The sequence below is a fragment of the Neofelis nebulosa genome, chromosome X (genome assembly GCF_028018385.1).
Source record: "Neofelis nebulosa isolate mNeoNeb1 chromosome X, mNeoNeb1.pri, whole genome shotgun sequence".
Taxonomy (NCBI): Eukaryota; Metazoa; Chordata; class Mammalia; order Carnivora; family Felidae; genus Neofelis; species Neofelis nebulosa.
The window spans coordinates 1915071-1986621 of NC_080800.1; the positions used below are offsets into that span (position 1 = coordinate 1915071).

General features: G+C 48.5%; 1 protein-coding gene and 1 long non-coding RNA gene across 3 annotated transcripts; one reads left to right on the forward strand and one right to left on the reverse strand.

Annotated features, from left to right (window-relative positions):
* Positions 1–12569: 12569 nt before the first annotated feature.
* Positions 12570–43705, reverse strand: MXRA5 (matrix remodeling associated 5). Of its 2 annotated transcripts, none has more exons than XM_058714620.1 (7): positions 43527–43705; positions 41018–41236; positions 34964–35093; positions 34345–34735; positions 26827–31806; positions 19212–20112; positions 12570–15599 (listed from the first exon to the last, which is right to left on the reverse strand). In XM_058714620.1, exons 2-7 carry the CDS (start codon positions 41206–41208, stop codon positions 13691–13693), a joined length of 8502 nt encoding a protein of 2833 aa, XP_058570603.1. In that variant the 5' UTR covers positions 41209–41236; positions 43527–43705; the 3' UTR covers positions 12570–13690. The 2 variants fall into 2 exon arrangements, with proteins under 2 accessions (XP_058570603.1, XP_058570602.1); XM_058714619.1 differs by having other exon boundaries at positions 43575–43702.
* Positions 43706–44453: 748 nt separating this feature from the next.
* On the forward strand, positions 44454–45437 carry LOC131503149 (uncharacterized). Its single transcript, XR_009257340.1, has 2 exons — positions 44454–44716; positions 45253–45437. It is a non-coding gene; the product is annotated as an uncharacterized LOC131503149 (long non-coding RNA).
* The last annotated feature ends 26114 nt before the right edge of the window (positions 45438–71551 follow it).

Consider the following 71551-nt stretch of genomic DNA (forward strand, 5'->3'; position numbering starts at 1 on the left):
TTCTATAGGCATGCGAAAAGAGCTTTTGTGGGCTTTTGGTACAAGTGCAAGCTTTCGTGGGCTCCACCCTTAGCACTAAAGCCGCTCCCCAAGCCCGGACGAGCCCAGCTTGCTTTATTTATCCTGGAAAGTCGGATGACAGCTTGCGGTTGTCTTGCCAGGGCTAGGACCATATGAAGAGCGATGAAACTTTTAGGCTAATGCGAACGGGGCTCACCTCGTTGACCATCAACCCTGTGTGATCATGGAACCTGTACCTGCTGGGTCTTCCCCCCTTTGTTGGCATCCGGGTTTTGCAGAGGAGACATGTGATTCTTCCCCGCCCCACCATTTTTCTCTTGCTGGTTTCTGTGGTTGCGAGCCGTAGCCGTGGAGAGTCTGAATCACTGTTCTGGGCCGAGAGGCAAGTCTGGGTCCCACTGTTGCCTTCGAATCTCTGCAGTTCTTTCTTGCAGACACCTGGGCGGGGAAGGCTCGGTTTCCGGGCATCCTCTTGATGCCCCAGGGCCCTCCAGGTGACCACAAGTGCAACAAATCACCCCGGGTGCTCGGTTTTCCAGCACACAGCTTTGCAAGCCAGCTGGACCTCTGCCTCTGGCCCACGGTAGTCCAAGTGGACTTTACGGGCCTTTGTATCAATAGCCAGGTTTTCTTGGTTGGTGCTTTATTGCCTTAACGTGGGCCAACAACTGTAGGTTTTACAGGAGGCTAATAAACGTTCAGAAATCTGTAATCAGCACACACTTGGGGTTATGATGATGAGATCTTGAAATCAAAATCAAAACCCCCCAGTTTTACCTCCTGGTAAAAACAATGTGTATCCACATTGTATTTGTGGATACACAATATCCCAAGATACTTGCCCCATACTTACACCTTCTTTCTCTTTGTATCTTTGGCTCAGAGCATATTAATGAATATCTAACTACCCAAAAAAGTTACTTTAAAATAGAAGTATCAGTAAAAAAAAAAAATTGTAACGTAATTTTTTTCTGAGTCTGTTGATCTTAAATGGATATCGTGTCATTTCTAAATATCTGCTCAATACCTCCAATTCACCATCTGGAAGAAAGCTTCCAATGGAGCAGCGTCCAAGTAGGAAACTTTCCACTGTCTTACTCTCATTGAAGGAGATACATTACTGTTAGTCCCTCAGATCCAAAGATTTTTTTCTTTGATATTGGTAATTCTTCCTTTCCATGCATACAATCACCAAATCCTTGCAAATCTTTCTCTCTGATACGTCTCAATCATCTTCAGTCCGTTCTATTTTTGCTCAGATGGTGTTAAACCAAACCTTCATTAATCCTAATCTAAATTATGGCAATTGCTTCCTAACTAATTGTACTGGCAGCCCAGTTAATTTTCCCCAATGGGAATCCGTTGAAGTCTCCATTTTTTTTTTTAATTGCTTAATGGTCAAATTGTCCATGGTTGGTGGTTTAAAACAAGCAAAGCAAAAAACCTTACAACCGTTCCTTGTTGACTATGCAGTCTGTCCCAATATGGAGCAGACCCCACAACACAGCACAAGGGGAGGTCTCCGGCATTCTTTGGTACCCACACTCGATGAAATCCACGTGCAAGCTAAACTGAACCTCTCCCTGATTCCCAAAGCACCAGGACCCCACATCCTTCCCTTCCATCTGTTTGACTGAATCTTAAGCACCCTTGAGTGACTGTCTTCCTGAGTCCCCTTTTCTCACCCAAGATTATTCCCCATTTGTAACTCACCTAATCCTAGCAATGAGCATTTAGTAGGTGGCCTACACTGTCCTTGGGGTCACTGGGATATCTGACTTTTTGTCTCCACCAAATAGTGACTTCTCAATAGCAGGTGTTCACTAAATATGGGGATATGTGAATGAACAAAACACATATATATCACTGAACTAGCCTGCCTCTCTAGCTTAAGAGCTCCGTGCAAGGTGGGCCAACCTTGGAACCCTGTACTGAGAATAAAGGTTTGATCTCAAAAGGAAACTCACTCTGCAAGCATGTGAGCCTGATATTTCACCAGCTATTACAATAGCAAAAAGAATAAAAACGGCACCTTTGTCACATAAACGCTTGATAGACTAAAACTGGTTGCTGCCTTGAGTTGCTTACAAACACAAGACGGAGTCCGGGAAAGGAAAAAAAAAAACCTATGTTTCCAAGAGGTTAAATGCACACACACATGCAGAATTTGAGTGGGAAGTGAAAGAATATGAATTATTCCAAGGTACGATTTTATTTTGTTCCTTTTTCAAACCGTTTGGAACGCCTTCATTGTCTTTTCCATAGAGCACTCTGGTCCGAAAAGAGAATGATTTATCTGGAAAGCAAAAGGGCCAGAGTTGGAGGTAAGTGGTCTTCTGAGGAGGTGAATGTGTGCAGCTTCAACGAGAAGAGGCTTCAGGGTGAGATGATGGGCACTGACGATCGCCTGTGAATTCCGCTATAAATGTTCGACCCTGTCCCTTGGATCCCAGATCTTGCTCAGAGGAATAAACCTTTATTACTCGATTCTGTGGCTTGGATATGCTTACTGAAGGAGGTTCTGTTTATTGTGCTTGAAGCTTTTTAAGACAGAGGGAGGAGCCTTTCTGTCTTTGATGTAGATACTCCGGTCAGGAAAGAGTTGCTTATATATTTGTGGGGTGGATAGAGAGTCTTGGGAAGTGACGAGGTCCAAGCCGATGCATCGTTTCCTCAGGGAAACCTGGGAGCTCCTGGTCTGGCGATTTATGTGTGTTACAAACTCTGAGAGCGTCTTCCTCTGCATAATACCTATGGCAACTGTGTGCATCAACTGATTACTGCTGAATCTTTGCCCCCACTATTAAAATTTTTATCTTTTCTTTTTCAACTTGTTGGGCACATAGAATATGCTCCAAAAATACTTACTGAATGAATGCATGAATGAGATATCCTTGATAGTAAGTGGCAGGCTAAGCAAACCAACTCTCCAACACACACGCTCCGATTTGTAGAATTTGCCCATTTCTGTGGTGTAAACACTCCAGTGCGGTTGATTCCAAGCTACCTGTGGTTGAACACATGTCTCGCAGGATTCCTGGATGGTCTACCCCTGGCTCCCCAGAGCCACGGCGAGCTTCTCCAGCATGCAGCTCATGCACAGCTATGCGAGAAAGGTCTTTGGTTCATTCAGTACCCCTTCTCAACCAAAGAACACACTTTGTAATTCAGAGTCCGAAAGATTATTCTTAGATGTTGTGGACTTTTGCTTCAGGCTGCCTGGTGCACAGTTGCTTGAGTAGAACAGCGCCCGTTTGTTTGGAGAGCTCTGGCAGAACCACAACCTGACTTCAAAGCAGAGTTCTGAGGGTGACCTGGGAAAAGCTGTTCCTTAGACCTTTTCCTTCTGCAAGAGCCAGGAGCGTTGCCAACCGTTGCGACGGAACCTGGAGCCAGTGCACCATAACAAGAACAATAAGTAAGAGGCACCACTGTGGAGAGGGGAATACATTCCAAGCGTGCACAGACGATACAATCTGTTAAATAGCTCAAAATTAGGTAGATGACAAAATACCTCCACAAGATATGTAGCAAAAGGGTTCAAGATGTCTGTGCAGACAAGATGACACCACTTCTTCCTTTCTTTAATGCTTATTTATTTATTTGTTTTGAGAGAGACAGAGAGAGAGAGCACAAATGGGGAAGGGGCAGGGAGAGAGGGAGAGAGGGAGAGAGAGAATCCCAAACAGGCTCCACACTGTCAGTGCAGAGCCCCGTGCGGGGCTCAGTCCCAAGAACCGTGAGATCATGACCTGAGCCAAAGCCACGAGTCGGACGCTTAACCAACTGAGCCCGTCAGGTGCCCCTAAGATCAGACCATTTCTGATCGGATGATCAGAAAGATGCTTATTAAAAGGGGCACAACTCATGACCTTGCATGGGAAGACACAATCTTATATTAATATACAGTATATAATAACACCTAACAAAAATCTGTAACATACTGCAAACGTTCATCTGTTTAAGACATTCCAGTTGAAATCTAATGACCTTTTTTTAATGAAAAATTTTAATGAAATGTATCTCAAGGCAAAAGTGGGTAACAATGCACATGATAGTCAGAAAAAGGTTTAAGAAAGTTGCACTGTCATGTGAAAACGTGTTCTAAAACACTCTACAATAGGTCCCACATGTTTACGATCTTAATGTTTAGAAATGGAAAGTAGGGGCACCTTGGTGGTGCAGTTGGTTGAGCATTTGACTCCTGATCTCGGATCACGTTGTGATCTCACAGTTCATGAGTTCGAGCCCCACACTGGGCTCTGCATTGATAGCATGGAGCCTGCTTTCGATTCTATCTCTGCTTCTCTCTCTCTCTCTCTCTCTCTCTCTCTCTCTCTCTCAAAATAAATGAATAAACTTAAAACAATTTAAAAAAACCTAAAAAGTATAAAAGAAGGTAGGGCAATATCTAATCTCAGAATGAAGAAAGGCTTTCTAAGCAAGGGTGAAAACAGGAGAACATGGGAAATACGGCTACTAACAAATTTTAAAACTTGTCTTCGAAAAAATGCAGTTCTGTAAACAAATTTGAGGGGAAAAGAATGACTACCAAAATGTAACAAAACACTTGCTCTGTTTAGGACCTTAATGCCTCATAGAGCATTTGCTATATTTAGGATGTGTTAATGCCTTGTGATGTAAATTATTGTTACTGAAAAAGCAAGTCTAAACAGCTCAACAGAAATGTGGGGACAGGCTGATAAATGCTGCCTTTATGAAATTGCCAAGTTATGCAGTTTGTTCATTAATATGCATGAAAGATAGAAAACACACACTTCTCTCTAAGTACCAAATTAAGAGTTATTAACATGATAGGAAATCTTGGGCATAAAGTGTGGGGAAACAGTACTGTCATATGCTAGATGGGAGCTGTAGAAATTGGAAACCCGTTTTAAAACATTTTTTAACATTTATTTATTTTCGAGACAGAGAGAGACAGAGCATGAACAGGGGAGGGTCAGAGAAAGAGGAAGACACAGAATCTGAAACAGGCTCCAGGCTCTGAGCCGTCAGCACAGAGCCCGACGCGGGGCTCGAACCCACGGACCGTGAGATCATGACCTGAGCCGAAGTCGGACGCCTAACCGACTGAGCCACCCAAGCGCCCCTGGAAACCCATTTTAGGGGGTACTTCCAAATGTTTGGCAACAACCTCACATACATTCACATTCTTTACTGGAGCAATCCTGTGCCATAGGATTTCGGAGTTTAATGGGAGACTGTGCAAAGTATGAAACAATCCAGACGTCCACCAAGAAATGGTTGAACACTTAATGGTGCATCCAAATAATGGGATATTAGTCCCACTGATGGCATTGGAGTATTAAAATCATAGATTGTTATGGGAAATAAATGAACCTTAAACCACATGGTTTGTCATACAAACAGAACTGAAATTACATATATAACTGATTTTTGTTTGTGTATACACTTAGCCAAGTCTGAGTATGTTCCGTGTATGTTGAGTAATGCAATTGTGAGTAAGGTTTATTTATTCCTTTTCTTCTATATTGCGATATCTTACCTATAACATTTATAATATGAAATAAAGGCTTTACAGAAACTCACTGTAGTATAAGCTTTATGTGTGGAAACTAGGAACTTGGTCTTTCTCTCCCAGATGGCCCCGGATCTGCCTTCCTTCTGGCCAATTTCTTTTGGCCCTCCAGAAACCTGGCCACATGGTGGGTGGCCTTTGGTGCACTTTTCTGGTTTCTGCCGGAAAGCTGTCAAGAAAGATTATTTTCCCCCATTTGAAATGTACTAAACCCAGTATTTTCTGTAGGAAAAAAAAAAGTCTCTGCGGTTACTTTTTTTTTTATTAGTTTCAATCCTGGCTTGACAAAAGTCTCATTTTCCAGGATCAACAAGAACAAAATGAAACTGTAGTGGGTACTAATCCTGTCCTCTGAAACTTGTGTTTTTAATCTTTCTTTAACTATTTATTTAAAATAGACCTTGACCTCCTCCCATCATCCAGAAAGAAAAATAGAAAAAAAAAAAAAGCTTTTACACATAATCTATTTTTATACTCATTGAGAGCCAAATCGTAAGGAATGGCATAAAACCCACTATCTCAAAAAAAAAAAACAAAACAAACAAACAACAAAAAAACCCACTATCTCATTCAAAGTACCATTGAATTATTTTGACATATTGTACAAAAGCCTATACAACCTAAAATAATAAAAGGGACTTTGTGACTCTTCATGTTATATGTGAAATCCGTTAAAGATTTTGCTTATTTACTTTTTATCATTGTTTTAAAATTCACGTTGCCAGACATTAATGGAAAAGAGCCTGGTTTCTTCCTTCCCAAAGCACTGTGTCTACATTCCCTTTTCATAACAGAAAAGTTGAATTCAGTTTCAGTAACAACGCATTCCTGCTCTCAAGCCACTTTATGTATTTTTTTTAATGAAAATATACTTTTCTCTTTCTATTTCTTAAACAGTCAGGAGGGGAAACCTCAGAGTCTGGTTGTTTTGACAAAACCGTTGTAGGAAATTTTAATGTATGCCATATTTACAAATCCAGCTGAAATATTGGCCTGGACTGCAGGCAGTGGTTCTCTACGGCTCACAGATGGGAGAAATTTGGGATCTCATGGGCCCTAGTTCCTTGCTCTAGAATAAATAATTAATACCAAAAGTCTTATCATGCGTTTTAAATCGCAGCATATGAGAGATTTCGAAAATCACAACTCGTGTACAAATTTGAGTTATACAATCCATCCACAAAGATCATTGTAATAATGATAAAAGAAGTAGCCACTGGTTTTCCCCCACATTTCTAAAGAAAGCTCTTCCCAAGTATTATTTAAACATCACAGTGTTCTTATGGCTCATGGTCTTACGTGGGACTATGCTATGGGCACAATAAATGGTTTAAGGTCTTATATGGGACCATCCTATGGGTAGAATAAACCTCAGACTTGCAAAGCCATAACCCAATAAGCATGAGTGTCTACTTGCCAGGGGGAGTGTGGTTCCCAAGAGTTATGGCGGCCATAAGAGGAAGGGTTTCAGAGCACAGTAGCATAACAGAGTCCACATGGCAGGCCCTGCTTTCTGAAAAGCCCCGGGGCTATTCAGAAACTCAGGCTCTTCCCATCTGCAGCTCCTCCGTCCTCTAGCACCTTATAATTTCTATATCCATCATTTTAGCCTGGAAGGAAGTCACCTGTTTGGTGAGAATTGATCACATGACGCCATCTAGAAGCAAGGGAGCCTGGGAAATGTAGTCTCAGCCTGCCTGGGAAGATGGACCTCACCAATATTCCGCAATGTGTCAGGAGATGCTTCAGGCTTCAAGGATAGCTAATCACCTTGGTGTTAGGGAAATGGCATTGCTGTCGACATTCTAGCAGGGGAAAAAACTCCGAGACTTAGTAACTGGACACCAGATCTACATCCAGGCTACAGTATGTGGTAGGGTAGCCTTTTAAAAATGTTTCTAGGGGCACCTGGGTGGCTCAGTCGGTTAACCCTCTGACTCTTGATTTTGGCTCAGGTCACGGTCTCACAGTTGATGAGTTCGAGCCCTGCCATGCGTCGATGGCACCCTTGATGTCATGGAGCCTACCGGAGATTCTGTCTCTCCCTCTCTCTGCCCCTCCCCCACTCTCTTTCTCTCTCAAAATAAATAAACTTCAATAAAAATAAAAATAAAAGTGTTTTCTATGTAGTCAAATGGGAATAGGTACCAAAGAAAATAGTACCAAGGTTTTTTAAATTTCATTTTTTAGGGTTGAAAGTGCTTCCCAAGTTATATTTTCCCTGCTATGTGTGACTTCTGCAATTCTCCAGCTTTAGCCTTGGAATCCCACCTGTTCATTTTTGTCTCTTCTTACCTAACTTTTAAAATAAGTAATTATTAAGGAGACTTGTGTTAAGATGTGTGGGAATGTCTGGATACTATTCAGGATTGTGGCATTTTGCTTTATGAATGGAAGACGTTTCATAGACCGATGAAAGTTATCTGCTCACATGATGTACAGTCACTGGGGCAAACGGATCCTGCAAGGTGCTAGGGATGATCGTTTTACGGTGTGTGAAACGGGCAGCCAGGACATAGTATGCACAATGTGAGGTTTACGTAGACATTTTGGATACTGAAAGATTCAGCAGGAAATGTAAACGTTGATTCAATAGTCGGCTCAACTATGGTTTCTTGAATCTTGAATCCCAATATTCATACATATGTAATTTTATATTGATTTGTAAATATGTTATATATTGTGTACCATATCTATCTATCTATCATCTATTATCTATCCATCTATCATCCATCTATCTACCTATCTATCATCTATCTATCATTTATCTATCATCTATCTATCATCTATCTATCATCTATCCATCATATCTATGTATCTACCTATCTATCTATCCACCCATATCTATCTATCTATCTATCTATCTATCTATCATCTATCATCTATCTATACATCATATCTATCTAACCACCCATATCTATCTATCATCTATCTTTTTATCTATCATCTATCTGTCTATCTATCTATCTATCTATCATCTATCTATCCATCATATCTATCTATCTATGTATCTACCTATCTATCTATCTACCTCTATCTATCTATCTATCTATCTATCTATACATATATCTGTCCACCCATATCTATCTATCATCTATCTATCTATCTATCTATCTATCACTTATCTATCTATCTACCCCTCTCTCTTTCCTCTATTTTTCTGTTTGCGGCCCCTCACTTCTTTGCTCTCACACCTCAACATGTTTCTGAGAGTCCAAACTGGGGCTGGACTTTCTTTTTACATAATCAAAAGGTGTTGTAGAGTTTCTACAACAACAAAAATATGTATATTTCTCTTTCAGATGATTTATGTTACTCCAATATGTGATAGGTACAGCTGTAGGATTTTTTTTTAAATTGGACTTTTAACCATTGTCTCACTATCTGTATGTTATCTCAGTGGATTTCCTAGTAACCCTATAAAGTGAGGAGTGTTAATGTCCTCTGACATACAAGGAAATGGAAGCTAGCATAGATCATACTTAGGTTCTCATAGCTGATAAGGGGCAGAACCTAAATTCAAGACCGCGTCTCATTGATTTCAAAGCTTTGTTTTTTTTTTTTCTGCCATATTCTAATAAGCCTCATAGTTGAGCAGAGCCCAGCCCAGTACACAGGTTGCTTCTGCTTCTGGTTCTGGTCCTGTTACGTGGCTTCGGATGGGCGGGTCACAGCCAAAGACTCATGGCGTAGGAGCAGACTATATCATCACGAAGACTCGTCCTCAGAATTCAAGCCTTCCATGTGCCTTTGTGAAGACTGAATGGAACACAGTGTGTGAACGTGCATTGGAAGCCAGAGCTATTTTAAAAGTTTGGGAAATAAAAGGACTAAGTATGGAAATCACAAAGCATAGGAAACACATGCAATGGGTAAGTCTCTGTTCTAAGCACATTATTTTCTATCTGAACAATGACCCTCTAAGGTGGGTGTGCAGGGAGCTTCCTCTCTCTCCCAAGTCTGCAAACAGATCACAGGAGGTTAAATAGCATGTACCAAGGCTCTGATGTCTATACGGGCAGGGGCCCTGCAATATGGCAGAAAAGAGCACATTAGATTGCCCCACAGAGCGTTAACCCATAAGGAAATGCAGAAAGGACCATGGTATAGATTTGCCAAACCACCTGATGGATCTCAGCACTACACCAGCCACTTGTTCACCTCTACCTTGACACAGATTATAATTACAGGGCCTTCTTCTAAGATTCTGAATTAGCTAGACATATGGGTTGGTGTATTAGGTTGAATGATGGCCCCCAAAACATATGTCCACGTCCTAAACCCTGAAACCTATGAATGGACCTTATTTAGGAAAACAAGTTTTGAAGACATAATTAGGTAAAACATCTCTGGATGAGTTCATCCTAGATTACCCAAGTATACCCTAAATCTAATGGGAGGTGTCCTTATAAGGGACAAAAAAGGGGAGACACAGACACAGAGAATGGAGGTAGAGATGGGAGGGACGTGGCCAAAAGTCCAGGGATGCCTGGAGCCCCAGAAGCTGGAAAAGCTGGGAAGGATCTTCTCCTGGAGCCTCTGGAGGGAGCACAGCCCTGCCCTGCCTGGATCTCAGTGGTCCTGCCCCTCCTGGGTCTCAGTGGTCCTGCCCATCCTGGGTCTCCGTGGCCCTGCCCCTCCTGGATCTCAGTGGTCCTGGCCCACGTGGACCTCAGAAATAGCTCCCCAGAACTGGGAGAGCATAAATTTCAATTCCTTTAAGCCCTACCCATCCCCCTCCCAATTTGTGGTAATTTGCTATGGCAGCCCCAGGAAATGAACACACCAGGACATGAGGAATTTTTAATCTCCCCAGGTGATCACACCACAAAGCCAAGAAGGAAAGCCAGTGACTTCTCATGAAGTAACAAGTTTAAGTCTGTTAGGAAGGCTGAATAGCCAGACCCGTGGGATGCAGTTTCCTTTCCCAAAATATCAGGTCCTCCCGGAACCCAGAAACTCACCACACTGCCCATCTGTAGTTTGGTCTCACAGGATAAAAAGTGCAGAAAATTCCTCTGCAGGATGTAGCATCCTACACTTTCCATTTAGTAGCAGGAGAGAGGCTGGCCTCACCAGATCTAGAGTCCTGTCCAGCTTCATTGGAACGAGAGCTCTATTTGCAATTGGAAACCAAATTGCCCGGTTTGGGTTCTCTTTTCCAGTGGAACCCTGGGAGCAAAGAGGGACACCTATCTGCTAGCTAAGAGTTTTGCTCATGCACCCAGATTTACAAGCACACGTACCCAATGTTAGAAGTTTGTGGAGGGCGGGTGGGGGAGACCTTCTTTTAGTTAATGTATTATGTCGTTAATATAGTATTTACGAGTCATGAGAGAACGATATGTGGTGCCAATTAACAATCTGAAATCACACACATCCGTATTGTGGGGAAACGGACTTAAATGTGTTTACTCCTGGGGAAGAAGTCCATCTGACTCGCTCCAGCCATCCCTGTTATGACTTCCCATCATAAAAATGTCACTCACCCTTCCGTCTGATGTGGCCTTTGAGTCTCCTGGGTTCTGAAAGCTCTTTGAACCACCTGTAATGGTTCTGAATGTCTCAGGCTTGTGTCAAGCTGACCTGGGCAACTGTTTCCCATCCTTTGAGAAGACTGTGCATGGAGACCACCAAAGGCGTCTTTGTGCCATGCTATCTTGCCTCCGGCAGGACAGGGCAAGTCCTTAATGATGCGTGTGGAGCCCACCCGTGTGTCACCAATCTATTTATTTATCATCATCATCACCATCATCATCATCATCTTCCTCTTCATCATCTGTCCATCTATTTACCTATGTATTCTTTTCATCTTTGTCCTCCACCATATATCTGGCATCCATGGCAGTGGTTCTCAAGCAGGGGCAATCTTAGTGGGCACGTTTGCCAATATCTGGAGCCATCTTTTGGTTGTCACACCTGGATTGGCACGTGCTACCAGCACCTAGTGGGTGGAGAACAGGGACACTGCTCAACACCCTACAGTGCACAGGACACCCCACGCCAGAGAGTGGTGCACAGAGGGTCTCTCATCTGTCCCTCATTAACCCAAATGGGTACAGAGGTCGAGAAGCCCTCCTTTGGCTGAAGACTTGTCTACGGAGCATGAACTCTTGAGGCAAGACGTGTTTCCTGCACATGTGGTTCTCTCAGGGCCTGCCCTCGTATCCCGGACATGGTAAGGGCACTGCGAATATGTGTAAGCAAATAAATGGATTAATGAGGGACAGACGAGAGAACCTCTGTGCATCCCACAGGTCATGGAGAGCCAAGCACTGTTTTGCATCAGTGACTGCCATTCATTAAAGATTGGCAGCATTTCACTTGGTGTCAACGCTGAGAGTCATGTTCTTCCCAAATACTTATCTCGAGTTTTGTTTTTCCTCTTAGGGGAAACAGAAGAATGACAGTTTGGCATATTCGAGGAAGGCTGGGACATGTGCCCCAGATGTGTCTTTCCCAAAGAGAATTTCCTGAGCGATTGCAAAGGCACCACGTCCCCACCCCCCCGCCATTGTCTTGCTTCTTTTTTTTTTTTATTTCTTTAACCTTTATTCATTTCTGAGAGACAGAGAGAGAGGGAGTGTGAGCAGGGGAGGGGCAGAGAGACAGAGGGAGACACAGAATCTGAAGCAGGCTCCAGGCCCTGAGCTGTCAGCACAGAGCCAGATGTGGAGCTCAAACTCATGAACCAAGAGATCATGACCTCAGCCAAAGTCAGATAGATGGTCAACCGACTGAACCAACCAGGTGTCCCTGATTGTCTTGCTTTTTACTGAACCAGCACCCCCTGGGATGGAAGGGTCCCACCATACCTTCCTGTAAAATACATGCTTAGAGCCACTCAGTTTCCTTGCCTGTTAAACCCTTGCAGATAATAAAATAATTCCAATGTGCTGGATAAAGGCAGCTCTTTAAACACTGCTTTATACCCAAATTCACGTGAAATGCTCTTGCCCTGGAAAATAGGACTATTATCATTGCCTAGTTATTTGGAAAATATTATTTTATTATCAAATGTACATTATATTGACCTTAAAAATACAGTAAAGCAGTCATGGGGATAACATGTCTCCTATTTTCCATGAGCACACACCGACAGGGCGTTGCATGAGGGAGACACCTTTCCGGGCTTTTCCAGGAGGCTCTGGATTCATTGTTCAGGGACACGGCTTAGCTCTCTCCTACCCTCTCCTTCCCCCTCCCCGACTTCAGCTCTCAAGATAAATCCACAAACGAGGAAATCCAATCTCCCAGCCTCCCACACTGTAGGGTTGCTGGGGAAGGTAATATAATCACGGTTACTGAATGTGCTCAAGGAGGTTTGGAGGCTATTTTTTTTCAATTGTATTTCCATGCCTGCTCTCATGTATCCAAGTCTTGTAAAGACCAATAATTTATTATTTTTAATGAGACAGAAAGTGTTCCTTTCTTTCTAGCCTCATCGTCTGATTGGAAAGAAAATATAAAAAAAGTCTTTAGGTAAGACCTTATATAAAAAGTGAGTTCCAGGGAGAAAGTGAGTCCAATATATAAAAAGTGAGTCCCATATAAAATGGTAGCCATATTGCATGAAACTTGTACATTACAAAGACATCAGTCACTGTGCTTCTAAGCCCTTCTTGGGCAAGCTGGAGTTCTAAAGTGACAGGACATAAGTGAAAGATGGGTAGTCATCGTAGAACATTCTATCATGTTAAGACTGCAGCAGGTTAACTAGGGGATGCATCTTCAACGGGGTAGCAAGGCACCGGCAATCTCTATGGTTTATTTTCAGGGAGTTCTCCTTACGTCTGCTACAGACGCCCAGTAAGGCATTGGCGTGGTGTGTGCAAGTCAGCTCCTGCGAGCACACGACATCCCATAAACATGAATGAAAGTCCCTGGAGAAGCCAAACCATGGTTCTCGTGTTTGCCCTGCTTCCTTTTGCCGACAAGCGTAGGTCAAAGTCAACATGAACCTGAAACCCAGACGGGGGCTCCCATGCACCGTGACAGATCCGTTAAGAGTCCTGACCATCTGACTGAGGCGGCTTTCCTTACAAATGAGGCTTTGTTCTAACTTGCCAAGCAGTGGCTGTGTGGAGTCCACATTCTGGGGGAGGCATTTCAGTAGACGTGGATATAAGTAGTTTTCGAGTCAGTGCCTAGGATGTTTTTTGCAGTGCACTTGTAGAAACCCGCGTCTCTGTGTGTGGCCTGCTGGATGGTCAGTGAGCCCTGGGGGTGAAGGAATCTGTTCCCATAGAGACGGGCCTGCGCCCCGGCGGTCAGGTGCGACTTGTCCGGCAGGTCCCAGGTGATCTCGGCCTTGGGAATCCCCATGGCCATACAGTTTATCTTGATGGTGTTCCCGGGCCGCGTGTAGATGACGGGGGTTGGCTCACTGGTGATGCGGGGCGGGTAAGCGATCACGATAACTGGAAAGTTCATGACGGAAGGGCCATACTCCGTATCCACCTTGCACACGTAGGTTCCCCTGTCGAAGACGGAGGCGTCGTGCACCGTGAGGGTGCCGTTTTCCCAGAGGGAAAAGCGCCCCCGTGTTTGGGGGCCCTCCAACAGCATGGTGTTGGGGAGCGTCCAAGAGAGGCGAGCTGGCCGGCCCCCCGGAGGGGTGCAGTGCAGCTGCAAGGTCTCCCCGTTGATGATGCTCACCAGATTGTGATACTGGTTGCTGATCTCGGGTTTCAGTCCCACCTTCAGAGAGACCAGCCTCTCCGTGTAGCCGGCCGAGTTGCGGGCCACGCAGCGGTAGGCCCCCGCGTCCACGGAGGAGAGGCCACTGATGTGCAACATGCCGTCACCCTTATGGTAGAATCTCTGCAGCTGTTGGCCGCTCTGGAGCTCTGTCCCATTGGGAAGGACCCACAGCAGGGTGGGCGTCGGGGTCCCTGCGGCCGAGCAGTTGAGACTGATGGTGTGGCCAGCCATGGCTGTGATCTTCTCGCTGACCGGGTCGTGGAAGATGGGCTTCTCCACGGGGTCCAAGACCGTGAGCTGGACAATCAACCTGGCTTCCCCTCCCTCGTTGCGGCCGATGCACGCCAGCTGCACGGAGTCGCTCTTCCTGAGACTCCTGATGTCCAGCGTGCCGTTGCGATGGATGGTGATCCGGTTCCCATAGTAAGGGGCCGGCAGAACCACGCCCTCGGGAAAGGCCCACAAGACCCTCGGAGTGGGGATGCCTTCCGCCTGGCAGTCAATGAGTTTGCGACTCCCCCCGGCCGCGATCTCCCGCACCGTGGTGATGGCGTTGGGGTTCCCGTTGATGGTGGGCGACCGGACGTTGACGTGGATCCAGACCGTTTTCCGGTCCTCCCCGGCACTGTTCCTGACCACGCAGGTGTAATTGCCGCTGTCTGAGCGCTGGGCTTTCTGGATGAGAAGAGTGCCATCCTGGTATATGTGGTACTTATCGGAGGAGGCGGGGATCAGCCTGTTGGCTGGAGAGAGCCACGTCACCCTGGGCGTGGGCTCCCCTTTGGCCTCGCACGCCACGGTGACCACGTCGCCATAGGGCACCTGAACCACGGCGTACGTCTTGTTCCGGATGGCGGCGGGCTCGGTCACCACCTTCACTCGCACCGTCATCTCATCCTTCCCAACCTGGTTTTCGGCAAAGCAGGTGTAATCCCCTTCCTCCCGCATGCCGACATCGTTGAAGTAGAGGGTCCCGTTGTTGAAAACCACGTAGCGCTTGGTGCGGCCACCGCCGTCGTCAGACTGCATGAAGGAGTTGACCAGGCTGCCATCCGGGAGGCTCCAGGAGATCTCGGGGTTGGGAAGCCCGGTAGCCACACAGTCCACTTTCAGGTCACCCCCGTAGAAGACCTTGTGGTCATTCTCCTCCTTGTGCTCGATCTTGGCCGGTCTCATGACCACATTCACCTTGAGCACGACAAAGTCATCGCCAACCTTATTCCGGGCAACACACAGGTAATCCCCCGCATCCTTGTCCGTGACAGACTTCACCACCAGGGTCCCGTTGGCAAACACCTTGATTCTGGTGTCAAAGCTGGCCGAGGGGGACAAAAAGGACAGGGATGTCAGTCTCCCATATGCTCTATCCTGGCTTTAGGTCACCAGAATGAAAGGAAAACATGTGGTCTGGGGAACTTTCTGGGCACACGGCCGCGGCTGCAAAATGTCACGTGGTTTTTGCAGCCGGCAGGGGACTGCGTTCACAGGCGGAAATGATTGATTTGCCACAAATAAGAACTCTGACTCGGTAGAGCCTGACCTTTGGCTGGCCTGGCCACTGATCCCAGGATGTGCAATGCAGTCAAGGACTTGTGCCCAGTTAGACTGGGTGGGTATTCACTGCGTATTTGCAGGGAGGTCAGGGCAGAGCTTACGGTAGTGATAAAAGAAGCTACAGCCATGGAGAGAATGAATCTGTGTTAACCCAAATGAAGAGGCAGAGTTCTTCCCGAATAAAATGCTTCGGATGTAATTTCTACTCTTGACTATTCTATATTATACTATATCCCATTATGAGGCAAGGAGCTGCAAATTGGCCAGTCTATGCATTGAGTAATTGGAGGTATTCCCACAATAACAAGTGGAAAGATCTGGGAGATTCTTCCTCAAAAAGTGTCCAGATTGAAAATTTGCAATTACACATAATTTACCATGGTGGTATCAGGAGAGGAGGGGTTGAGTTTGAACCCATAAATATATCCTAAATTTTGCATTATTCGGACAGCGTGTCTGGAACTGTGTTGTACAGTTACCAAGAAAAGAGAAGAATGGGAAAGAAGAAAAAAAAAAAGAGAAGAAAAGAAGAGAAAAGAAAAGAAGAGAAAAGAAGAGAAAACACAAAACCAAACAGAGTCTGCCTACGGTTGAGTCAACCTGACTATTGTTAATAAAATACAAACAACAACTAACAATGAGCAAATACACCGTTTGGTTGGCCGCAAGTGTGAATCAGGCCAATGTGAGTCAGTAGAGAGGAGGAGACAAACATATCTCAATGTGCCTTAAGAGTTTAGAATCCAAAACTCTGTGCAGTACCTCATGTCTGCCAGCTTTTCGAAACTTCGGAGTGGTGATTCCCAGCCTTGGTCATAACCACAATCATCTGGGCAACCCAGAAACATATACATGCCTACGCATCACAGGGGATCGGGAGTCAAGAAAAGCTGTGATATCTGTATTTTTAAATAGTCCCAATGTGTATGCGAGCCAAAGAGCCTGCTCTTTGATAAAACTCACATGGGTTGTTTAATTACACTCTACTAAGAATGCAATTAGTCAGAGTTTCGTACTAATGAAGATGCCAAGACAGTGATTTATGATTTATAGGGACATACTAGCAGAGTGGCTCATATTCGTCCTGGGACCACATTCTTTAACTGCACGTTCATTCAGTACATCTGCCCAGCTGGGAGATAGTCCAGGGAAAACTGGGTGCATGGTATTCTGGAAGGAGAGTGCAAGGTTCACCAGGCACCACCCCGCCATCTAAAGTTCACATTCAGGCTTCGAGAAAGCGTGTTCGCCCTTTCCCTGCATTGGAAAGAAACTGGAGAGGCCAGGCACAGCTGCCCTGAGGCCCTGGGTGCTGGCTTCCCTCCTCACGTGCTGCGGTGGGACCCACGTCCACATGCATTCCTGCCTGAGCTGCTAGGCTGTGGATGCTGAGGACGCGCTGTGAGCCAGGGTTTCTAAACCACGGCACCACTGATGTTTCCTTGATTTCATTTTGGCAACCATTGTCTCTTTGCTCTGTATCTTGAGATGCTTCCTGAAGAGACATTGGCTCTTCTGGATGTAGCCCACGGTATCTCAGACTCAGCACGGCTGACATCTGGGAGGGGTGGCTTTCTGGGGTGGGGTGTCCTGAGCACTGTAGGGTGTTGAGCTGTGTCCCTGGTCTTCACCCACCCAATGCCACTAGCAGCCTCCCCTCTAGTGTGATAACCAAATATGTCCCCAGGCATTTATGGGTGTTCCCTGGGGGAATAATCTGTCTAGCTGAAAACCACAACAGATAGCTCGTGGATGGATGGATGGATGGATGGATGGATGGATAGATAGATAAGTACATAGATGATAGACAGATAGATAGATATAGATGATAGATAAATAGATACATACATACATACATACATACATAGCTGATGGATAGATGGATGGATGGATGGATAGATACATGGATATAGATGATAGATAAATACATACATACATAGCTGATGGATAGATGGATGGATGGATAGATAGATAGATACATGGATATAGATGATAGATACATACATACATAGCTGATGGATAGATAGATAGCTGATGGATAGATGGATAGATAGACCAATAATAGATATATAGATAGATAGATAGATAGATAGATAAGTGGACAGATGGATGGATGGATAGACAGATAGATACATGGATATAGATGATAGATACATATATAAGTGATGGATAGATAGATAGCTGACAGATGGATGGATGGATGGATCGATCAAAGATAGATAGATAGATATAGATGACAGATAGATATGTACATACATGCTTACATAGCTGATGGATAGATAGCTGATGGATGGATGGAGAGATGGATGGATGGATAGATATATAGATGATTGATGGATAGATAGATAGCTGATAGATGGACAGATGGATGGATAGATACAGATGATAGATATAGATGATAGAGACATACATGCATACATACCTAATCGATAGATAGCTGATGGATGGATGGATACACCGATGATAGATAGATAGATCGATAAATAGATGATGGATAGATAGATAGGTGATGGATGGATACATCATTGATACATGATAGATGGATAGATAGATAGATAGATGATAGACGGACACATAGATGATAGAAGAATGGTCTTTCATGCTAGGTTAGTGTCTCAGCCTGGGCACTACTGAGATCCGTGGCTGGATGACTACCTGGAATGGGGTGTCCTGGGCAGTGTAGGGTGATTACCAGTGGCATCGTCACTTCCTGATTCCTATCAATCAAAAAGTCTGTCAATATTGCCAAATGTTCCCTGGGGCCAAAGCCGCCTACAGGGGAGAACCAGTGATCTAGGTACATCTGGGAACTTAAGGCACTGGATGAGACCGTGACTCTCTTTGCAGCCAAAAGAAATGTTTGGAATATTCCAACATGGTGCCCTATTCATGTCTTTAACTTCTTCTGTGTTCACGGCCTTTCTCTTCTGCTAAGGCCACTTTCTCCTAAGACCTGAAGCTTCTTGTGTGTGTTGGGTCAAAATCGTACAACCTAGGGGACTACAGGCAATATTATCCCTGTAAATACAGTCCATATATAATCATTAAAACAGAAGTTATTGGTTCATTTTTTTTTCCCTTGGGAGGGGGGAACAGGAAAGGAGAAGGAGAAAGGCAGATGTTCCTTCCACATCCCACTTTCCAAAGACAAAAACTCACTGTGCAAAGAAAGAAATGCCCGCTCCCTGCGCGGAGCACACGCAGGGATCCAGGTGCGAGCATCTTTGTCCCGACACGGAGTCACTTCCCTCCCCATCTGACCCCAAGGAGAGGGCTCCCGCGATGGCTCCAGGGCGGATGCAGGAGGGGACCCCAGCGCCCAGAGGGGAGGCAGGCCCCCGGAGCGCAGCGGGAGGCAGGAGCGAGCACGTACCTGAACAGCGAGTCCATCATGCGCTTGGACGGCAGGCGCCAGAGGATGCGAGGCCAGGGGTCCCCGGACGCGCTGCAGTCCAGGCGGAGGGTCGCGCCGTAGCGCACGTCGGTGCTCTGCGGAGAAGTCCCGGTGATGCGCGCGTTGGCCGCCGCGCGCTGCACTGTCAGCTGCACGACCCTGCGCGCAGATCCCACCACGTTGGCGGCCACGCACTCGTAGCGGCCGCTGTCCTTGGGCGCCAGGTTGCGGATGTAGAGCGTGCCGTTGGGGAAGACGAACAGGTTCCCGTTGATGAACTGCGACGGCCGGATCTGCGTCCCGTCCCACAGCACCCAGCGCACGCTGGGCAGGGGCGCGGCCTTGGCCGTGCAGTGGATGTGGATGCTGAGCCCCGGGGGCAGCGAGATGTTCTCCAGCTTCTCCTGGTGGATGACGGGTGGCAGGGCCGCCACGTGCAGCCGGATGGCCAGGCTGTCCGCGCCCGCCGCGTTGCTGGCCACGCACTTGTAGACGCCTCTGTCCGAGAAAGAGGCCTCTTTGATGGACAGGGTCCTGTTTTCGTGCAGCGTGACCCTGCCCTCCACGGGGGACACGGTGTGCCACACCCTCCTGTCCGGGAAAATCCAGGAGATTTGGGGCGCCGGGGTTCCCTTGGCCAGACACTCCATGGCAATGGTGTCTCCCAGGTACACGGTGACGTCTTGGTAGTGGGAGGCTAGGATTTGGGGCTGCTGCACGGTGACAGACAGCAGGACCACCATCCTGTCCGCCCCGTGTAGGTTCTTGGCCGTGCACATGTACTGGCCACGGTCCTGCACCTGTACCTTCCGGATGACAAAGGTGCCGTTCTGCAAGACCTCGAACCGCTGGAGCCTGGTGTTGGGGGTCATCGGGGCACCTGGGAGTCAAAACAGGTACAATCAGCTTCCAGGCAAACACACCCTCTCCGCACAAGCCAGGGAGGACGATTCCTCGTTAAGGAGCTGAATCAATCCTTCTCTTCGTGTCCGGACCCGCAGAAGCGAAGACCAGCCCCCAGCTCCACCACGGAGACGACAGAACGTTCAGGGTCACCATTTCTGGCTCGTATGCCGACCCCAGAATCGAGGGATATGCCACCTTCGGGCGAAGAGCAGCCAGCATGGGTTTGGAGGGCTTTCTGGAAGCTTCTATGAGATCCACCCCCCCACACCCCACCCCTGGCACCGGGGAATTTCCTTGTCACTTCTGCTACTAGAGACACAGGTGCGGAGGCTGACCGCCCCCCCCCCCCCCCCCCCCCCCGCCGGCCTGTGTGTGGCCAGGCTCCCGAGTCCAACGTGAGCGACATTGAGCTGGTCCCTCTCTGCCATGTCTGACGGACTTGGGTGCTAACTCCTGCTTCCACACGGAGTCGAGAGCCCTCCCCGCACTGCAGTCTGGGGGCGTGCTTCTCTCTCTCCTCACCCTCTCCTCCCCATGGTTTTTTAAAATATTTTTTAATGTTGATTTATTTTTTGAGAGAGAGACAGAGTGCGAGTGGGGGAGGGGCAGAGAGAGAGGGAGACACAGAATTGGAAGCGGGGTCCAGACTCCGAGGTGTCAGCACAGAGCCTGACGCGGGGCTGGAACTCACAGACCGTGAGACCACGACCTGAGCTGAAATCAGGAGTCGGACAGACGCTTAACAGCCCCAACTACCTACCCAGGTGCCCCAACCAAATGGTAAAATCTCTACGAGGAAGTTTGTAAACTTTAAATTTTGCTTTCTTTCTCTTTCTTTCTTTCTTTCTTTCTTTCTTTCTTTCTTTCTTCTTTCTTTCTCTTTCTTTTCCTTCCTTCCTTCCTCTTTCTTTCTTTCTTTTCCTTCTTTCCTTCCTTCCTCTTTCTTTCTCTTTCTTTCTTTTCCTTCCTTCCTTCCTCTTTCTTTCTTTCTTTCTTTCTTTTTCTTTCTTTCTTTCTTTCTTTCTTTCTTCTTTCTTTCTCTTTCTTTTCCTTCCTTCCTTCCTCTTTCTTTCTCTTCCTTCCTTCCTTCCTTCCTTCCTTCCTTCCTTCCTTCCTCTTTCTTTCTTTCTTTCTTTCTTTCTTTCTTCTTTCTTTCTCTTTCTTTTCCTTCCTTCCTTCCTCTTTCTTTCTTTCTTTTCCTTCTTTCCTTCCTTCCTCTTTCTTTCTCTTTCTTTCTTTTCCTTCCTTCCTTCCTCTTTCTTTCTTTCTTTCTTTTTCTTTCTTTCTTTCTTTCTTTCTTTCTTTCTTTCTTCTTTCTTTCTCTTTCTTTTCCTTCCTTCCTTCCTCTTTCTTTCTTTCTTTTCCTTCCTTCCTTCCTTCCTTCCTTCCTTCCTTCCTCTTTCTTTCTTTCTTTCTTTCTTTCTTTCTTTCTTTCTCTTTCCTTCTTTTCCTTCCTTCCTTCCTTCCTCTTTCTTTCTTTCTTTCTTTCTTTCTTTCTTTCTCTTTCCTTCTTTTCCTTCCTTCCTTCCTTCCTCTTTCTTTCTCTTTCTTTCTTTTCCTTCCTTCCTTCCTCTTTCTTTCTTTCTTTCTTTCTTTCTTCTTTCTTTCTCTTTCTTTTCCTTCCTTCCTCTTTCTTTCTTTCTTTTCGTTCCTTCCTTCCTTCCTTCCTCTTTCTTTCTTTCTTTCTTTCTTTCTTTCTTTCTTTCTTTCTTTCTTTCTCTTTCCTTCTTTTCCTTCCTTCCTTCCTTCCTCTTTCTTTCTTTCTTTCTTTCTTTCTTTCTTCTTTCTTTTCCTTCCTTCCCTCCTTCCTTCCTCCCTCCCTCCCTCTTTCTCTTTCTTTCTTTCTTTCTTTCTTTGTTTCTTTCTTTCTTTTCCTTCCTTCCTCTCTTTCTTTCTGTCTTCTCTTTTTTTAACATTTATTTATTTTTGACACAGAGTGACAGAGCACAAGCAGGGGAGGGGCAGAGAGAGGGAGACACAGAACGTGAAGCAGGCTCTAGGCTCTGAGCTGTCACCACGCTTAGGATGTGTTAGCAACTAGGCTTTTCTGATGCTTTCACATCTAGGTTTTGCTGACCCTGGAGGGACCCCAGGCCCCTCCCAGAACTAGCCGGTCCCAGAGTTAGCAAGCAATTCACCTTTTAAATGCAAACTAATAGGGGCGCCTGGGTGACTGTGTCCCTCAAGTGACTGAATGTTGATTTCAGCTCAGGTCACGACCTCAGGGTTCATCAGTTTGAGCTCAGCCTCAGGCTCTGTGCCTGGAGCCGCTTCGATTCCGTGTCTCCCTCTCTCTTTGCCCCTCCCCTGCTCACACGCTCTCTCTCTCTCTCTCTCTCTGCCTGTCTGAAAAATAAAATAAATATTTTTTAAAAAGAAGTATGCATTAGAAGTAGATCACCACTCTCAAAAATAAATAAATAAACAGTAAATAAATAAATGCAAGGATGCCTGGGTGGCTCAGTCGGTTAAACGTCCGACTTTGGCTCAGGTCATGATCTCACGGTTCGTGGTTTCGAGCCCCGCGTCTGGCTCTGTGCTGACAGCTCAGAGCCTGGAGCCTGTTTCGGATTCTGTGTCTGTCTCCCTCTCTACCCCCTCCCACTCACCTCCCTCTCTCTCTCCCTGTCTCTCTCAAAAATAAATGAACATTAAAAAATTACAAATAAATAAAAATAAACCACCCAATCCAGAGCCCATACCCCAACCCCCTTGTGTATGGGGCTCTCCCGTTCCCAGGCCACCGCTCACCTGCTGGAAGCTTCCCAGGGCGGGACCACACATTCGGGAAGCCCCTAGACCCCAGAGCCCAATGGTGCGATTCAAGCCAGCCAGCCCTAAGCCTCCTTGCACAAACTCCAGTAAAGGCTCCCATCCATGTTTCCCTGACCCCTTCTGCCTGCTGACGGACCCTGGCCCCTCCCTGCGTGGTCCCCTCTTATTGCAAAACACACTGTCTTCAACGGTCGTCCTTCCCTGAGGTCGTGGCCTCACGATTTCTGAAGAATACCAAATCCCATGTATACAAAACGAAAAGTCCTGGCGAGCCCTGAGTTCTGGCATTCTCCTCGCCTCCCACACAGCTGGGCTCCTGGATCCCGCCTGCACCCACGGCTCCCTGTGCGCATGTGTGTCTAGTGAGGGGGGCCCGGTCCGGGGGGTGATCTGCTCTCACGTGAGGCACGAAGATTCTACGGGTTAATACAAATACGTTTTGCCGGGAGAGAAAAACAGGCACGATGCTTTCGGGATGAAAAGCCCTGTACTTCGAGCAACATCCCTCCTTAGATCATTACGCAAACATATGACATCAATGTTGAGCGGATCAAAGAGGTCCTTAATTCCCCTGTGCGCGGAGCCTCTGCTGAACTTCAGAAGGTTTCCAAAACGCTGGTGAGATAAACCTAAGCGAGGAATGAATAGCTCCCTCCAGTGCGATTGCCATCAGCATAAATCATTCCTGTATCATCAAAATGGACAGAGGAAGAAAAAAACCCCTCTGATCAGAATCCAGGCCTGAAGGACACAGCCGCGTTGAGAGAGAAAGACAGGAAAGGGGAAGCGATGGGCCGTTCGTGGTGTCTCGTCAGATGTTCCCTTCCTCCGTCACCTGGAAACTGTTTTGCCGTCCAGATGAAGTGGATGCTCATCCTTACAAAGCCGAGAGCTCTTTGGGCATCCCAGCATTCCCAGCATGCACCCTTGTGCTGGGCTGAATTGCGTCCCCTCCCCAACTTGTACGTTGAAGAAGCATCCCTAGGATCTCAGGACAGGACTGTCTGGCGATGGGGTCTTTCAGGAGATAATTATGGCAACATGAGGTCGTTGGGGTGCATTGTATTCGGGGAAGGCGTGTGTCCGAACAGGGACAGGGAATGATGAGGACACAGACCCACACAGAGGGATGACCATGTGAGGACACAGGGAGAAGACAGGGTCTACAAGCCAAGCAGACAGGACAGAGGAGGAACTAGCCTCAGCCCCGCCTGGATCTCAGCCCCCCAGCCTCAGCCCTGCCTGATCTCAGACCCCAGTCTCAGCCCTGCCTGAATGTCAGCCTCCTCGACTCCACCCTGCCTGGATGTCAGACTCTTGGCCTCAGCCTTGCCTGGATCTCAGACTCCCAGCCTCAGCCCTGCCTGGACCTCAGACACCCAGCCTCAGCCCTGCCTGGATCTCAGACTCCCAGCCTCAACCCTGCTTGGACCTCAGACCCCCAGACTCAGCCCTACCCAGACCTCAGCCCCCAAGCTCAGCCCCTCCTGGACCTCAGACCCCCAGCCTCAGCCCGCCTGGGTCTAAGACTCCCAGCCTCTGCCCTGCCTGGACCTCAGAGTCCCAGCCTCAGCCCTGCCTGGAACTCAGCCTCCCAGCCTCGGCCCTGCCTGGATCTCAGACCCCCAGCCTCAGCCTACCTGGAACTCAGCCTCCCAGCCTCAGCCCTGCCTGGAACTCAGACTCTCAGCCTCAGCCCTGCCTGGACCTCAGACCCCCAGCCTCAGCCCTGCCTGGACCTCAGACCCCCAGACTCAGCCCTACCCAGACCTCAGCCCCCAAGCTCAGCCCCTCCTGGACCTCAGACCCCCAGCCTCAGCCCGCCTGGGTCTAAGACTCCCAGCCTCTGCCCTGCCTGGATCCTAGACTCTCAGCCTCAGCCCTGCGTGGATCTCAGACTCCCAGCCTCAGCCCCACATGGACCTCAGACCCCCAGCTTCAGCCCTGCCTGGATCTCAGACTCCCATCCTTGGCCCTGCCTGGACCTGACTCGCAGCCTAAACCCTGCCTGGATCTCAGACTCCCAGCCTCGGCCCTGCCTGGATCTCAGACCCCCAGCCTCAGCCTACCTGGAACTCAGCCTCCCAGCCTGAGCCCTGCCTGGACCTGACTCGCAGCCTAAACCCTGCCTGGATCTCAGACCCCCAGCCTCAGCCCTGCCTGGACCTTAGACCCCCAGGCTCAGCCCTGCCTGGACCTCAGACTCCCAGCCTCAGCCCTGCCTGGATCTCAGCGCCCTGGCCTCAGCCCTGCCTGGATCCTAGACTCTCAGCCTCAGCCCTGCGTGGATCTCAGACTCCCAGCCTCAGCCCCACATGGACCTCAGACCCCCAGCCTCAGCCCTGCCTAGATCTCAGACCCCCAGCTTCAGTCCTGTCTGAACCTCAGAACCCCAGCCTCAGCCCTGCCTGGATCTCAGCGCCCTGGCCTCAGCCCTGCCTGGATCTCAGACTCCCAGCCTCGGCCCTGCCTGGACCACAGGCTCCCAGCCTTGGCGCCGCCTGGATCTCAGACCCTCAGCCTCAGCCCTGCCTGGACGTCAGAGTCCCAGCCTCTAGCCCTGCCTGGAACTCAGCCTCCCAGCCTCAGCCCTGCCTAGATCTCAGACTCCCAGCCTCGGCCCTGCCTGGATCTCAGACTCCCAGCCTCAGCCCTGCTTGGGCCTCAGACCCCCAGCCTCAGCCCTGACTGGACCTCAAACTCCCAGCCTCCACCCTGCCTGGATCTTAGACTCTCAGCCTCAGCCCTGCCTGGAACTCAGACCCCCAGCCTCAGCACTGCCTGGACCTCAGACCCTCAGCCTCAGCCCTGCCTGGATATCAGACCCCCAGCCTCAGCCCTGCCTGGATCTCAGACCCCTAGCCTCAGCCCTGCCTGGATCTCAGACCCCTAGCCTCAGCCCTGCCTGGATCTCAGACGCCCAGCCTCAGCACTGCCTGGACCTCAGACCCTCAGCCTCAGCCCTGCCTGGATATCAGACCCCCAGCCTCAGCCCTGCCTGGATCTCAGACTCCTAGCCTCAGCCCTGCCTGGATCTCAGACTCCTAGCCTCAGCCCTGCCTGGACCTCAGACTCCCATCCTCAGCTCTGCCTGGATCTCAGACCCCCCAACCTCAGCCCTGTCTGGATCTCAGCCTCCCAACTTCAGCCTTGCCTGGACCACAGACACCCAGCCTCGGCCCTGCCTGGACCACAGAGCCCCAGCCTCGGCCCTGCCTGGATCTTAGACTCTCAGCCTCCGCCCTGCCTGGATCCCAGACCCCCATGCTTGGCCCTGCGTGGATCTCAGAGCCCCTGCCTCAGCCCTGCCTGCATTTCAGACCCCCAGCCTCAGCCCTGCCTGGATCTCAGTCTCCCAGCCTCCCAGACGTGGAGAGAATAAACGCCTGTCTCTAAGGCACCTTGCATGTGGTCCGCTGTTAATGGCAACCCAAACAAATGAATAGAACCCTATGTGTAGGTACCAATCGAAGGAATGCCTCACGCACCCCAGACGGGCTGTGCTTACACCTGCCGGCCAATGGAAGGGCAGGGGAGTCTGCTCCCTCCTGTCCTCACCCTCACGGCACCCCACAAGTGGTGGAGGACTTGTGTGCTGAGTCCCTCAAGGAAACGGCAAGTGGCTCCTTTCTGAAATGTCCCTGAGCCTCAGTCATTCCTTATCCAAAGAACCTACTACATGTTTCCATGGCCCCACTAAAATCTCACATACGTTAGAGCCCGAGTAGGGGTTCTGGTTCCTTACTTCCGTTCCCTCTAAAAGAGTATCCTTGTATCTAGGTTCTCAGAGGTCCCCTCCTGTCCCAACCATCTGTCCTTTGCCCAGAGTCTGCAGTTTCGACGAGGGTCACATGCCCAAGTAACCCCTTCCTACACAAGCCCCAGTTAAAACGCAGACACTTGAACGCCTTACCTGTGGAAACCTTTGTCCAGGTAATGAAAGGTGTGGGTTTCCCCGTTGCCTCACATGGGAAGATAGCATCTGTCTCCGCAGTGACAGACACAGTCTGAGGGGATTTGGTGATAATTTGGGGCTTTTCCCCATGCGTCCAGAATTTGGATGCGGGTGGTCCTCCAGCAGAGAACAGCTTGGAGCTGGTCTGATGGAAGCTTCTGGAAGGCTGGCCAGATGATACCACGTTGGGGGCAGAGCTCCGGGTGGAGTAGACCACAGGGATGTTCTGTGCATTTGTTGAGGGCGGCCCCGTGGCCCGGGGAGGGTGCAATAATGGAGGTGCGGGGGGACCAAAGTCCATGTGGATGATGCTCTGGGAATGTATCCTATTGTAGGGACCTGGGTTGACTTTTTTCTCTCTTACGCTGGGGGCAGGGGATGTAGGCGTCTGGGGCTTGAGAGTAACTCCCAACTGTGGGAAAGAGAGAGTCCTGTTGAAAAAGAAAGGGAATCTTCCATTGGGATAATGGGGTACACTTGAGCTTGGAAGCTTGCCACCAGGTTCTCTTAGATCCGGGATGTTGTTATTCCCAAACACTTTGGGGTTGACACTGAACCGGTCCATTCCTTGGTCAGTGAACTTACTAGGAAGGCGAGGTTTGGGCTTCTGCGCTGAAACCATGGGACTGGTCGTACTTGGTAATCTCGGAGTCGTAAAGTGCTTATTTTCTGGCAAAGCCCTTGAAGGGTATGCCGTTATTTCCGGTTTGTTGGTCAAGTGACGAGGGGGCTGGAGAGTTACAAAGTACCTAAAGGAGCCTTCTGTGGCCACATGTGGTGGCCTCACCGTTCCCCTTGGTGGGATTGGTTTGGCAGGAACTCTGGCTGGCTGGTGGAAAAGCTGGACTCTCCCAGCCTTACCGTCGGGGCCACGTGGAAGACTGTTTTGGGCCTTTCCATCAAATGCTTCCTTTCCCAACTCTTGCTTTGGAGTTAAGTTAAATTTATTCTGGTTGGAAGAAGGGGTGGATAAATCATGTGGCCTCGATACATGCTGTGTTCGCCCGTTATTCACCGGGGCTGCTTTGGCTTCTGGGATCCCCACGTAATTCAAGAAAACGTTTTCCTTGGAATCTGTTAACGGTGGTGTCTTTGAAGAAAGAGAGGTGGGCTCCGTGAAGGTCTGTGCCCAGGACACAAGAGTGGTGGCCAGGAAAGGGGACGCAGTCCCCTCCGCGGGGGCAGGAGTCGAGGCAGGATTCCAAGGTGTGACTGCAGCTAGAGTCGTTTCCCGATGATCATGAGCAGCGGTGGTGGTTTCTGCCTCAGTTGAAGATGGCTCTACTTTTATGCTCAAGAGAGGGGTTGAGACAACCCCTTCTTCTGGTTGAAACAGTGTAGATGCTGCGACTGACGGAGGGAACTCGGAAGGAAAACCCATATCCTCCGACCGTTTAAGAAAGGGTGAGTTGGTAAGGGTTTCCACAGAGCTGGTAACAGGTGTGTCTGTCTGTGGCTTCCCAGGCCAGGCTGTCCCTGGGGGATTCCAGGGTGAGGTTCCAGGAAAGCTAGATGGAGCAGATTCCTCCTGAAAGTCTCCCACAGTGGAGACCTCAGAGCCAGAAGGTGATGCAGCATTACTCGAGGGGTCATCAGGGACTGGGCTGTCCGTTTTATGCTCATTGATGTTTGTGACACCATAATTCGTCATTTCCCTTCCCTCCGATAGAGGTTTATAGGTGACTGGAATGGTCTCCTGGACTTTATTGGGTGACAAGTGTCTTTTTGTGGTGGTTGTCACAAAATCTTCCATGGTAGTCCTCTCACGTGGGACCCCAGTTGTCAGAGAAGTGGTTGTAGATAAGAGTGGAGTTTCTGGACCGGGGACAATGACATTTTCATGTTTGCTTTCTGGGGAAGGGCTGGGTGTCGAGGCAGACGTGGGAAAGCTCGCTGTAGAAGTGAAATGCCAATGTTTATTTGGCCTCTTCCCGTGTTTCCTTCTTGGGGATCCTTTGGGTACTGGTTCTGCCTGCTTCTCCGTTTGCGCCTGCTTGGGGACCCCAACTGTGCGGCCAATCCAAGATGTCGGCACCGGTGAACTCTCCACGTGCTCTGGAACCTTCGCCTCAGGTACTTGAGTAGGTGGAGTAGAAAAAGTCTCCGTCGGGGCAAAAGTCGTGGGCGGGGTTTGTTTATGCCTGTGTCGGAATCTGTGGGCACGTAATCTCTTCCTCCCGTTGGGTCTCTTTCGAGAAGGGTGAGTGGCTGGCCCCCAAGCCGAAGTGGCCTTTTTGGTTGGCATCGCTGCTGTTACCGTGGTGGGGTCCTTGTCAAAGAGAGCACCCAGTGTGGTGTCGCTGGGATGTTCCGAGGGAGTGATGCCATTCATCACTCCGGGGGCAGAGTCCAGCGGAGGGGTAGATTTGACTCGCTTTCCCATACTCTTAGGATCTCCGGAGTTTGTGGGGTCTCTCTTGGGCATATCTCCTTCCTGCGGTGTCTGAGAATTCTCCTCTGTGCCCTTTTCAATCAGCGGGTTTCCCTGAGTGCTTGAAGCACCTTTCACAAGCTGGGTGTTGTCTGTTTGTCTCCGTGGATGTCCTTGTCGTTGGACAGCTGACTCCCCTAATGGGACACTATCTAATGGCTCAGATGTCCTGGAGTCATCAACCCACACGATGGGGGTTAGCGTAAAGTGATCGAAAGTCAATTCTTTCCTGTTCTCTTCATCTGGCTGTGAGTCAGCCTCCACATCTGGGTCAACGTAGGACACAGTCTCAGACTCAGCCAAGGCGATGGCACCCAGTGGAGACTCATACCCATTTGACGTAGGCTCTGGCACGGACCCAACATCTCCTGCAGGCCAGCTCTCTGTGCCTGTGTTTTCATTGGTGGGCTCTTCGTAGACCGTGTGCAGGGTCTGGAGAGTAGGAGAAGATTCATAAGGCATGGATATCAGTACATTGGCGGTAGCCCACTTTGGGTCAACTTGAGTGGGAGTTGTATCCTCAGTCTTAGAAAAGTCATGGTCAATAAAGTCTCCCAGATGCGTGCTTGTCACTTTGGGTTCAGCGACAATCACTCCATCATGTCCACTGTCCGGTCCCATCCTGGTTGAGGACACAGTGCCGGAAACCTGATCGTCCTCACCAAATGGAAATGCATCTGCCGAGGTTTCTTCAGCGCTGGTTGTGGTCCGTGCAGGACCCTCCTCCCCTACCGCGGGGGGAGGGACGGCAGGCAGGAGGGGCGTCACCTCCGGACCCACGGATGGGGGAGTGGTGGTTTTAATGACCCGGGGTATTTCGGTTCCCTTAGGGAGATTTTTCCCACGTACTCTGGCTAAAATGTCTGCCCAGTGCTCTGGATTAATCTGTTTGTTTGCCATATTTATCCTTCGTCTGGACTCAAACACTCTGCGACCTTCTGCGATGTTCGTCTCTGGTTCTTTTTCAGAATTCTTCCAGGGTTTGAGTTTTCTTCGCCCTTTCTTGGTTTTCTGACCTCCAGCGACGGCATCGTCCTTTGTTTTGAGGAGCTCCTCTTGGTCCTTTGCATGTAGAAATCTCCTTGAAGTGCTCTCTCCGTCTCCTACGCCTGAGCCACCTTCGTCCTCTACGACATCTCCTGGCACTCTGGAAAGAGTCTTCGCAGCTGGGTGTCTGCCTTTTTTGGATGACCGGCCAGACCCTTTCCTACTCACGGTGACCCCCACAGTAAAATGATCGGCCCCTTGCCGGTTGACAGCCACACATCTGTAGTAACCGCCATCACTGACTTGGACCTTTGGGATGGAAAGAGTTCCGTTGGCCAACACGGATGCATGGGACGTGTTAGCCAGATTATTTATTATCCTTTTGTTTGGAAGGATCCAACTGAGCTGGGCTTCGGGTACGGCCAGCGCACTGCAAGGCAGCATCACAGGCTCCCCTACGTTCTTTGGAATCGTCAGTGTATGTCCGTCGGGAGGCTGAGTGGCAGGTGGTTGCACAAAGACCCTGTACACCATCTGGTCCATTTCATCCCTCACCTGGGCGATGCACTGGTACAAACCCGAGTCTGACTGCTCTGTTGATCTGATCCTCAGCCAGCCGCTGGTGACGATGGAGAACTTGCCATGCTGGTCCTCCATGGGTGCTTTCAGCACGGAGCCATTCGGGAGCACCCAGGAGATGGATGGACTCTCAGAAGCCTTCACGTTACAGCTTAGCTGGCACGGATCCCCTTCCAAGACGATCTGGGCTGTGTGCACTGCTCGGCTGGGTTCGATCATGACCCAGCTTCTGCTCCGAGACTGCCTGGCCTCTTTGGCGGGCATTGTTAACGAATAGTGGGAATGATAGGAGAGCAGCACCTTTTTGGCCGTACTCTGACGTCGGTTGAGTTGGATATCTATGGACGGCTGCATGACCCATTCTGGTTCTGCAAGAATGTGGGCTCTGACGCCCGTGTAGTAAAGGGCATCGTCATCGGCGTCTTGCCTGTACTGGTAGCTGACCTTGGGGTCTTTGCCGAGCATGAGCTCTCGGTTTAGCCTCACAGGGACCTCACTGTAATACGCGATCAGTTTCCACAGCTTCTCATAGTTTTCCCGAGTCATGGGACACTCAAAGTCCAAGGCAACCGTTGCATTTATATCAATCTCTTGGGGATCTGTCTGGTTCAGGTGGATTTTGTACACGTCCGTTGGCTTCTTGATGTCACAGACCAAGTTCACTGTGTTCCCGTGCTCATCGGTCATATTCAAAGAGATGTTCCACGGGGGGAATTGGAACCTCTCCAGGGACAGCTGGCCGTCACTGTCTTCTTCTTGTTCCTGGTCTTCCTCGCTGTTCCTGGTCATGTTCTGTCTCAGAGGGGACTCTATGGCAGGCTTGAGACAAGTAATGTCCTTCAACTTGTGAATCTCTTGCTTGTACAATCTTCGGGGACTGGAGCACGTGGCGCATAGCTGACCACCTTCATAGGCTTTGTCCTTTTTGCACTTCAGAGTCCCTAAAAGGAATCAACAAGCGTGCAGTAAGTCAGGGAACCCAAGAGCAGCATGCCTTGCACATGGGAGAGGATGAAGGCTTTCAGTGTACCTTTATCTCCTCAGTGCATGTGCATAATGATTCAACACTCACCCACTTCTGTGACTTCACCAATGACTTGAAATCCATTTAGCACAGAATGTGGTACGGAACCACGGTGTTTGAACTCCCTGACAAGGAGTAATGAGTGCTTTTTTTTCCAAAAGTATTTCCAAGTTACTTTTTTAAAAAAGTGACTCTGTTCACACACCCGATACAACTTACCTTCTCTGAAGGTCCAGGAGAATCTACATAAACAAATGCAACCAACCCATGAAAAGAGTTCGAGGTGAAAGGTCCCACTTTTGCCATGAATCACATCGTATCTGTCTTTCATGATTTTTTTTGTTGCCATAATTTTTCTTCTTTTTTAATGTTAATTTATTTTGAGAGAGAGAGAGTGAGTGGGGGAAGGGCAGAGAGACACACACACAGAGAGAGAGAGAGAGAGAGAGAGAGAGAGAGAGAGAGAGAGAATCCGAAGCAGGCTCCATGCTGTCAGTGCAGAGCCTGCCTCGGGGCTCAAGATCGCAAGCCACGAGATCATGACCTGAGCTGAAATCAAGAGTCAGACACTTAACCAACTGAGCCACCCAGGGGCCGCGGTAATTTTGCATTTCAGGCCACGTTTATGTTTTGGATTCCCATTCTACTCTTGTCTTCCTGGACACCAAGTGTTCCAGAATGTTGTCTGTATCTGCCTCTTTCACGGCCTGTACCCTTCTCTGCCCATGGACTCATTCATGATGAGTGCTCCAGGACTTCGCCTAGGTGGCCTCACCTACATGTATGGTTTTCATCACCATCCATTTTCCAATGACGGCTGCCATACGTGCTTCTCCAGTCAACACACATCGTACAAACTCCACACCGGTTTTCTACTTGACGTGCCTGTTTCCAAGTCCCAGAGTCTCCCCCAGGTGACATTTATGAGACCGAACTATCTTGATATCTGCGCACTTCTTTCCATCCCCGCTGGGAATAAACCAGTCAAAGGGCTATCATATGACTCAGAGCACGATAAACCTCCTAACTGGTTTCACGAGATGTGGTTCTGCCTCTCTGAATGCAGTTTTCCACGTGACTTTCAGAGTAAACAGCTCAACATGCAGATATAATTGTGTCACTCCTTCACCCAACACGCACAGATACAAACATATAGATACAGTGCATGCAGACACATAGAGACACATACGCACACACAAAAGATACACAGACACACATGTAAACACATGCACACACCAAATATCCACAGACATACGTGTATGTGCGTGCACACATAACACACACACACATGTATCTCCAGAATGGCCAAGACGGCCGTCTGTGCAGGAAAACATCATATTTTCACTTCCCTGATCCAATGTTTTGCTGGTAAAGGTCTACCCAAACTGATTTTCAACCCCCCGCCACGTACCCGGTGGGGTTTGGGGACTATCTCCCAGCAATGAAAAATGAATGGAGGTGACGTGTGTCTTTTCTAGCTAAGAGTATTAAGAAGCAAGGGGTGCCTGGGTGGCTCCGTTTGTTGAGCGTCCGACTTCGGCCCAGGTCATGATCTCGCGGTTCGTGGGTTCGAGCCTCGCGTCGGGCTCTGTGCTGATGGCTCGGAGCCTGGAGCCTGCTTCCACTTCTGTGTCTCCCTCTCTCTCTGCCCCTCCCCCGTTCATGCTCTGTCTCTCTCTGTCTCAAAAATAAATAAATAAACTTAAAAAAAAATCTACTTTCTTGCAACTTCTGCACAACCTTCCTGTTTTTTGTTCTCTGGATCAGTGCAGAACATCCCTGTCACCCATTCTCAAGAGAGACGTGTCACAGCCACTGCCAGCCTTCCCTTTTCCAAGCATCTTTGAACACCCCCTCATATAACAGGGATGCAGAGAAAGTCCCACATGTCGCCGTAACCCAGGGCTGCATGGAACACTCCAGATATTCAGTTTAGGACAACCATAGTCAACCATATAAAACTGAATGATCAGGGGCGCCTGGGTGGCGCAGTCGGTTAAGCGTCCGACTTCAGCCAGGTCACGATCTCGCGGTCCGTGAGTTCGAGCCCCGCGTCAGGCTCTGGGCTGATGGCTCGGAGCCTGGAGCCTGTTTCCGATTCTGTGTCTCCCTCTCTCTCTGCCCCTCCCCCGTTCATGCTATGTCTCTCTCTGTCCCAAAAATAAATAAATAAACATTAAAAAAAAAAAAAAATTTAAAAAAAAAAAAAAAAAAAAAAAAAAACTGAATGATCATTGCCTCACAATTGCCTGAAGAAGACAGCCGTGAGAATTATGGAACCAAGGTGCCTCAGCATCTACGCTGTAACCCTTTCCACGGGAAGCTTCCTGCCGTGCTGATTTGGTGATGTTCTCTTCACAAGACAAAGCCATGGCACAACGCTGGACGACATCAGGTCTCCAGAAGGGTGGGCACCGTGCAGGTGGGAGCCACGTTCGCCGTGCTCTCCTCTTACCTTTGGATCTGGCGTCCCATTCCAGAAACCCCTTCATCTTGCAGTCACACGACCACGGGTTCCCATGCAGGTAAAGATTCTCCAGAAGAGGCATGTTCTGAAGCATCCCCGTGGGGAGAGTCGTAATCACGTTGTCCGCTAGGTAGAGGTGTCTGATGGTGGAGACTCTGAAATAATCCAGAAACGTGAACGTGGAGAACGTGCCAGGGTGTAGCTGTTGCAACTTGTTTCCTTCTAAGTGGAGCAGCCTTAGGGAGGTTAGGCCATTGAAAGCTTGTGGGTGGATGAATTCGATCTTGTTGTGGTCAATGTGCACCCTCGTCAAGCTCCACAGCCCCTGCAGGGTCTGAGCCGTGATCACACGCAGCTTATTGTAGCTGAACTTGAAAACCTACAAAGGCAGAGGCGGAGCGGAAAAGCCTGTTTATAATAGACAAAGCCACAAGCAGGGACAGAAACCAGAACGAAGGGCAGAGAGGTAATGACATGAAGCTGGTTTTTAACGGAAAGAAAAAATCGGCAATGTTATTAATCGTGGGGGAGCAGTATGTCGTTTCCCCTTGCTCATTAACGGTCGTAGAAGCTGCAATTCCTGATGCTTGTAAAAGCCCGGGTTTACCTGGAGAGAGCTGAGGTCTCTTAAAGCCCCGTCGGGGATGCTGGGGATGTCGTTGCCATGAATCATAAGCAGCTCCAACTTGCTCAGTCCCGCAAATGAGGTTTCTGACAAAGCCTGTATACTATTAAATCTAAAAAAAACAAAAAGAAGAAGAAGAGTTGGAATAAGAAACAGTGAATACTGAAGCCCCATCTGGGAAAGATTCAGCAGTCTGCCCAGGAACCATTTACCCAATGTTGAGTCTGAGGTGTACTGGTGCCATTTCTTGCTTTGTATCCTTGTCCGTTTCTAGGGTCGAAAGGAAAATGACCTACTCTTACTGGCCTTCACTCGGTTCAGGAATATTCGCTGGATATTTTGACTAAGAATGTGCTAATGCAGCTAGAGGTGATTTCAGGGACACAAGTAGGATTTGGAGTCGAAAGGAAGCTGGTCCAATGGCCCCTTGTTGGAAACGTCCAATGGAAAGTGTGCATAATGATGGATGACACATGGGTCATTGAATGCAAAGAATGAGCATCGATGCCAAGGAACAGGCAGCTGGGGAAAGGAGCTTTGCATCATGTAATGACAGGAGGAGGTACTCCAGGCTAGGAAGGACCAAATTAAAGAACGAACACTAACACCAGCTCTCTGTTTCACCAGGACCAGTGGCCATTTCTGATGGATTCTCCAAATTAGTTGTAAACATTTTGGTGTCTTTTGGTTTTCGTGTCGCGTCAACATTGGTAAAGATGTTTTCTTGGCCAGTTTGAAAATTGTTCATCTCTGGGACACCTGGGTGACTCAGTCAGTTGAGCATCCGATTTCGGCTCAGGTCATGATCTCGCAACGTGTGGGTTCGAGCTCAGAGCCTGGAGCCGGCTTTGGATTCTGTGTCTTCCTCTCTCTCTGCCCCTCCCCTGCTCACACTTTGCCTGTCTCTCTCTCAACAGTAAATAAACATGAAAAAATTTTTTAAAAAAGAAAATTCCTCATTGCTACCTTACTGATGGCACAAGGGAATCCCCAGAGTCAATGCCTAGAGAAGGCATTCTAAAATGAGTGAAGAATTCTGTATTGGAGGGCAGTTGCTTTGTGCCACTGCTTCTGCTGAAATACAACACATGTAGCCTGACATTATTTATGACTTCCCCATAGCACCTAAATAAAAGGAAATAGATGTTGTAAGACAGTGAAGGTGAAATGCTCATAGCTAAATACAACAGACAACGCCAATTTCTTTCCTTTTTAAAAATAAGTTTTTAATGATTATTTAATTTGGGAGAGAGAGAGAGCATGCGAGCGGGGCAGGGGGCAGAGAGAGAGAGAGAGAGAGAGAGAGAGAGAATCCGCAAGCAGGCTCCGCACAGCCAACACAGGGCCCGACTCGGGGCTTGAACTCACGAACCGTGAGATCATGACCGGAGTCAAAATCAAGAGTCAGACGCTTAACTGACTGAGCCACCCAGGTGCCCCATTCTTATAAACACATATGTGCCCAAACCCTGATTTCGAAGTCAAGATCTGGCTAATGACTCCTCTAAGAGCCAGCCTGAGGAAGCATCACTTTTCAGCTATAAATTCCAGGAAAAATAACCTCCAACAGCCAAGCCACTCAGCTTGATCGCTTGGACGTCTACAAAGAACGACTTTAAACACTGCATTGTTTTATAAGACCAACTTAGGCAAAGGAAACACTCGATGCAATGAAATGTATCCTGTCTCGTTAGGAAAACGCAATAGGGCTTTGAAGTGATGCACGGGTAAAATACAGTAAAAAGTAATCGTGGCTGCTGTTTGCATTTAACTCACAGAGTCAACGGACAATTACATAGAAAGGCTCCCCCTTCTGGATTAGACAGCATGGATATTGGACAGTGCCCAGAGAACCGTTTGGGCATCACAGCTGAGTGGGGATGTGTTAGTGGCATCCAGTGGGTAGAGACCACGGGTGCTGATGAACATCCCACAATGCACAGGATGGCCGCCCACAAAGAATGGCTCAGCCCTTAATATCAAGAGTGTTGAGATTTGGAAACTGCCCAAGCAGAAGAGATGCTGACTGTTGGTCTATCTATCCATCCACCCATTATCTATGTATGTATGTATGTATCTATCTATCTACCTACCTATCTATTCACCCATGCATCCACCCATCCATCCATCATCTATCTACCTATCCATCATTCCATCAATCCATCCATCTTCTACCTATCCATCCATCATCTATGTATCATCTATCTATCTATCTATCTATCTATCTATCTATTCATCCATCCATTAACCCATTCATCTGTTCATCCATCATATACCTATCCATTGATCCATCCACCCATCATCTATTTATCCATCCGTCCATCCATCCATCTGTCCATCCATCATCTACCTATCCATTGATCCATCCACCCATCATCTATTTATCCATCCATCCATCCATCCATCCATCCATCCATCCATCTGTCCATCCATCATCCAGCTATCCATTGATTATTGATCCATCTATCCATCCATTCATCTTCTATCTACCAATCCATCAATCCACAGATCCATCCATCTATCATCTATCTATCCATCTATCCATGCATCATTTATCTATATACCTATCTACTGATCCAGCAATCCATCCATCTATTGATCCATGTATCATGTGTCTATTATCTATCTATTATCATATATATGCATACACCTATCCATCTATCCATTCATCCATCCATGTATCATCTATCTATCTATCTATCTATCTATCCATCTATATATATATAATCTATCTATCTATGGTAGTTGTTCAAGCCCCGCGTCGGGCTCTGTGCTGACCGCTCAAGAGCCTGGAGCCTGCTTTGGATTCTGGGTCTCCCTCTCTCTCTCTGCCCTTCCCCTGCTCATGCTCTGTCTCTCTGTCTCTCTGTCTCTCTAAAATAAATAAATAAATACAAACATTTAAAATATACTTGGAAAGTAATTTTTGAAAAAGCTCTGGGGCTGTGTCCAAACAGGAAACAGCAGATCTCTGTTTCAATGCCGACTAAACACCCTGAAAAAACATCTGTGCGGGAATGGGAGAGTTCAGTAGCGCTTTGCCAACAATCCCTCATTCCTTGAGAGCATGCTGCTCCTTCCAGATGGTGAAAACACAAATCAGACCCTGAGTCCTGTCTGTATTAGACATCGCCCTTGGTTCTTCCTCCCCCCCTTCAACAAAACGCTCCCTCCCCCCCTTCAACACTAACATCATCTCCTTGCAGACTGATTTCCCGAGACAGTGCTGGGATATAAGACTGATTCAGTGGGCACCTGGCTGGCTCAGGCAGTTAAGTGTCTCATTCTTGATTTTGGCTCAGGTTCATGATCTCCTATTTCATGGGTTCGAGCCCTGGCACTGAGCTCCACGCTGACACCATGGAGCCTGCTTGGAATTCTCTCTCTCTCTCTCTCTCTCTGCCCCTCCCTGATCATGTGTGCACTCTCTCAAAAGAAATACATAAACATTTTTGAAAAAGAGTGATTTGAAAAGTGGCATGTAGATTCCTATGACCAAGTTAGCCGGGTGGATCTTATACACTTGTGTGCAGTGAAGCCATACCTTAGCTGTTTTCTTTTTTTCTTTAATATTACAGAAAACACCCGAAAATATTATTGCCATCAACAGGGAAAGGAAGGACCTCAGTATCTATGTACTGCTCCAGTGGCAAAGCTTTTGGGACCCAGTCATTTATAGTCTTTACCATATAAAGTCAGCTTAAAATGGGGCACCTGGGTGGCTCAGTCCATTAAGCATCTGGGTCTTGATTCTGGGCTCAGGTGGTGATCTCACGGTTCATGAGTTTGAGCCCCACGTCAGTCTCTGTGCTGACAGTGTGGAGCCTGCTTGGGATTCTGTCTCTCTCTCTCTTTCTCTCTCTCTCTCTTTCAGAATAAAGAAAGTTAAACAAATAAAGTTGGTTAAAATGAAGCCACCAGAAACTATGCTCCAGCTGAGAAGCTAGGTTTCACATGTACAAAATACTTCACTGTAAAGAGGAGTAGGGGACAAAAGCCGCGGAAATCGTAACTGCGATAAACGCAGCCTGACAGGTCATAGCCCAGTGCTGTTGTCTGTACAAAGCCACCGTGTATATCTCCCCTGCCCTGTTTTCCCACCCCACAGTCCAGAGCCCCAGTATACAGCAGGTGGCACACTCATGCCTTGTAGGCAGGAGCACAGCAGAAACCTGTCGTCCTGCTCGTCACTGTCACGCTTTCTAGGGGGCTGCACGACGCCCTGTGGGACGCCACGTCCTACTGTGTGCACTGCCAGGGGTCAGGCTGGAGGGACCAGGGGGCTAATCACAGCTGGTGGGACCATAGGCTGAGAAAGACAGCAACGGTGTGGAGACAGGACCATCCTGCACATCAGGACACGCGAGAGAGGAGAGAAATCACAGATAAAGTCTGTTTTCCTTTCTACAAAGCACGGCTCATCCTACCCGGATTCAAATCAATGGTACCTGCTGTTCCCTTTCTGTCTCCCACTTGCCAAATGGTAAGGCTGTAAGGGGGGGGGGGGCGGGAAACTGGTTTAGCTATTGAAATCCCCTCTTCTAAATGCGGGGGCGGGGGGGGGGTGCCTGGGTGGCTCAGTCGGTTAAGCACCTGACTTGGGCTCAGGTCATGATCTCATGGTTCGTGGGATCGAGCCCCGCGTGGGGGCTCTGTGCTGACAGCTCAGAGCCTGGAACCTACTTTGGAATCTGTGTCTCCTTCTCTCCCTGCCCTTCTCCCCGACTCGTGCTCTGTCTCTCAAGAATAAATTTTAAAACAAAATTAAAAAAAAAATTTAACCCCCTCTTCTGGCAAAGTCAAACTATTTCCCCTACTGAGTTATCATGATTCTGGTTGGATTTTCAGATACTCAAATCATAAGGTCTCTCAAGATCTTACTGAGAAAATTACTCAATGGTCTACTGCCTTCGATTAGGGAACTTTCTATCTTACTGTCTTAACTTTTCATTCTCTTTTTCTGCTACAGGACTTTACAAATACAAGATTTTTTTTTAAGCTTCTGCTATAAGATGCCAAGCGCATTTACAATTATTTTGTTCATTGGCCATTGCGTTTCACTTAAAACATCCCGTCTGTGGCTAGTCACCAAAGCCTAAGTTATTTTTGTTGTTTTGTAGGTGGTAGAAAATAGCTTACATATTTTGTTGGGTAAGTCCAAATAATTGTTTATTATTTAATTTTCACATGAGTACCTGCAATTTAAGGCAACTAGTATTTATGTATACAAAGCATTTATGCACATGAAACGATATTTTAAAATACAAAAATATATGTCTCTACATAAATCTATATAAATATAAATCTATATGAATATAAATCTACCTGAAATGCTGCATAAAACCTCTCATAAAAAATATTCATATTTTATTTTATTTTTTTAAATGTTTTTATTTATTTTTGAGACAGAGAGAGACAGAGCATGAGCAGGGGAGGGGCAGAGAGAGAGGGAGACACAGAATCCGAAACGTGCTCCAGGCTCTGAGCTGTCAACACAGACCCCGACGCGGGGCTCGAACTCACAGACCGTGAGATCGTGACCTGAGCCGAAGTCGGATGCTTAACCAACTGAGCCACCCAGGCGCCCCAAAATATTCATATTTTAAATAGGTAAAAACTACAAGGCCTTTTTATTCCCCCAAGAGCACAAGTGCATCATCCAGATAACTTACAGAATGTCGGAGAAGTCCAACTGATTTTTAAGTTATTTTTAGTAGTTTCTGAAGTCTATTGAAGTAATGTTTATATATTTATGTGTGTATCAGATACATTTGTATCTACTCTACGGTAGGCAATTGTTATCAAGGGAAATCTGTATATACGTTGAAGTTATCCAGGATGCCTGGTTATTAAATCATACGATTGCGGTTCCAGTTGACGGATAAATTCAGATAATCGCCCCCAAAGGACTGCATTTACAGAAAGTCGTACGCATTGACAGTTTCGTAAATGCACGTACATGTGTGAAAAAACAAAAACAAAAACAAACACGCAACGAAAGAGGCTGAAATTGTTCAGTAAGAATGTGGTACAAACCCCAGATTGATTCTTTCCACATGTTTAGAGATGCCGGCGGGCACAGAAGCCAGGGACCGAAATGTGCAGTGGACCTCGCTGGGGACGTAGCAGGCGCACGGGTGAGGGCAGGCGAGCGCGGCTGGTGGATGACCCCAGAGCAGAATCAGCACCACGGACAGGGCTGGCCACCGCGCCCGGGATGATGGCATCTTGTCCTGATTCGTTATCCCTGGACACCTGTCGTGGGACCACAGAAGGAGAGCCGTTTATTGTCAGGTAGCGCGCGCATGTGCAGCGAACGTTCTTCCAATTGTGCAAGATGGTTTGGGGCTTCCCAAGACATCACCGCATGGTGTCCTTCACTGACACAAGATATTCGGGCCAAGAGACTCGAAACTTATTTTCCTGATCTTTCCCCGCGATCTGGAACCATTATTTCGAAGGTCATCTCAATTCCTGACTTTGACGCTCCCATTTGGAAATCTGACGCTGTGACGAGCGACGGTATGGAATGGATGGAGACCAGACACACAAAAATATACGTACATGTGTGTTCATATATGCAAATGTACAGATATTCGTGTATATATTTGCTTATCCATATAGAGAGAGGAGAGATATACTGGTGTTTCTATAATAATAAAGTAACTTATTCAAGTAACTATAATATATAGTTTTATGTATATAGTAACATAATATATATTATAATATTCTTATAATAATAAAGTATCTGATTAAAGTAACTATAATATATAGTTATATATAGTAATATGTATATATATTATGTTTCTATAATAATAAAGTAACTGATTAAAGTAACTATAATATATACTTTTATATATATAGTAATATAATATATACCATAATATTCCTATAATAATAAAGTATCTGATTAAAGTAACTATAATATATAGTTACATATACAGCAATATATATATTATGTTTCTATAATAATAAAGTAACTGATTAAAGTAACTATAATATATACTTTATATATATAACAATATAACATATATTACTATAATGTTTCTATAATAATAAAGTAACTGATTAAAGTCTCCGCCTGCAATGTTCATTCCGAGCCATTATATATTGTACATATTTGACTGAAAATAAACTTCTCAACAAGGTCGTTATTAAGAGTATACCCTTCTTTGAATGACATTCCTTGAGGTGTTCTATATGTCCTCTTACAGTGTTTAAGGGGTGCGCGCTCACTGAAGCAACATGTATTCCACTACATGTGGGTGCGTGCGCTATAGGGGAAGAAGTTGGTGAAATCCGACATCAGATAAAGAGGAAAGGAATTGACCCACAAAACATGTGCAAAGAAACACGATCAGTGAGGTCATGCGCGCAAACATGGAAATGCGCGGCTATTTCAAGCAACAGTTTAGAATATGCGTGGTTATTTATTATTATTATTATGATTATTATTATTATTATTAGGTCCATGCTTTGCGCATCCGTTAATCATGTTATGTGTTTCTCACTTCTTGCAACGACTTTATTTAAAAATAATAACACACGTGTAAAGTGCGCAAAAGACACGCGCGTGCTCTGGGAAGGTGATAACCGCGGGCAACACGCTCTGATCCGCTCGCTCAGGCTAGGAATCCGGAGCTGTTGGTCCTTTAAACAACCTCGAGATAGACCCCTTCTTCGGCCTGAGCGCGTCCTCTCTTGCAGCCTTTCCAGAGGAGGGGCTCAGCCTCCTGCAGCCTGCCCCGCCGACCGCGCCCGGAACGCGCGCTGTGCCCGCGGGCCACCCGGGCCCCCGCGCGCCGACGCCTTCTGTAAAGCCTCGGCTCTGGCCGGGTCGTCCCCGGAGACCGAGAGCGCGCGCCCCAGGGAAGCCCGGGCCTGGCGCCGCGCGCGCGGGGAGGTGCCCTGAGCCGGAGTCGCCGGAGCCGCCGGAGCCGCCCGAGCCGCCGGAACCGCCGGGGCCGCCCCGGGGAGGGGGGGGGGGGGCGGCGGGGGAGGCTGGCCCCCGCCGGACCAGTTGGCCAGCTTCCAGCGCCGCTCCAAGGAAAATACGGGGTTTCCCGGAACGCGGCTCGGGTGGCCTTGCGGGGACCCGCGCAACAGGCGCCGTCCCTCCCGGGAGGAAGACTTGTCCGGCTTCCGTGCGGCTCAGCCGCCAGCGGGTCGAGGGTCACCCACATTCCAGAGTTCGAGCAGGAGGCGGGGGGACTTTAGCGCCCTCCGGGGAGGCCCCGCGGCTCTGCTGTCCCCTCCCACGCCAGGAGGGCTCGGGTTCCCTCGGGGGTCCCACGGGCGCCTCCCTGGAGAGCAGGGATGGGTAGGCGCGAGGTGGCCCGGGAAGGGAGCGGAGAGGTTAAGGCGACGGGGATCTTCCCGCCAGATTCAGCCTGTCTGTCCTTCCCAAAAGGCCCCGCAAACCCCTGGCCTAGTGGCCTGTGCGCCCTCGTCCTCGCCCCCACCCTTGGCCGACCCCCAACTGCCCCCGCGCAGCAGACACCGCGCCCCCTTCCCCGCGGGCGCCCAGGCCGCCCTCGGTCCTCACCTGTCCTCCGGAGGCCGCGACACACGGGAGCGGGGCGCCCTGACTCACCGCCGGGGGTCCGCCGGGGCCATGCCCTTCCCGGGCCGGGGGCGAGGCGGCGAGGCTTCCCAGCTCGGCGCGGCGAGCCGGCGCCCTTTTATTCGCGTCGCCGAGAGGCTTCCCCGAGTCCACGCCTCGGCCCACCCCCACCCTGCCCTGCCCCACCCCGGGGAGACGGGGCGCGGGCCCGAGCCCAGGGACCCTGGCCGCGCGCGCTGCGCTCAGCCCTCCTCGCGCCTCTTCATCGCGCCTCGCCCGCTGCGGCTGCGGGAGCGGCCGGGGCCCAGCGCGCAGCGGCTTTGGGACCGAGTCCCGCCGATCCCGGAGCCAGGCCGGGGACTAGGGGCCGGGGGCGCGCCGGGGTGCCGAGCCGGGCTGCAAAACGGCCGCCTTTCCTTCCGGGGAAGGGACAAGGCGCGCGCTTTGCACCCCTCCGCGCGGGCCGGAGTTTGCTCTGGCGGCTTCCCCCGAACCCGTGTGCGGGCGGGAGCCCCCTCCGGCAGGCCCGGCTGCAACGTGAGACCCGCAGCCACGCCCTCCCGCCTCTCCGGTGGCTCCTGGACGCCCGCCTCTCCCGGCCGCCAGACTCGGCCTGCCCGGAAGGTGGGAGCGCGCTGCTCCCGCCCCCACGAGCGGCCTGCGGGGGCAGGGCGGGGGCGGGGAGCCGCGGGGAGCCGCGGGGAGCCTCGGTGCCGGCTGCGGGAAGCTGGGGGCCACCTGGGGAGGGGGCAGGACAGCACAGCTGGAGAGCGCCGTGTGTCCAGGAGCCAGATGGGGACGCAGGAGAAGGGCACCCAGCTTCCAGAAGGAATGAGGGCCCTACAAAGTTAGGAAGGGATCAGGTGAGGAGATTCCGCGCAGAGACACCCCCCCCCCCCCCCGCCAGCCCCTGGAAGAAAGGACAGAGCTTCTGTGAAGAGAGAAAAAAACTAGGTGTCCAAAGGCCAAGATTCAGGAAAAGAACATTCCAGAGGTCCTGATAGAGCCTTTGCAAGGCCGCCCATGAGACGGGGAGTCTTAGGTCGTGGCCGCAAAGGAGCCCGGCGCTCAGTTGCTTCTGATGCCTGGAGTCCGGGCTGCCTCGGTTTCTCCCAAGAAACACAGTGTCCGTGGGTTCCTCTGCGTCCCTTGTCCACGGTGGTATCCACAAGGTAGGTCATCAGTAGACGCTGGTTCACAAGTGGCTTGATTCACTTCCTCTATAGCTTTACTTTTCAGTAGTAAGTGCAGACCTATTTGGTGGGACTCGTTCTATGAATTTGTAAAAATCTTGTCCCCACAACATCTTCTCATGTTTGTTAATGGCATTGCCATCGTCTACTGAGCTGAACTGGAAACTCACATCATTCTGCCCGTGTGCCTGTCTGGGGGGACCTCACAGTCACCCGGTCGCCCAGTCTGGTGGATCCTGGCTCCTAAGATTGGTTGGGCCCAGTGGATGGGGCTTTATACCCACCTCTCCGGCTGCCTTGGGAGGGACGCTCATTTCCAGCCTTCTGGGCCTCCTGCCAGCCTCTTCCTGCACCAGTCCCTTGTTTTCTCAATGCCCAGTGGGTCACCCAAGCTGGGAAGGTTGCCAAGGTGCCCGAAGGTGACATTCGACGTGGCAAGCTCTTCCCAGACTGTCCCCACCCCCTTGCAGCTGCTGTTTTGAAGAAATGGTAGAGATCGTGCCTTCTCTTGCCAGTGATGGGTGAACTGAATGAATGAGCGAACGAGGTTCAATTCTGCCAAGGAACGTGTAGATCGAAAAGGTCAGTCTGCAACTTACACAACAAATCCTTGCATATGGCATTACGGTTCTCAATGACTGTGCCACGAAAAAAAGAAATCAGTGCTTTGATGAGTTCAATCCTTTTGTTTGGACACTCACTTTGGCAGCTTTGGTTTGCTTCGCCGGGGGTTGAGTCCATGGGTTGGAACCGTGTTTTAGGCATTGTGGAATGACCCCCGGTGCCAGCAAAGTTCCTTGAATCCACCAGAGGTAGAAACGCATGTCGGTTGAGTTAAAGTCACGTGTTTGATCGCCGTTCTACCACGTGGAGGGTGGGGAGGAAAGGGAACACTAGCTCCTTCGAATGCACTTGGGGCAAAGGAATGATATTGACGTCCATATTGCCGGGGGTCCATGGGATTCATGCTACTGACCAAACGGCATGTGTCTGGATGGATGCATGGTGTACCTAGTGTTTTCCTTGTCCCCATTTCAACCAGAATTTTGACAATAGCTATGCTGTGGACTGGGTGGTGTCCCCTCGAATGCCCTACGCAGAAGCCAATCCCCTCCATGGGGTTTGTATCAGGAGGTGAGGCCTCTGGGAGGTGATGAGGAAGGGACTCATGCCCTTGTGAGTAGAGATCAGACGTCGCGATGTCTCTGTCGACCATGGGAGGTCTCGGCAAGAAGGTAGCCATCTGTGAGCCACGGAGAGGGCTCGTTCTGGAAGCCAGAGCCACAGGCATCGTGATCTTTGATCTAATGGCTTTGCCGGGTCAGTCCCCAGCCTCCAACTCCTGCCCTTGACCTAACTGTTCTTTTAAGGACACAGGGATAAGACAAGCTCATGGCTCAGAGGCTCCCTACAGTCCTCTCCTGTGGGGGACCCACCATCAGTGTGTGTGATCTGAATTATTGTGAGAACCTTAGGACCCGTCTTGTTAGAAGGGTACAGACGTCCCAGCCGTCGGTAACTGAGTCACACAGCGGGGCTGAAGCCACTCCCTCCTCCTGGTTTCCTGGCTGGGTGGCCTGGAATATGCTATTCGGCCTTCCTAACATCAGCTTTTCCAAATGTGAAATAAGGACAGTGATGCCCCCTTGTCAGTGCTGTGCGAGGCAGTAGGGTATCTGTCCTTAATGCAGATGATCCGGTGAACCGACCGTCATTTATTTTTACTGCGTTCTTGTGTCTTTTGTGTCCCTTCCCCCAGCCCTTCCCCCTAATCAAGGCAGGATCCCTGCAGGGACGGATGGGCTGTTTCTGGCTGCAGGGACGGACAGGCTGTGGCTTTTGAATGGGAAAGTTTAATATTCCAAGCGGGGCCGTGCATGAGCAAGGAGTGACGTGGCTCTTTGCTTGACAGGGATTTTAAACCTCACTTCTGAGTCACATGACTGCCCTGGCTGGCTGCTGTCAGGCTCCATCACCCCGGGAAGGACTGACCCTGAATCCTGTCCCATGACCAGGAGACAGAGAAAAGAGCCTACACAGGAAACGTCTCCTCGCGTAGCTGGGAGTGAGGAGGCTTGTTTCCTTTGTTTGTTCACACACCGCGCGCTCGGAACTCTCCTGTTCCATTGCCTGGACGAAAACGCTTCCAGATTTTCTCGGCAGCATAATTTAAAGGGGAAAAGACATCAGAGGCTCAGGGCAGATCTCCCGAGCACAGTCGAGTTAGTGTCTCTGCCCACGAGGCTGGGGAAGACTCTGCTCAGCCAGTAGGGCAGCGACGTGCAGAAAACGCATCGTGTGCAGCTGGGAAGTCAGTCGGGCCCGTGGTGGGGACTCCGCTCCCCATGACGCGTGTCTAGAAGGGATTCTGGGCAACAGGAAGGGTGTTGACCCCTCGCCGCCCGTTAGGTGAGCAGAAGCCCCTTGAACAACGAAGGTCATGGGCACATGGTCCTTCACGCTGGGTCCCCAAATGCTGCCGGGTGGAAAACCACCGCAGGGGGATGAGGTCAGGGAATTATCAGCCTGTCCTCCGTCCCCACCACGCAGGCCAGTGACAGGCAGACGAGGGGGGGGGGCAGGCGAGGGGGCGTCTGCGCATTCCAGAGCATGGCCTCCAAGGCCTCTGCGCTGGATGGCACTTTGGTAAACACCAAGCCCTTTGTCCCTTTGCAAAATGAAAACCGCACAAGGTCTCGACCTCAACGTGAAAATATTCACTGGAGAAAGGGGTCCTACAGACGATGAATATTCAAAGTTCTACAAAGTGTTGTAAAGACTTTTTAAAAAAGCATTTTTTTTTTTTTTGGACGACCCATTTTGGCCATGCGAGCTGTCTCTAGGAATGCAAACCCAGTAGCTTCTAGGGTATTTCCGGGGGAAGCTGGCCCAGACGCCAGAATGAAGGAATGTCATTAAAAAGCTCCTTCTGAGGCTGAAGGCTGCTGAGACCCAGCCCTTCAGCGGGTCCCCTAAGGACATTTCCCTGGGGATTCCTTTTGCAAAGTAGGTTGTGTAACCTCATTGATGGACACAAGATGCCTTCTGGACACAGTTTAGGCCATTCTGAATCCTACAAGTAGGAAGGAATCCTTGTGCACAGTGGCCCTACCCTGCACGTCAGGGAATAGAAATGTGCTGATTTCCCCCGTTGGTATAAAGGCAGGTGTGTGTTTGTCTTAAACATCCGGAAACAACGAAATGAAACAAAGCAAAGCAAAACCCAAGCAAAACAAAACACCCAAATGAAATCCAAAGAAATTATCCACATGCCTTGGAATGTGGTGTTAAAAGATGTAAATACAAGTCATTTATGAATAAACTGGGGAAATACATGACTCAAATGATTATATAAATCTCTGGAGGAGAAAATGACACGCCCACACAAGACACTGAATTCTTACAAAGGGAAAAAAAAAGGCTAAGAAAAGATTTAACTGAAACATAAACTGTGCCGTGTGGTAACCATTTCTAATTAGGCTTCAAACTCGGATACCTCCTGCAAGAGTTTCCTGGGGCTGCCTTAACAAATTAGTACCAAAAACCAGGGGTCTGAAAACTACAGGAATGGGTCCTCTCCCAACTCTGAACATCAGAAGTCTGAGATCCAGGCAGGGCTGCTGAGATCCAGGCAGGGCAGGGCCGCTGAGATCCAGGCAGGGCAGGGCCACTGAGATCCAGGCAGGGCAGGGCCCCTGAGATCCAGGCAGGGCAGGGCCCCTGAGATCCAGGAGGGCAGGACTACTGAGATCCAGGCAGGGCAGGGCCCCTGAGATCCAGGCAGGGCAGGGCCATTGAGATCCAGGCAGGGCAGGGCCCCTGAGATCCAGGCAGGGCAGGGCCCCTGAGATCCAGGAGGGGCAGGGCCACTGAGATCCAGGCAGGGCAAGGCCGCTGAGATCCAGGAGGGGCAGGGCCACTGAGATCCAGGCAGGGCAGGGCCGCTGAGATCCAGGCAGGGCAGGGCCATTGAGATCCAGGCAGGGCAGGGCCCCTGAGATCCAGGCAGGGCAGGGCCCCTGAGATCCAGGAGGGGCAGGGCCACTGAGATCCAGGCAGGGCAAGGCCGCTGAGATCCAGGTGGGGCAGGGCCACTGAGATCCAGGCAGGGAAGAGCCGCTGAGATCCAGGCAGGGAAGAGCCGCTGAGATCCAGGGGGGGGCAGGGTTGCTGAGATCCAGGACGAATAGGACCAGCGAGATCCAGACAGGGCAGGGCCCCTGAGATCCAGGAGGGAGAGGACCACTGAGATCCAGGCAGGGCAGGGCCCCTGAGATCCAGGCAGGGCAGGGCCCCTGAGATCCAGGCAGGGCAGGGCCCCTGAGATCCAGGAGGTCAGGGCTGCTGAGATCCAGGCAGGGCAGGGCTGCTGAGATCCAGGCAGGGGAGGGCCGCTGAGATTCCGGAGGGGTAGGTCCACTGAGATCCAGGTAGGGCAGGCCACTGAGATCCAGGCAGGGCAGGGCAGCTGAGATCCAGGCAGGGCAGGGCCACTGGGATCCAGGGAGGGCAGGGCCCCTGAGATATAGGAGGTCAGGGCTGCTGAGATCCAGGCAGGGGAGGGCCGCTGAGATTCCGGAGGGGCAGGTCTGCTGAGATCCAGGCAGGGCAGGGCAGCTGAGATCCTGGAGGGGCAGGACCACTGAGATCCAGGCAGGGCTGCTGAGATCCACATGGGACAGAGCTGTGCTCCCTGCAGAGGCTCCAGGGGACGGTCCTTCCTGCCTCTTCCAGCTTCTGGAGCTCCAGGTGCCCCTGGGCTCGTGGCTGTGTCCCTCCCATCTCTGCCTCTGCCTTCACATGGCTTCTCCTCTGCATGTGTGTCCCTCTTCTGTGTGTTACAATGGCACCTGTCATTGGATTTAGGGTCACCCTGATCCCGGATGAACTCATATTGACTCATTTCATCTGCAGTGACCCTATTTACAAATAAGGAACATTCTGTGTTACATTTTGAGGGGACACCATTCACCCCTGCACAGTAGCCGTCCGCTCTATCCGAGGGTTAAGTATGTTGCATTACAATGACAATAGAGGTAATAAGCAACGTTATAACAACCTTAAAATGTCATGTTTTTCAACTAATAATAGAAATATTGCAATTTAGGGAATAGAACCATGTCGTGTTTTCTGGTTGAACATGTCGGCTCCTGATTTACTGTAAACTGATGTGGCTGGATGCGTTTTTCTTCGTTGGCCTGGAGCCCTTCTTCTTTCTTTTCCTCCTTGGAACAAGGGCCTTCCCGTGGGATCGGCCAGGCTTCTGCAATCCTTCGATGGCTGGCTGCGATTGGCCGGCACAGAGACGGTCCATCCCTTCCAACTATACAGAGTGACCCCCTGGGGCTGCCTGCCCATCTTGGCTCATGGCTCCTTCTCCTGTCTTCCGAGCCACCAATGTTGGGTCAAACCTGTGACCTCTTTTGGTGACCGTGGGAGAGCAAATATGGCACGTGGGGCAGGGTCTTTCCAGCCTCCTTGGGATTCTCTCTCTCTCTCTCTCCATCTGCCTCTCTGTCTCTAAAATAAAATTTAAAAAAAAAAAAGCTTTCTTTTTTTGAATATTTATTTTGGAGACAGAGAGACAGAGAGAGAGAGAGAGACAGAGCATGAGCAGGGGAGGGACAGAGAGAGAGGGAGACACAAAATCCCAAGCAGGCTTCAGGCTCCGAGCTGTCAGCACACAGCCCGACGCGGGGCTGGAACTCACGAACCGTGAGATCATGACCTGGGCCAAAGGCTTAACCGACTGAGCCACCCGGGCGCCCAGAGAAACACATGCACCGAACAGCACAATCTGAGCCCCTGGGACCGCCAGCCTGACACGAAAGGGCTGAGTGCACACAGACGAGGATCTTAACGGATGAGACCCGTGTTCTGATGAGCCACCTCCCACCTCCCCGCACGGCCCGAGGGAGCAGGAAGGAGGGGCTGCTTTTGTTTACTGAGCCGCACTGATCCTGGATCCTTACATGACACGCGCCAAGCCGTGAGGTTGTGTAAGTTTCCAGAGGAGACTAAACATTTCAGGACCGTGAAGCAAGGAAAAAGCAAGTAACGTGTTCCTACATAAACCTCCACCCTGGGGCGAAACCACCTATTCAACACCTGGAAAATGAGACCTTCTTTTTTTTTTTTTCTTTTTTGAAGGAACACAGATACGATACACATGCTCCCCACATACGGAAACAATAGCCTGTATATATCATCTACGCGGCGAAATTAATCGCAGGTAAGGACGCTGTTGGTGTAATGGCAGCGTGACCTTGATGCGGGGAAAGCGTGTGCGACTCCAGAAGCCAAGTGACCTGAGCCTTTGTCTAGCTCTGGTTGTTAAAAACTCCCATGTGACAGAAATCACAGCTCATGGGCTTAACTCAGGAATGACTGAGTTAACAGATATCACTGGGCATCCCTGTGCTTCCTGTGTATTATTTTCTTTAGAATAAATACGTGTCTGTGCATGTTGTGGTTGAGACACCTCATGACAGGCTTTGCTCGTCTACAGCCTTTTACAAGGAAGCATTCGGGGTTCATGGGTATCCATCCAGGTGGACCCAGGTAGGGAAGACGGTTGGTTCTCCCCATCGGCGGATAGAGACCATCCATTCACGTGTCTGAAATAAAGCATATACACCGTGCTTTACGGGAACAACAACAAAATAATGTAATATTCTTTTATTCGAAGCCAACCCAGTTTTCTGGCTGTGCGTTCAGGCATGAAGGGCCCTGGCAGAGTCTAAGTCGTCCAAGAGACTCGTAATGGAAATGGAACGTAATGAAGGAAAAGTTAGTGGGTACGTCGTATTTGCCGGTTCACTCTGAAGGGGGAACAGGGACTAGTTTTCTGTGCAATGCCGGCCTCAGGAATGCATGCTGTTCCATTTTCCAGAAGCCACCTAGAAAATCATGGGACCCCCCCACGACGGTCAGGCAGTCGAAACGAAAGACTGGGGCTAAATGCGGGTCTCCAGCCTCTCCGCCCAGGGTCCTACACCATTACAAGACTCGGGAGCAGCTGAGGAATATGTAAGAACCACGCTGTGCCTTTTCTGTAGAACCACGTGAGGGAGAGAGGATGCATTTGCCAAGTGAGCATTTTGCAACTGGCACAAGGCCCTGGAATAATTCTACAAAGAAATATCACGGGGACAAGAGCAGGCAAAGTTTATGTTTGCCTCCGTATGGGCAGAAGTCTGCAAACTATTTACACACCATCTCTCAATGTGTCAAGGTCACGGATGAATAGCATGTAGGTTTGTCTGCGAACGTTTGATGGGAATCAAGGGACACCTTTCTAACTGAAACGGGTTCGGTGCCCAGTTTGAGGACTGCTGTTTTAAGCCAACCAGGATTGCACCATATCTCCTGTCACCCACGGGATAGACCAGAACAGGTTTTGTCCGTCTCCTGTGTCAGGGACACGCGGCTGTGTTACCATCCAAGAAATAAGAAAATACAAGAAATAAGAATGTGGAGGAAGTAAGAGTGCCTGGAAGGTGAGAGAGGAAGTGTAGAGTGACCCCATGGGCTGCCTGCCCATCTTGGCTCATGGCTCCTTCTCCCATCTTCGGAGCCACCAATGTTGGGTCAAACCTGTGACCTCTTTCGGTTGCATTGGGCCCCCCTGGATAAGCCAGGACCATCTCCTTATTTTCTTAAATTTTTTTTTTAATGTTTGTTTATTCTTGAGACATAGAGACAGAGCACGAGCAGGGGAGGGGCCAAGAAAGACACAGAACCTGAAGCGGGCTCCAGGCTCCGAGCCGTCAGCACAGAGCCTAACGCAGGGTTCAGACCCATACACCACGAGATCATGGCCTGAGCCGAAGTGGAACTCCTAACTGACTGAGCCACCCACGTGCCCCCCCACCCCCAATCTCCTCACCTGCCTGGCAACCTGAATCTCATCTGCTGCCTTCATTCTCCAGTGCCATGAAAGGGAACATATTCCTTTCATTCAAACTGTTTGAGTTTCTCTTCTAAGAACCATTTTTTGGGGGTGCCTGGGTGGCTCCATTGGTTACGCATCCACCTGTTGATTTTGGCTCAGCTCATGGTCTCACAGTTTGTGGGTTGGAGCTTGGGATTCTCTCTCTCTGCCCCTCCCCCACCAAAACAAATAAATAAACAAAAAATAAGAACCATTTATCTCCATACATTGCCCCATCTTCTGTTAGATTTCTTCTCTGTTTTAATAGACATCCTTTGCATATTCTAGATATTAACCCTGTGTATAGGGGGTGGAGGGGTGTACCTTTCTGTCTAGTTTATATGTTCCTTTTTTTCTCTGATTTCAAATGCTTCAGGGGGATACATTGAGGCACACTTTTCTTTCAATGACATACATGTGGGAGTCATTAAAAACCAGATTGCCGGGCGCCTGGGTGGCTCAGTCAGTTAAGCGTCTGACTTTGGCTCATGTCATGATCTCACAGTTTGTGGGTTTGAGCCCCACGTCGGGCTCTGTGCTGACAGCTCAGAGCCTGGAGCCTGCTTCGGATTCTGTGTCTCACTCTCACTCTGCCCATTCCCCACTCACATTCTGTCTCTCTTTTAAAAATAAACGTTAAAAAAAATTTTTAAAAACACAGATTGCCAAAAAGTTCATAGTCTTAAAATAAAATGAGGTTCATTTTGTCAGTGTGAGAAAAACACAACTGATTTCCTTTCAGAGAAGTCAGTGCATTCATTTGATTATGTTTGTTACCCCCAGAGTTTAGTCTGTAGGCACAAAATCGTCAGAGGACCACTGAGAGCAGAGCCGGAGGCCAAGGCTTCTGTGCAAGTCATTTACTTGAGGACAGAGAGCCAGGAACAAACTTCAGGAAGTGGGGGGAGGGTGACGCGGAGAAGGAGGGAAAGCCAATTTGAGGACACGGTGGTGAATTAGCCATCGGTGTTGGCAACTGGACCAGACTTTCTGAGGATTTTAAATAATCTCAGGGTTCTGCGCTAGAGAGAGGACAGAGAAAGATCTTTATACATCTTTATACATCTGCCTATGTCTCCCCATTGGTCCATCCTTTCGGAATGAGCTGGAAAGATTCATACGACAGCTGCATGACTCTAGCCAGGATAGATTCTTGAGAAGCGAGTGAAGCAACAGCCACTGGCTTCTGATAGATTGGATCTTCTTCCATAGCATTGAAAATTACAATAATGCCAACCGTAATGATTATTGTTCTTAGTACAAGAGTCCCATAGGTATGTCATCACTGCTTGTCTACTTTTGTTTTTCCAGGATGCGATGACCTCACCCACATTCTGGGGCAGCATAATCTCCACCTCTCCCAAAAAAGAGAGAACAAAATAAACGTAATGACTTCTGCAGTCAAGAAGACTGGATAAAAACTGAAAACTTGTCACCGAGAATAGATGTGACATGGTGTGGGAATATTGGTCCCACTTGCTTTAACCCAACTGATGGCTTGGACTGGCTCATAAGAAAAAATAAAATTGGGTGATAATCTAAGGTCAGACTATGGGGGTGGTTTGGGACGGTGTGGTCATTTTGTGAGGGGAAAGTAATAAGGATCTTGGAACCTAGGTGAGGGGATAACCTCACCATGTTAATCCATGGGGGTAGGTGGGTAGACAGATGGATAAGTAGGTAGGATGATGGATGGATGGATGGATGGATGATTGGGTGGCTAGATGATAGATAGATAGATAGATAGATAGATAGATAGATAATAGATGGATAGGTGATTGACAATAGATGGATAGATGGATGGATGGATGGATGGATGGATGGGCAATAGATACATATATCTATAGATAGGTAGATAGATAGATAGATAGATAGATAATATATGGATGAATAGGTAGATGATGAATGGATGGATAGACAGGAGATAGATAGATAGATAGATAGATGATAGATAATAGATGGATGGCTGGATGGATGGGTGATAGATAATAGAGGAAGAGATAGATGGATAGATAGGTATATGGATTGGACATATGATAGATAGATAGATAGTAGATGGATTGATGGATGGATACGTGATAGATAATAAATGGAGAGATAGATGGATAGATAGATAGATACACAGGTAGATACATAGATAGATACATACATTGGATGGATGGATGGATGATAGATAGATGATAGATAGATAGATACCTAGATACATAGATAATAGATTAGATAGATGAATGGATGATAGATAATAGATGGATACATGGATACATGGATGGATAGGTAATAGCTAGATAATAGACAGGTAGATACATATGTACATACATACATACATACCTAGATAGATAGATATGAAAATTAAACACATTGCTATGTGCCAGCCAAGTACACTGGAGTTTTGGGATCCATGTAAATCAGGGATTCTCTACATAGGCGATTCAATTTCATATGAAATTCTCCTGCATTGATTGCCCAACTCTCCACTCAAAGCCAGCTAGGACCCACATGTCATTAGTATTGCATTAGCTTTGTGAGAGAACAGAAGAGGACACAGAAGGTCAAAGAGAAGCCAAATGAAATGAGACAGAGAGAGAGAGGACTTGGCAGGAATGGAAGACGTTTTGCTTTTCCCCTTAAACTTTATTTTGCTAAATCACCAAGAGCATGAAGCTCATGGGGCAAGACTGGATGACAGAGGAAAGGATAACCTGGCCTAAAGTGCAAGTTAGGGGACGGGTGGTTAGGGGACCGAAGGACTTCAGGCATGCAAGGATAAACTTGTCAATATGCATTTGCTCTTGGGAGCTCCCAGCAGACATCTCAGGAGTTCATTCTGTGGCCCCCGTATCTTCAGTGAAGGGAGCGGGTAGCATTGATCTGTCGGGATGGTCCTGGCAGCAAGGCTGTCTCAGGACCGAGTGATGGACGGGGCAGAGTTTCCCAGGATGCCTTTCTCCTTCCTCGTGGCGACCCATCCTCAAGTGCCACCTCCTACCTGGAGCTCTATGTCTGCAGACAGCTGCCCAGCTCTCCTCCCAGGTAGACCCAACCTTGTGCTCCCCTATTTTTAGGGGCACTGAAGATACAGAATCCCCTGTACCCATTGTTAATCCAAAACCACCCTTTCACTGGACGTTCTGTATTCTTATTTGCTGAATCTGGCAAGCCCACCACTGGCCATTTGCATTTTCAGAAGTAAAAGGTAAGGAGGTTGGTTTTAGACCAAATACCTGGCTCTTGAACATCAGAATTATTATTATTCATTCTTATTCTTATTCTTATTATTTATTTTCTTGTTGTGATTATCTTGGTGGCTTTGGGTGGGAGAATGTCCCCGTCTGCCTCAAATCACGCTCTGTTAGGGACTATAGGGATACCCGTCCAAAGTCAAAGCTGGTTGCTGAGTTCTGTGCCTCAGCACTTGGGTCATTTCTCAAGGTCCGGAAGCTCAGGGACAAAGATAAACCCCCGTCCCCACAGGAAGTGGAGGCTTTTCTTTGAAAGTAGAAATGCAGACTGAATGTATTTTTGAAAATTCGTCTCCATATGTGATACTCAAGTATTAATCCTAGTGTCCTTTGATCATCTCCGCCTCGTGCCTTCTGGGTGTTTCTAAAGTATGTTCCACACATTTGCAAACAATTACATGACCAGCATTTGAAAATACAACTGACGTGAGTTCAAAAGACTCGAAGTTCTTCATCCTGGTGCTGGAGTCAGAAGTAACCTTTGATGATATCAAAACCCTTTGGATCTTCAATCCAGCTACATCCAAAACGGGGGGAGGGGCCTGGGGAAGGAAAGTTGGCATTTTTAGAAATTTTCATTTGGGCTGTTCTTACAGAGACCACAACCCAGAAAAAAAAAATCTGCTGTGATTTTGCTATAAGAGGATACACTATAAATGGGGAATATAACACATTTTAGGTGAACCATGCACGTGGCGAATACCCTTTACAGCTGGAAGTGAGGTTAGTAGAAATGAGGATAAACGACGGTCAATGGCACATCAGAACTGAAAGCAAAAAAAAAAAAAAAAAAATTAGCTTAATAAAGAAAGACAAGTGCATCTACTTATATAATTTTGGCAAAGACCTTGAAAAGTGCAGCCGCTTCCCCCACATGCACCTGGTAACTGTGGCTAAGCAGGTAGATTAGAAGGAGGAGAATGCAGTGGTCAAAGAACACGATCAGAGGCGCCTGGGGGGCTCCGTCGGTTAAGCGGCCGACTTCGGCTCAGGTCAGGATCTCGCGGTCCGTGAGTTCGAGCCCCCCGTCGGGCTCTGTGCGACGGCTCAGAGCCTGGAGCCTGTTTCTGATTCTGTGTCTCCCTCTCTCTGACCCTCCCCTGTTCATGCTCTGTCTCTTCCTGTCTCAAAAATAAATAAAAATGTTAAAAAAAAATTTTTAAAAAAGGATGTGAGAAATCCTTCTAGAGCAGGCTTTTTAAATAAAGCTGTAATGTGCATATGCATCACACAGGGATCTCGTTTCAGTGCAGATTCTGGCCAGTATCGGTGATCTGAGGAACTTTGCGTGATGGAGAAAAAAATCAACTGCTCGTGGCTGAAGAGATCCAAATGCAAGAAATTCAGTCACAAATATATTCTTTCCATTGGTCTGTTGGTGGTGACCTTGCCTGTCCAAAGGGAAGACGCCATTTTTTGAGCCCGTAGGAGGAGGCGATGTCATGGCGAGGCAGGAGGTAATAGGGAACATGAGGAAGAAGAGAAGAGACCCAGACAGATGGTTGAAATAGAGGCATTCAGCCAGGACTCCACTGGGCTCCAGCCTATTCAAGAAATACCCTTAGAAAGTCTCATTGTTCGCTGGGTAGATGTCCTACCAGCCGTCTGCCTTTCCTGACACACCCACTCCACTTTATCTGAAAGACGCTCTTATTGGTTCTAAATACGTGTCTTTCTCTTTTTATAAAAGTAATTTCTTTTTTTTTTTTTTAATTTTTTTTTCAACGTTTTTTATTCATTTTTGGGACAGAGAGAGACAGAGCATGAACGGGGGAGGGGCAGAGAGAGAGGGAGACACATAATCGGAAACAGGCTCCAGGCTCCGAGCCATCAGCCCAGAGCCTGACGCGGGGCTCGAACTCACGGACCGCGAGATCGTGACCTGGCTGAAGTCGGACGCTTAACCGACTGCGCCACCCAGGCGCCCCTATAAAAGTAATTTCTTGAAGAACCACTAGAACCAACCCGACCTGAAGCCCAACCAGTAACAACCACACACTGCGATCACTCCTTCCTCTCGAGGCCATCAGCAAGAGACAACAAATTTGTCACCACGCGGTGTGATGGAAACATAAAATGGCCAGGGGTAAAGAGGGAAAAACAGAAGTCTGGGAGCTTCAACCTGCACTGTCCCTTTGCAACTGAACAAAATGGGGAAGTCACGGGGCTGCCCCCAATTCTGCACTTCCAGAAACGAATGATTTTCTTTTTCACAGCTCTGAGGCCTTCAGGAGCACGTGGGAAACAGAAATGCACAGAGTCTCTGGTTGAGAAACTTCACATTGAGAAAAAGCCGTTGGCACTTTGTAGAAACCACCAATGAAAAATACCTCGACAGAAGTCATCGATTCCAAGTCGAGGGGCCCAACTGGTGGCTGAGAACTGGTTTCTCCGACGGCCCCACTCCCAGTTTGTGTTGGAACAAAGTCACAAGGGTGTTTCGTATCTTCTTACGCATAATCAGCTATTCCTGCTTGAACGGGTTCACCATTTTCCCCTCAGTTATAATCTTCTGCTTGGAGAAAGATTAAATAGAAAAAGCAAAAAAAAATTTTTTTTCTAGCAAAAAGTTTCTTTTTCACAAAAAAAATTCCCCATTTATTTATACTTTGAAAGAACTCCAAGATCCTGATGTGAAAAGAAAAAAAAAAAACCCCACATATAATGATTATGCTCAGCCCTGAAATGTTCTGTTGTATAGACTAGTGGTTAAGAACTCAGAGGCCAAAGCCAAACCCTGAGTTCAGACTCCAGCTCTCACTTGAATAATCCCAATAGCCCTGACTCACTAGTTTCAGGAAGATAAGTCTGTGAAGCAATTAGCACAGGACTTAGCACACAGATAACATTCAACCAATATTATCGTGATAGTTTTATAGCACTTTCCTTCTTTACAATGGAGGAGTCAGTTCATGGCCATGTTTCTCTTCATTTTTTTTTTTTTTTTGTTTCATCAACCAGACAAGTAGCTTTCTTTTATGCCTTACTATTCCAGACATGCTACCTACGAACAAGATGCTGAAGCCATGAGATAGTTTTAGATAGATTTGTGTGCAGAAAAGGGTAAAAACCATTAGCATGTGAAAACGTCCCCCAAGGAATGATAGAATACCACATGCAAACAAAAACATATGACCACCAATATGAAGACCGGGGAATAATGATTAATCATACTCCATGGCTCTTGCCAAAAATGATCTCAACAAGCAACGTTTTTAGGTAAATAATGTGTGGGAGGTTTTTCATTGGATAGAGCCAACACATCCATTGGAATTCAAAAAGCCAGTTCATGTGTGGGAAGGGCTCTGTACTCAAAGACCTTTGATAGACTTTGCCAGCCCCCTCTATCTGCATGAGCAAAGCCAACTTCTTGCCAGGCCTAACTCACTGTCTAGACACGGAGATAATCTGCTGATTAGACCCAAGCATGGAAGCTTTGTAAGGATGCCAGCTGCAAATGTAAGGTGCCAGATTACGCCCGCCATATCTCACCTCCAGTAGTCACCGCGATCCAACTTACAATGGCTTCTTTTGAAGCAGGCAACATTAGCCGCTGACCGTGATGTTTTCTTTGCAATCTAAAATGGCATGCATCTTGCAACAATGAGTCGTGTGTGTGTGTGTGGGTGTGCGTGCATGTGGGCGCGTGTTGCCTTATTTGCCTGGCTTATTACTCTGGCCCTAACAAACACTTCACCCTGTATTGGCGGTTGTGCAAATGTGACAAAAACGTGAACACAGGCAGGGCTTGAACTCAATTGATTTTGCACATTGTTAGGAGGCTGTAAAAATGCTACCTTGCTTGTGTTTATGTTTCTTGTGTATCAAAAGGGCTCATGACTTATGAGTTTCTACGAACCTATTCCAGGGTGTGATACTTCCTGATCACCTTTGTGATTTACTTGGGAATCCTTTAAGTGACTGGACATTTGCTGTTACTGAGATTTGATTCAATGAATATTTGTTACAAGTTAGTAATGAATGGCAGCTTTTATTGCTCATGGGAAAAGAGATACACAAAATCTATTAATCTCTCAAAATTGAAACCCATTGTCATGGACTGTCTATGTCAGAGTTTCAAAACTCTATAAACCATTGTTTTAAAATAAAGCTTTACATGAGTTAAAGATCATGTCTTCTGCCCATTTTTGATTGGATTATTTGGGGTTTTTTTTTTTTTTTTTTTGGTGTTCAGTTGTATACATTCTTTATATATTTTGAATACTAATCCTTTATCAGATATGTCATTTGCAAATATCTTGTCCCATTGGGTAGGTTGTGTTTTACTTTGCTGGCTTCCTTTGCTGTGCAAAAGCTGTTTATCTTGACGTAGTCCCAATAGTTTTTTGTTTTGTTTTGTTTTTGCTTTTGTTTCCCTTGCCTCAGGAGACACATCTAGAAAAATGTCAGAGAAATTATGCCTGTGTTTTCTTGTAGGATTTTTATGGTTTCAGGTCTCACATTTAGGCCTTTCATCTGTTCTGAGTTTATTTTTGTTACATACAGTGGAATTAAAATAAAATAAAATAAAATAAAATAAAATAAAATAAAATAGATCATGAATGTAAGCTGAAAGTTGAGGTAAGGCATAGAGCATGAGACAAATACGTTGAAATAAACTGCCTTGGTTCTCACTGACATGGAAAGGCCTGGAAAGATGGACACTATCCAGTTCAAGTATGTGGACAAGGTGGGCAGGTATGACTGGTGCGCTAGACAGATGGCCTCTGCACGCCAAGAAGAGAGGGCTCGGGAGGAGCTGAGCCTCGGCCCTGCCTGAATCTTGGATGGCCAGCCTCCAGGACGGTGGGAAATCAATGTCTCTTGTGTCAGCCCCCGATTGTGTGGTTGGTAGAAGATGAAAAGCTTGTTGCTTCATTACGGCAGCAGTAAGACACGAACACTCACATGGACATTGGTGTTCTGAGCCGTATCCTCAAGCCCCGGGGGAGGTTGGGCGTGCCTTTGTGGCTCGATCAAGTCACCCAGAAGGTTTCTTCGGATCAACACTCTGCTCAGCTGTCCCTTCTCGAAGGTGGCAGCGTTGAGACATCTTGGGTGTAGTGGCCATGTGCTTGGAAGAGACGGTGGGAGAAAAGAGAATGAACTGTCAGTCGGCTGAAGGGAAAGTCATTCTCTGGGAGTAGGGGATGGAAGGAGAGGAGAGGCGGGTCTTTGGGGAAATACGGTGGCGGGGAGGGAGCCTGGGAGGAGGAAACTGGGGTCAGGGGGCAGCCTGGCTCTCCCCAGCAACCTTTCCCGTGGCCTCCGAGAGACCAGGAGACCACGGTGTAAACTCCCATCCTGGGTTTCTTTCTGGGAGGGAAGAAAAGTGTGTCATCTCCTGGTTGGTGGTTCCTTGCCTCCCCACTTCCCAGACGATTCCGGCTGTCTCCTGTCCCCCTGCCCCCACCGCCCAGCAGGACTGGCTGCTGGCCACACACTGACAGCGTGGGAGGGGGGCCCCCGTGCATCTGGACAAGAGGGCCTTCAAAGCCCTCCAGCCTGGTCAGCAGGCTAGGCGTGGAAATCACATTTGCTGAACATGCATTTCCATCCAGGAAAACTCAGCCACTTCCCACTGATCAGATTTTGAGGATGGGGGTGGGGGGGTGGGGTGGGGTGGGAGGGGGCTGGCTGCGACCTACCTCCTGACTTCTCCAGGAACAGATCCTACTTCTTTCCTGAAATCGTGAACACGTATTTTCAGGAGCGGTCTTCTGCTTTTCCTAGACTTGGTGACTTTTGGAACGTCCAAAGAAAACAAAACAAAAAACAAAACAAAACAAAGGCTGCGTTTTGGCAAGTGGCCGTGATGTTAAATGGGAGAGAGCTGCTTCTGCTTATGAATGATTTCAGTTCCAGTTTCCAAAACCGCCTGGCACGTCCTCAGCGTGTCTTGTCTCATACTTTAGTAAGCTCATCGAGACCAAAAAGCAAACTTGTGCTCCAGCCAGGCGGGTCCAGGGTGGATGGCACCTGGAGGTTTCCATGCCACCTTCTCTGACTCAGCTTCAGCCTTCATGGGTCACTGTCATTTGTGCCTATCTCTGCACGGCCAGCACGGTCAATATAGTGGAAACTACCATTGACTCTTACCTGGACACTTTCTCTGCTCCATAAGCGGCCACCTTGTGGACCAGGTCCGATCCATATTGCTTATCCTGCAGCCATGGTGACATTTCTGAAATCCCCTTTCCCTAGAGACAGCCCTGCTTCTTTGTGCCATCTAGCTGCTGGCCGTTGCTCTCACAACACACGGTATCCTTGACCTGGTGCACAAGACTCTCAGCTCCAGCCCTCCTCGCATCCCTGGTTCCATTTCTCACTTCTCTCCTGTTTGCATTGCCCTCCAGGCACCGTGGCTTTCCCACACTTGCCCTGCTGGAGATGCGTGGCTGTACCCAAGTCTTCCCGGAAGAGCCTGAAGCACAGAAGAGCCATCTCTGACCTCTGGGACCAACACACTCCCTCCTTCTCCAGAAGGATCCTCACTTGCATCATGGCACCTCCCACAGCCTGCCATCACTCATCTGCTGGCCTGACTGTTTTGTGACCACCTGCCTCCGCTAGACTGTGAGCTGCACAACCACACTTGTCTGGTTGTGTTCCCTCCCTAATCCCCATCACCTAGCTCTGTGCCTGGCCAGGAGCACACAACGGCCCATGAACAGATGGATACAGGGACTGCACTACCGAGCTAGTTAAAGATTAAGCTACCAGAAAGCCTGTCTTGGACGGGAACGTTAAACAGGAAACTCTGTCCCCCAGGAGTGGTTGTTCTGGCTCTTCCTGATGATACTGAAAAGCAAAGAATGTGCTTGGGTAGCTCCCACAGCAGAGTTCACGAAAATGTTGAAAGAGGTTCCTTATTTAGCTCAAGGCAACACATTGAGTTTAATGTCGTTCGGCTACGTGGCTTTCTCTCACTTCTAAACTTCAGACTCCTGAGGGTGAGGACTCTCCAGGGGGCATTGCTTGCCTCACATCACATGAATCCTAAGAACTGCTTGATTCGGGTGATGAACCCAGGCTGGGAAGCATGTTGAGATCTGTTTTGTGAAGCTGCGGGGACTCGGGTCCAAGATGCCTGGTAGGGAGCCAGGCGGTTCCCAAACACACGAGTGAAATGTCCTTCTCCAGATCAGATGCGCTCATTCATTTTAAAGGGCAAAGACTTTCATCAACCATTGACTTCTGGCGATATCCCTGATTGACGTGTTCCTGGTACAGGTGATCGTTGAACAACATGGTGGTTGGGAGCCCACTGCTGAATTGTGGAAAACCCGTATTTAACTTTCGACTCTCCCCAAACCTTCACGACCGATAGCTTGCTCTCGACTGGGAGCCTTACCCATACATAAACAGTCGATTCACACTTATTTTGTGTTCCGTGTTCTCTACACCATATCCTCGCAATAAAGTAAACTAGAGGGGGAAACATGTGACCAAGACAGTCATAAGGAAGTGAAACTCCCTTTACAGGACTGTGTTGTTTTTACTGGGGGGGGGGGAAAAAACCTGTATAAGGAGCCTTGCGAAGTTCCAACCCGGGTTGTTCAAGGGTGAGATCCATCGTATGTTTCCAGCTGCTGGCCTGGCAGTCTTTGAGACTGCCTGTAGGACATAGTACATGACAAAGGGAGTGGCTTCTGCGAGTGGCATCTCACTGGATCGTGCCCAAAGCCCAACAAGGTCCAAAGATGGTTCATGAGAGAGAATATCTCCAGGACTGAAGTCAACCAGCCTGCAAGTCCTTGCTTTACCTCGTGCGCATTAACGACACACCCTGAAACCTTCAGCTCTTCTGCCCTTTTGCAGAGCAGGGCTGGGAAGAAAATTCACCCAGTGAGCAGAGGGCAAGTCGAGAACCCAGTGCCTGGGGTCTAACTCAGCTTATGTAAACCTTTCAAGCTTCAAAAAAACAAAAAAGAAAGAAAGAAATGGAAAAGGTCAATTCTTTCTACAATTACTATTTAAAAATTTTTAAACATTTATTTATTTTTTAACGTTTATTTATGTTTTTTACCGAGCGAGAGAGAATATGCTGGGGAGGGGCAGAGAGAGAAAGGGAGACACAGAATCCGAAGCAAGCTCCTGGCACCGAGCTCTCAGCCCGGAACCCGACGCGGGGCTCGAACTCACGGACCATAAGATCATGACCTGAGCTGAAGTCGGATGTTTAACTGACTGAGTCACCCAGGTGCCCCTACAATTACTATTTTTAAGACAATTACAAATGGGAAAAAAAATATTTAACTTGCGTGAGGCAAATTGGATTTTTTTAAAGTGTTTTTGTTTTAAGAGCAATTTTAGGTTCACAGCAAAATTGAGAGGAAAGTACAGAGATTGCTTGTATACCCCCAGCCCCCACACAGGCACAGACTCCCCGCTATCACCATCTCAGCCAGATGTGAATGTTAGGTACAACCGATGACCTCACGTGAACAATCATCATCACATCTCTCTCCCCTCTCTCTCTCAAAAGTAAACATTAATTTTGTGTTTAAAAAAATGGTTTTTAAAAAAACATCTCCATGAAGCTAGTATATGAATTGATGTGAAATGCCAGATTTAATTTTGATCACTCACGGGGACACGGGCAAATACATGTTACAAAGACCTCAAGATGAAGACCTCTAGCATAGCCCTGAACACTCAGACATGTCAGAGTTGGCCACGAGCAGATCTTTTGAAAAATATTGTAATGAGGGGTGCCTGGGTGGCTCAGTCGGTTAAGCGTTAAATGACTTCGGCTCAGGTCACGATCTCGCGGCCCGTGAATTCGAGCCCCGCGTCGGGCTCTGTGCTGAGCCTGGAGCCTGGTTCAGATTCTGTGTCTCCCTCTGTCTCTGACCCTCCCCCATTCATGCTCTGTCTCTCTCTGTCTCAAAGATAAATAAACATTAAAAAAAATTTAAAAAAAGAAAAAGAAAACTATTGTAATGAGGTAACTGGATGATTGATTAATGGCTTCACCCCTGGAGCCAACTTGATCGTGCACTGGAATCATCCAGATGTCTTTAAAGATACTGACACCCGGGACGTATGCTAGGTGTTCTGTTTAACTGTCCAGGGATGCATAGTGGACATTAGGACTTTTGCAGGCTCCCCGGGTGATGCCGATGTGCACCCAAGTTTGGGACCCTCTGTTCTGCGGAGGTCGTGTGTGCACGAGGCAGGCGTTTAAGTCACTGATGGCTTCCGATCAGCTTTGCTGAGAGCATGAATGCCAGGAAAGTTGGCAAATGCCGCATGTGTTGAGTTGGGCTGTCCTTCCAGGGCTACGTTCCTCAGACAATCAGGAGCACAGCGTCACTTGATCCCAGTAAGCAGACGCAGCAAAGAAGGTGAAGGGGTGACCCTGGGGGACAGTGGAGAGCCCAAGGCTGGCTGCGCAGCCTACAGATCAGACGCCAAGGGGCTGAAGCTGATAAAAACGCCCCACTCGCCCAGGATCTCATCTGTGACCTTCCAATCACTGCTTATCCAAACGGGCTAAAAGTCATTTTATTAGAAGGTGCAGGGCTTTTCCGGGACGCTGCACCCTTTTGTAGATTTTTACCCCAAAAACCTGAGTGACCTAGGTTTCCCGCTATACCCACATCAGGGCTCTAATTGGTCCCAGACAAAGAAACAGAGCCGGCAAGAGACTTACCACACCTACGTGTGCGTGTGCGCGTACAACGTCCGTCCGTTGTCTGCACTGTGTGTGTGCATATGTCCGTGTGTTTGCTTGATGTGCGTTTCATGTCACAAGAACATGTTAAAAGGAGTATATATAAAAAACAAGCAGCCTGTTTCACATGAGAGCACTGTTTTTAAACAAAGAGGTCCACCGACAGCAAGACTATCCTTGCAGAAGTGCCCCTTCCCATCCTGTGGGGAGAAGGGAGCGGGGCCAAGCCACTATATCTTTGTCAAAGACGGATTTTTTTTTTTTTTTTCCGCCCAGACGCTGACCCGGTAAAATCAACCATGTTGGAACGCTGAGCTTGCTTTTAAGGCAAGACGAGTTCTGATGGTTCGTTTTCGATGTTCAGTGTTGAAAAGCAGCGAACTTTTCTCGACAGCCCCCCTGGGCCAAGTGAGACATTGGTACATGACATCAATTGATGAAGGATGTGAGTGAACCTGTGGCTTTGATAAGGGTAAACAATGTGCGAATTCGTGCAGGGTAATCAGCGGTGGCCAACGTTCTGCTTCTTACGGTGCTGAGCACACTGTGAACATTGGTGTCAAAGCAGAAATATTCCCTGGGGAGATTTTCGTGCCAGGCAACCTTCTTCCACGTGACGCGGTGGCGATGTTGGTTAGATGCACGACGTTGCTTCAGGTCCATGTGCTCATGAAGAGACACAACGCTGGCTTTCACTGGCCGGTTTGTTGTCAACATCGGGACTCTGGGTTCTTGCCGGAGAGGCAGCTTCCAAATGTGTATCTCTGCCCTGCGCAGAACTCCTGCTAAACGTCGCCATTCAACGATTGCTTGAGGGACACTCGGTCAATTGGCTTTTCTGGAGATCCGAAATTGGACCCTCCCGTCAACTCCGGGCGCTGAAAAGATTTGGAGTTGCAGACAAAGTATCCTGTTGAGCTCAGTGTGCTGGTGCTTTATGGGAACGTCTCCCCAGTACCGCTTCAGCTCCCTGACAGAGGTTGGTATTTGGGCTGTAAAATCAAGGCGTTTTGAAACATCTAAGTGTTTTCAAGGATGTTTGCACTGAATCAACCTGAAGTCAATGAGGAAGTGTTTTTGCCCCTGTATCAAGTGTTTTTATTATATATGATGGGCAGCATGGGTTTTTTCTAAACTGATGATGAGTCCTTTCTCGCTTTACAAGGAATTGCACAGGGAAAGCGGGCGCATTCCCATAGCCAGTGGACACGGCCATACGCCTCCGAAACCCGGGTGTCTAAGACAGTATCTCCCAGTGGTTAGCTGCCTGGGCCATGGACTCAATAAATCCGCTCTCAGATTTAAGATTTAATAAATCCGCTCTTGCCCAAGACAAACGTGATGCGAAGTCAATTTCAGCTTGTGTGCATGTGTGTGCAGTGGCCTTTGTGTATTTCTACTTCCTGCGCTGCTATGAGTCCGTAAATCCCCAGTCTTCCAGTCTGCCTGGAAGCACAATTCTGTGCTCTGGTGATCTACTTCTAATGCATACTCTTTTTTTTGGAATATTTATTTTATTTTTCAGAGAGGCAGAGAGAGAGAGTGTGTGTGAGCGAGGGAGGGACAGAGGGAGAGGGAGACACAGAATTGGAAGCAGGCTCCAGGCTCCGAGCTGTCAGCACAGAGCCCGACGCGGGGCTCGAACCCACGAACTGGGTGACCATGACCTGAGCCAAAGTTGGATGCTTAACTGACTGAACCCCCCAGGGGCCCCTCCAGTTCCATGAGTTTTTAAATAACCTCATGGAAGTATGTAATACCTATGCAATTCATTTCTCTCTCTCTCTGTCTCTCTCTTTCAGTGAAAAGTTATCCCAGGTAGGATAGACTAGATTCTGAGAGTTAAAATGGTTTTCGAGCTGCCAACGCCCATAAAGGGAATGTCCCACAGTGTGAATGAGGGTAGTACAAAGTCTTGCCTTGAAAAGTGACCTCTGAGGCATTTCGTTAAAGGTCCAGCAAGTAAGCGGCATTTCATTTTGCAATATTTTTTCGTTTTTCTGCCTTCTGTGTGCATGATGGAGCGATGGGAAAACAACGAAGCAGGCCAATGTTACCAGTGCAATGTAATGGAGGATCTGTCCTTTACCGCCATATCCCTGCCCCCATTAGCTGTTTTCTCTTTTCCATTTACTCATGTTCCCCCTCCCCCCTCCTCATTGTTTGGGTTGAAACCATGTTTCCCCAGGGAGGGTAGAGTGGAAATGCTAAAGACAACTTGCTTGGCCTAAATCTGAATATGCTTGTGTTATCAGGAAGCTTAAACAGAGAACAATATCCTGATTCTCATTGACATCATTGTTTCATATCAAACAGCCATTTGGGGCCTTGTAGTATTTTGCTAAGGCGGCCATAACAAAGTCCATCCACTGGGTGCTTAAATAATAAAGATTTGTCTCTCAGGGTTCTGGAGGTCGGGAGTCGGCGACCCCAGGCAGGCCTGAGGCTGGGAGTCTGAGGTCCAGACAGGGCTGAGGCTGGGAGGCTGAGATCCAGGCAGGGTGGGAGGCTGGGAGGCTGAGATCAAGGAGGGGTTGAGGCTGGGGGTCTGAGATCCAGGTAGGGACTGACGCTGGTTTCTCCTGAGGCCTCTCTCCTCAGCGTGTCGATCCTGTGTTCTCCGTGTCCTCACGTGGCTGTCCCTCTGTGCGTGTCTATGTCCCCAACCCCTCTTCTTACACAGACACCAGTCATATGGGGTTAGATTGCACCCTGGTGACCTCATTTTACCTTAAACGCCTCTTTAAAGATCCCAGCTCCAAACACACCCTCATTTTTAGGTCCTGGGGATGAGGGTTTCAATATAAGAATTTGGGAAATGACACAATTTAGCCCATAACGTACACACAGAGATGAGAATATCCGTTGGGATACACAGAACCTCTCAAGGTAATGATTTTCTTTTTAGGTTTGGGTATTGCACCTGGATTCACCATCAAGGGACACTCAACCCCCAAGAATATCTTGGGTTAACGTCTTCAACAAACCACTTCCACTCGCCAAAAGAGGCTTTCTTCACCGACTCTGCTTGTGTGGAAATCCTTAAGCCGCTCCTCTTTTTACCGTATATTTTATGATCTGGAGGTAAAGTCATTTCAGCCCTCCATAAATTCCAGGGAAAGTAAGAACAATCATGAGAGAGAGGCAGTTGATGAAAAAAACATTATAATATTAGATACACCTGTTTCCGGGAAGACTGTAGTTCTTGCTTCCTTCACTCTTGGCTAATACTTTGCTAAAGGAGAAACATTCCATAAGAAGAAAAACACATACGCACTTTCCCTGCTTCCTGGAGTTCCTGTCTAGCAGGCTAAGAAATCTGGGAAACCAATTCTCTGGCTGTTCAACTAATTATTGTGGCAGAACTATGCACGTGGGCCTCTCGCCGTACCCACATTTCAGAAGACAATCCACTTCCGAACAGAAATGGAAGCCAAGTATTCGCCATTGAGTCAATATCCGAGTCAAAAGCTCCAAGTGTGTTTTGAGCACAGGCCATTGCTAACTAATTTTCATTTTCAGTATGTTAATGAAGACACAACAGCTATGTGGCTTCCCAGTTTTAAACAGTTTCTCAAGAAGCAGCTAAGCCTTTCGTTCAAGGTGAGCTACTCAGATCAGGGCCCTTTCCCCAAAGCTGTTGTGATTCCCCGTTGGAACTCTAACATAGCCCAGGCCGGAGCCGTTAGCCACGGGTGCTGCTGTCTGGGACGCTCTTTATCTCATCCATGCTGTGTCCCGTCTGTGACACAAATAAGCGGCCGTTTGCAAATGATTGCACTTTTGGTTTCCGGAACTAACACCATCAAGAAAGATGCGATGAACTCACACAGCTCCGTAGAAAGAAAGCAACCAATCCGGTTTAAAAATGAGCAGAAGACAAGAACAGTATGTCTCCAAAGAAGCCATCCAGATGACCAGCAGACACATGAAAAGATGCTCCACACCCCTCATCATCGGGGAAAATGTGTGAAGTCAGACAGAGTCTGTGAAGTCAGACATGTACTGTATGATCTCCCTTCCATATAGAATCTGAATACAAATGAGAGTCCTAGAAACTGTGGGTAGAAAAGTGGTTACCAGGAATCGGGGGTTGACCGGGTGGAGGGGGGGGAAGGAAGATTGGATGGTGTCCAGCTCCTAGTTCTAAGCCCCAAGGAAGAATTTCCCCGGGGTTTCTGTTTGAGGTGAGCCTCTTGTCACTGTCAGAGAAATGATGAGGTCTTTGTTCTGGATGATGGAAACGGAAGTGCTTTCCGTTAACTCTTGCTGCCATGAAAAACAGAGCCCCGGCCAGAGACCTGGAGGAGGTGGTTTATTTTGGAGGCTGTCCGAAGAAGATGGATGAGAGAGACAGGAAGACACGCAAGGTGACAGAGGGACAGCTGGGCTTGAGTCCCACTGGGGACTCTATCAGCATGCTTGTAGAAGAGTGTCAGGGACCAGTCCTGACGTTGGACTGGAGCGTTGGACATCCCATGCCCCAAACCCACTCCTGTGGGTTGTGGAGAAGCCAGAAGGCAGTCCCCGTCACCTCCCTGGCCCCAAATCTGAGCTTTGAACAAATGCTGAGACGGACCAGGTATCCGTAGGCGCTGCACGTGGAACGTTGCCTACGGGCACAGGACAACGGACATCGCCTGCCCCTGGAGCTGAGCACCGCTGAGGAGATGTGCCACGGACAGGGCTGGCCAGTCCTGCGGGGGGAAGTTTCCAGGGGCAGGCGATGGAGGTGGAAATGTTAATGATCTCAGACACCTCTTCCACTTGAATTGGAGGCAATAGGGACAAGGTGGGGGGTTTTGAAGGTAGAACGGTACATTTGATGGAGGGAAGGTACGGCTGAGGGCAGCTGATAGAACATACCCTTTCTATAAGGTTTGAGGTGAGCTCATTGGCTTAGACGGAGGCAGCATCGTTTTAGGGAAACGGGGTGGGGGACGGTGGGGGGAGATGGAAAATAATGATGGTAGAAAGTGGCATGAGAAGCGTCCTGGGGCACATAATGCCAACACATGGTCACCGGGGTGCGGTTTGTCTCCAGCCACACCCAGCTCGGGAGAATTTCCAGACTGGGTTTGGGCAGGGTCACTGTGGGGACCCATTGCCAGCCCAGAAGACTTCTGACCGAGACCGGTGCTTGAAGACCTGCCTCTGGACGACACTATCTCAGACAACACAGAGCTGGGGGTGACCAGTCTCGGCGTGACCGCAGAAGCGCTCCGTTGAGATCATTACTTGGGACCCGCTGGATCAAAGACACACGTGAATCTCAGAGACTGCCCAAGTATTAGAACCTCAATTACCCGACTTCAATATCACCTGCATTCCGTCATTTGTTAAGTTGGCTCAGAGAAGCCATAAAAATAACTGAACGCATTTCTAACTGACCGGAGAGAAGAGAGTCTGTTTTCTTCATTCCTCTGGTGTTTGGAGCAAGTCTACTTTCTTTTTTTTTTTCATTTGACTGTAAGTCCAGCTTCTTGTGCCTGTAAGATGATATATTTTTCTTTGTGAAAATACATAAATTTAGGACGACGGCACTGACATCTGAGATTATGAAAATACTTTAGGAAGAGAAAACTCGTTAAATTATTTTCTGTATGTACTCTTTGGATGTGCCTTCGGAACTAGAAGGTGCGGGGGGAGGGTGGAGGTAAACTGAAGCCAAAAGCTAAAAAAAAAAAAAAGGTAGAAGGGAATGATGAAAATTCAGCATTTGGACTCTGTTTGGAATAAATGAACGCACATGCGTTTTGGCAAATCCAATTCTCAGAGAAATACTTTCTCTTTCAGGGTGTTTGTAAGGCTGGAGGAGAAAAAGGCAGGAATGTACAAGTCCCAGGGTCACTCGTACAGAGACCATACGATCATGGGATCACCTAAGTCTTGAGGAGTCCAATGGCTTCAGGTGACATAGCCCGAATGAAGTGTTATTAAAAATGTAAGTGTGGTAACTATTT

Bases quoted from the DNA above. Each gene is read 5' to 3' on its own strand.
- MXRA5 (XM_058714619.1), bottom strand. From the start codon at position 43,597: ATGGCCCCGGCGGACCCCCGGCG. The intron at 34,736-34,963 runs GTAAACCCGGGC...CTGCCTTTGTAG, and splicing joins GAGACCTCAGCTCTCTCCAG to GTTTTCAAGTTCAGCTACAA. The intron at 20,113-26,826 runs GTAAGGCGTTCA...TTTGACTCCCAG, and splicing joins CTGGACAAAGGTTTCCACAG to GTGCCCCGATGACCCCCAAC.